This window comes from Arvicanthis niloticus, chromosome 4 (genome assembly GCF_011762505.2).
Source record: "Arvicanthis niloticus isolate mArvNil1 chromosome 4, mArvNil1.pat.X, whole genome shotgun sequence".
In the NCBI taxonomy this organism is placed as follows: Eukaryota; Metazoa; Chordata; class Mammalia; order Rodentia; family Muridae; genus Arvicanthis; species Arvicanthis niloticus.
The window spans coordinates 42,400,700-42,472,788 of record NC_047661.1 but is presented as its reverse complement, the minus strand read 5'-3'; the positions used below and the strand labels follow the sequence as shown (position 1 = coordinate 42,472,788).

Here is a 72,089-nt window from a genome sequence, read left to right as displayed (position 1 = left end):
AGCCCAGTTCCAATGGATACACATACAAAATACTCCTAATCTAAGCTCAAGGAACATTTCAGAAGAGCTGGTAAAGACTATAAAAGCCAGAAGATCAGGGAACTTTGCTGTGAGAGTGTGTCTCCTACTGATATGAAGCTGAACCCATAAAATCTCACCATCATGATATACCAAACTGGAGCTGAACAAGGATGACAGCAAGGAATATACTAAAATGAACAGGTAAAAACCTTGAGGCCTCAACTCTACCCAAAGAACTATAGAAATCTGAAGAATGTTGGGATTCGGAGAGGTGATCTTCCCCAAAGAAGAGCATATCAGTTGGCTGCCTAGTGACAAACAGCCCTAACATATGATGGAAAACATTATATAGAATGAACAGTTTAAATATAGGAATACGTTTATATATATACATATATATGCATACAAAACAATTAATAAAAAGAAACTATGAACTTAAAGGAGACTATTGAGGGGTATAATGGAGGATTTAAGGGGAGAAAAGGGAAAGAAAAAATAATCATTGATTAAAATATGGAAAAATTTTTATTGGTAAAGATAACCACAAAGATTTTTTAATCAGTAAAATATGTCATTTTTTATTAATTTGTATAAATATAAGTTTTGATTTACATCCTTCTTAGGTCCAATCATGGAATACATACTCTTTCAACATTAAGTAATAATTGCTATGATTCAATATCTTATTAAATAATGTTTAGCAATATATACACTCCTCACACAAAGCTATAATTATATATTAAATAATTTTGATGATTAGAAAAAAATGATCCAAAAAGAAATTAAATGAACTCTTAGGATCTAGCTGGACTCATTATGTGGTTTTGCCTATTGTATATTTTATACAATTTGAATGTATTAATGCTGAGACTTAATTTTCCATACCACTGTAAAGAATCTGTGAGTTATGCTTTTATAACATATTTAAATTTTACTTCTCATGGGGCTGGATGAGATGGCTTAGTATTTAAGAGTACTGGTCTTCCAGATGACATAGTTTCAATTCCCAGCACCCTCATAATGATTCATAGCTATCTGTAACAGCAGTTCCATGGGATTGTACACTCCCTCTTTTGACCTCTTTGAAAACTGTTATACATTATTTCACATATTCATACATGCAAAAAAATCATGTACATAAATTTTAATATATAAATCTAAAATATACTTCTCTAAGAAATTGTGATTTATTATAATGCAGTAACAATATTCAAAGACATATCACCTGAACTCCATATAGAAACATGTCAATCACTAGGATCATTTAATTTATTAATCTTTTATTCATACATATACAGGTAAAAGCAAAAGCATAAATATGCTACTTGTGACATAATTTTTCATTTAAAAAGGCAGAAATTCAAACTCTAAGGTTATGCTTTTTAGAATACATTCATAGTCAAGAAAATGAGTGCTAGCTATTTTGAAGATTTACAGTACATGAGCTACTCAATGGAAATAATGTATTAATTCTTTATAGAATAGTATTTGTCCATTCCCTTTCTCCTATATTGTGGAGTAAACGAAGGTAGACATTAGATATTGCAGGAGAAATAAATGAGGTCAAGGGTGACTCAGTAGACTTTGAAATTGTGAAACTGTGTTAGGTGTTGTGATGCTTAGTTTTAACTGACAGTTGGACACAACCTAGAGCTTAAAAGAGATTATCAATAAGGGATATCTAAATCAGCTTGTTCTGTGCTTGTGCGTGTGTGTGTGTGTGGCAGTATTTTGATTACATTAGTATATGTAGGAAGTTGTAGCATTAAAGTGGGCAGCACCATTTCCTGGTTTGTGGCCTGGACTCTGTAAGACTAGAGAAAGCTGAATAACAAGCACACATTTTTCTTTGTTCTTGATTGTAGATGTAATGTGTCTAGCAGTTTCAAGGGTCCTGCTAAGATTTTTACTGTGATGAATTGCTTTTTTCAGGATATAGTCTTACAGAAACAGAAATGAAAATAAGACAGCTGTTCATCATGGGAACTTGTCTATCTCTTCTGTAACATAATAAGAAACATCGTCCTCACCTACCAAACCTTGCTATGACTTCTTTGATCATGCATTAACTGCTTCTATCTTCTCCATAAATTTTCCTATTGTCACTATATCCATAAGGCTCCCAGATAGATATATATTTTGGTAAAATGAAACATGGTGTATTGTCTGCAATAAGCCTGACTTTAGGCACTGCCATAAATAAAACCTGAACCCTGGCAGCATGGATATAAAGATAGATAGCAGCAATCACAGGGTCACAATGCTATGTGGGTCTCTGATATGTCAGGGAATATGCATCATCTAACACACTTTCTGTTTCAAAACAAATTCTCCTCTACTTATAAGAACATAATAAAGGTTTCTGGGGTGATATCATAGATGGAATATTACAAAAAATAATTAATGCAAAAGCAGACAGGAAAGCCAGCTGTTTCCTTTAAACAAATGTGTTTCAGAGATCTAAGAAAATGGAAAAGAACATTTTCCTGTTACTAAAGTATATTTTATGTGAATACAAATGCACTACTGATTTAAATTGCAATTATTTTCTTCATCATCATCATTATCATCATCATCATCATCATCAATGAGTTAGTTACTATCACAGTTAAGAATGACAGTTGAACAATACCAACCAACCAGAGCTTCAGGGTCTAAACCACCACCCTGGGAGCACACAGGGAGGGATCCATGGCCCCAGCTGTATTCGTAGTGGAGGATGACAGTGTCAGGCATAGGTGGGTGAGGAAGTCCTTGGTCCAGTGAAAGCTGGATGCCCCAGTGTGGGGGAAATCGTGGGTGGGGAAGTGGGAATGGGAGGGTGGGTGGAGGCATATCCTCATAAAAGCAGGAGGAGGGAGAATGAGATAGGGGGTTCCTGGGTTGGGGGGAAATGTGGAAAGGGAATTACATCTGAAATATAAATAAAATATCCAATTTTTTAAAAAAAATAATATGTTGGGTGTGTGAATGGAATAGATGGAATATGTTGAGGGATGGGGATGAGAGTGGTCAGTATGCATTGTACACATGTATAAAATAAGAGGAAATTTAATTAATAAAAAAGTACTAGTTTAACTAAGGTACATTTTTATCTGTAAGCCCCTCCACTACCTGACCATCATCAGTCTCAGAATGTGCATTGTTCTTTTGGCTCTTGCTTAGACCATTGGCCTTATCCATTCTGTGGCCCAATTGGCTTTTGTTGTAAATTTATCCTTCTGTGGAGCTAATAAAATGGACAGCTTTTATTGTGAAAATAAAAAAAGAATGACAGTTGAAAACCTCTTTGGAGTTCCCCAAAACACAAGGAATGTACATAATTCCTAAGAATAGGAAATTGAATTATCCAAAGAAAGAAAATAGTAAATTATTAAGTATACATAGAAATGCTATAATATAATGGATGTTATATAATATAACATTAGTTTATAAGGATATAAGATCTTAGGTTTTCAGCAAAGCATTTAATACATTTAAACTTCTTAAAAATCACTCGAGTGTTGCTTTGACAACACTAGTTCTTTTATTATGATATCAATATATGATAGTCATTTAGTTTAGAAATAGCATCTTAGAAAACATGTGCCCCTCTCTTTGTGCACATTCAATTAAACATGTTTAAAAAAAATAAAGCATTAAGATTTTTTGACTATTCAGAGTACCACAAAAGAATTAAAGTCTATTTGAAATTACTACTAAAGTATTAAGAGTTAGGAAATATTTTTATAAATAATTGTAACAAGGCCTTCCTGATCCCCAGAAAAAAAATGGTTTTAAAACATTGTGTTAAATTCACAAAAAATTATAAAAATTATATTAAAATATATTACCATAAAAGACAATATTTTCATTCCAGCATCCAGAAACTGAACTTTCCAGCATTCTTCAATGTGTTCAGTCATTGGTATATAAATATAATAAGAAAAAAGAATACAGAACAACCCACAGCACAGAGTTTTGTATCCCACTGTACATCTTTCTTTAACTTCTGTGCAACAATGAGTGTCATCTTACACACAGACTACTAAATATTATGTCAAAGAGCTTAAGTGAAGTCTTTGACATACAACAACTATTTAGCAACAGTCACCTGTAGAGGCAATATTATAATGATTTTGTAATTGCGAGGCTAGTGAACAAAATTTATTACCACATATCTAAATATTAATCAATATTAGACAGCATTATGATAGCAGCTGACTGTTCCTTCTTACCATACAGTATCAACAAAGCACAATTAAGTAGAACTCTTGCCAGAGCACACAAATGAAATACTATTTTGCAAATATTTTAAAATATGCTGTACATATACAGGGTCTCCAGAGGTTCAAGGATGAGGCAGGGAGAAGTGTTCCAACAGTAAGGAGAAGTGAACTTAAATTCTACTCCAATCAAGAAGCTCTCTGCAATTGGCATCAATGTTGCAAAATAAGATATAGTTTCTTCCAATGGAATCTCATTGGTTATATTAATCACACTTAAAAGTAGGCCTCATGTTTATCAGTAGATGGTAAACACAAAATGCTACTGATGGCATTTTTGCAAACTTTTTGTCTGAATATTGTTTTATTTTAGCATACCAGTCTATTGCTGGGTTATTATGATTTGTGAATTTGTGGTATTCTGATTTCTCTCTCTCTCTCTCTCTCTCTCTCTCTCTCTCTCTCTCTCTCTCTCTCTCTTTCTGTGTGTGTGTGTTTTTTCTTTTTTTTATTTGTTGTTGTTGTCATTGTTTTATTCTGGTTTGATTGCCTGTTAGATATCTAAAAAGAGAAAAGGGGATAGAAGGGAAAAAGGAAAGAAGGGGGGAGAAGGGAGGGAGGAAGGAAGGAAGGAAGGAAGGAAGGAAGGAAGGAAGGAAGGAAGGAAGGACATAGAGTTGGGTGAGTGAAGACATGGGAATGTTGGATTTATGGGTAAACAATTTGTAAAAAGTTGAAGAAGAAGAACTCCATTGTATGAAAATTTTTCAATAAAAAAGGAAAAAAGATGCAATGTTTGGTGTTATTTAATTAATTTGAAGGGTAGAACACAGATGGCTTAGAAAATTGAAACCTACCGAATCCAATGAGGTTAGTAGGAAAAGAGAAAGTGAAACTATTGCCAAAATTTCAGAATTAATTCATTAGATTCTGAAACATTAATGCAATGTTCACCAAACCATCAACTTAAAAATTGCTAATTCATGTAAGTACTTGGAAAATTTTTGGAAAATTTTGAATATTGATTAAGCAAATATTTGCTGTATACTTGATTATAGCAAAAAACTTTGAGCAAACTTTCATTTGTTCTTTCTTTGGGGGAAACTTCCTCTGTCCTTTAGTATTCATTGTTTTAAGACTTTCTATACATGCAATCACAGAGCAAGGTCCTTATTTAAGGCAACTTCTAGGATTTCAAGGAAAAAAGCTGTCAGCACACTCTGAATTGTTCCATTTAATTCTATGCTATAACCTTTACCAAACATGCTTTCATGTCTGTCTGAACATCAGAATAGCTGAAAAAAAAAGATTATTCTCAAGTACATTTTGGGAAATGAAAGTACACAGATTAGGGATGGAAGACATTAAGTGATAAAAAAAGCTACAAATTCTGAAGGGAATATCCCACATGTACATACTGGAAAGTCAACCAAGTTTTAAAATATTAGATTGTATTTAAAAAGTTCTTCCTTCCTTTTCTCCTTTCATCGACATTGAACTTGCCTCAGCAGGTCTCAACCTGTGGTCCACGACCCCTTTGGGGTTCAAATGACTCTTTCATAGGGGGTCACAAAACAGATATCCTATATATCAAATGTTTACCTTATGATTCATAAGAGTATCAAAGTTATAGTTATGAAGTAGCAATGAATATAATTTATATTTGGGGTCATCACAATATAAGTAACTGTATTATGGGGTCACAGTATTAGGAAGATTGACCGACTTACATGTAGCTAATGAATCCTGTCCTCTCTATTCAGTCAGGTAAGCCATTTTTCTCTCAAATTTTCAAGAATAGAAAATATAGCCAATAACTATAAAAAATTAAAATTAACTGTCTTGCATAGTCCATCTGAAGAGCAAAAAGAACATTAAAGACTCTGTTAGGTAAAGTTATGAAGAGGATTAAATTCCACTCATATTACCTGTTGCTGTGAAAAAATAAGTTGACAAAAGCAATATAAAAGACGAAGGGTTTATTTGGCTCATAATTTGTGTTTGTGTTCTATCTGTGCATAGCATTCAAGGTAACAGGAACTTGGATCGGTTGTTCATATCAATACTTAAAAGCAGAGTGCAGTGAAGAAATAGTATATGTATGATAGTGTTCAACAAGCCTCCTTTTCCTTCATGCCATGCAGAATCTTCTCCCTGGATTGGCAAGTCTTCACAACTCATTAATGGGCCTTAACTATCTTCAGAGGCTCCACTACACTATACTACCTGTGTGTCCATTACATTAATAACTCTAATGTTAATAATCTTCCTAATCCCCACATCATATATCTATCATTATCTACCATTAAAGATCTCCAACATCTTTACAAGTTACAACAATAAAAGTTGAACTTAAAGTTGAGGAGTTCTGGAAGACAGTAGTAAGTAGTAAGTAGCTGCTGTATGTTGTATTAATAAATTTATAAAAGAATAAAAAATATATTTATGACTTTTTTGGTGCAGACAATCTGAGATTAGTAGAACTGTGTGAAGCTGACTCTTCAGGCTATTGAGATTCCTGCAAGTCCTTTAATGGGTCGAAAGATATAATCACTTGGATTCATCTCCCATGTCAGGGTGGATGTTTTGATGATGTTAATGCCTCTGAGTTATCCATGGTCCCGTACATTACACCTTACCAATACTCCTATAATTAAACCAATAAATATTGGTTCACCAAGTTATATATTTGTGGAATTACTATTTGTTCTAGTTTTGGTTTCTTCTGAGTGTTGAGTAGATATTTGCTCAGTTCTCCTAGAAAAAGTCACAGATGTTTATATCTCAAGTAGTTGTGATTACCAAGATGAGGCAAGCTTTAAAATAATAGGTTGTAATGATGTCTTTGTAAGAAATGAAAAAAAAAATGAGCCTTCCTATTGGAGCAGTTTAGAGGAAGAAAGATATCAAATTTGAATTTTTTTATTTTTCTCACTGTGTCCTATGTCACATTGTAGTTTATGATCTGTGGCCTGTTGGTTGTCTGTCTGTTGTGTGTGTATGCTATTTGTCCCTATTGCCTGTCTTAGCAAACAGCATTGTTCTATATTTATTGACCAGCACAGAAAATGTATGGAAAAGGAATGAAGATATTTACATATTTACATTATTTATTTATTTACTGACTTACTTACTTATTTTTGCTTTTTCAAGTAAGGTTAACTTTTTGTAGCTGTCCTGGAACTTGCTTTGTAGTCAGGGCTAGCACTGAACTCACAGAGACCCTACTTTCTCTGCTTCCCAAGTGCTGGGATTAAAGGTATGAGCTATACCTGGCTCAAAGGACATCTTTTATATAGAACTGTTACAAAGGAAGGAGTTACTTTATGGACCCAAAAAAAACCAGGAAAGTCCTCAAAATACTGAAAAATGTTAACCTATATTCACAGGTTGATTTCACTGTTTATGACGAATATTTGTCTTTTTTAAGCTCTCTTTTAATATGTTGATTGCTTCCAGTAAATGATTCCCCCACAAAACACACACACACACACACACACACACACACACACACACACACACACAAAGAAAGTAAAAGAGAAAAAAGAGACAGAGGAGTATTATTGATCAAGTTCATAGAAAAGTATATGGTTTAAGATCAAAGCTATGCATTTAGTTTAAATTAAAAACTAATTATATTGAAATATAAGACATAAATATTAGTTAGGTGATTTTATTTTTAATTAGGTATTTTATTTATTTACATTTCAGATGTTATCTCCTTTCCCCATCTCCCCATAAACCTGTATCCCATCCCTCCTCTTCCTATTTGCTTTTATACCATTTTAATTTCATGCAAGTATTAAAAGTCAGTTCTAGGTTGAGGAACTAGCAATACAATAAATGCAAATAGTCAAGGAACAAGCAAGACAATAAACACAAATAGCCACAGAACAAGCAAGGAAGTAAACAGAGTCTTGTGGTCACTATTTCTAAGGGCTTATCCAGATGACCAAAAATCTGAGCCTACTTCCCTGTCCTAGCTCAAAGTCATTTTCATGCTTGAAGTTTACTTCTTTGTTCTAGCCTAAGATTTAGATTCCTGCCTGAAATGACTTCTTTGTTCTAGCCTAGGGTGTAGATTTCTGCCTGAAATTACTTCTTCTAGCCTAATGTCAGATTCCTGCCAAGCAGCCCATTTCCTTGTCCTTGGCCAATGTCAGATTCCTGCCAGGCAGCCCCAAAATCTCTCCGCATCTCCCCCCTTTTTATTGCAAAAACAAGACTGAGCCCTTTTTAGGTCATTCTGACAAGAGTGCCTTCCTTTCCTGTCATGGAATATGCATTATCAAAAGCAATGCACTTGTGTCTTAGGTTGATAAGGCTCTGTACAGAATCTTACCCATCCTTGGCTTGCCAGCCTGTTAAACTAATAACTCTGTCTGGGGGGTCCATTTTCAGTTTCAAGTCATGTACTTTGGCTGCCAACATGTTGATGTTCTTAAAGATAAGCTTTAACACAATGGACAGGAATAAAAGTATTCCCAGGGCAAAAAGGGCTAGCATGATCAAGCTATATATACCATTCTTGAAGATTGTCCAAAATGGAAATACTGACCTCAAGCCCTGGATAATTTTATCAGCATTATCTGCATCATCAAAGCTCAGCAGAACAGCATTCTTTAAACTCATAATCTCATTATGCAAAGGTAAAACATCCGGAGAGGTTAAGAATTATGCCAAATACCCTACAAGTGTCTTAAAACTTTTTTTTTCTAATTATAATGAGTATCATTGTAAATTTTAGAAGTAACACAACTCCACTGGTATTTGGCATGACACTTGAGATGGCTCATTTTACTTTCATACAACACATTTTTTTATGTCTTCCCTGTCTTTGAATTCCAGATCCTCCTTTCTCTATCCATTCAACTTCATATTTTTTCTCTCTTAAACTTGGGCAAAGCAAAATAGAAAAAGCCACTAAAAACATTGAATCTGATTTATGTTGTACAGCTGCTCTTGAGCATGGAAACTGACTTAGAGTGTGCTTGATACATGTGGTGTCACTGCTTTGAAGAAATCTAATTCTCTGTCTCCCAACAGATATTATTTTCAAATAGCTTCTCACAAGCGATGAGACTGTATTTTCTTAAAGGTAAGTTAAACAGTCTTTGTCTACATTTTTGTAGCAAAATGAATACATAGTTTTAAAGACTTCATTACATATCACTTACTGGGTTCAATCAAGGTCTAGCAAAAGTTCAGTTTATGTAGGCAAAGCGTGTTTCCAGAAAAAGCTGTTCCATGATGGGTAAGTAATTCACTTATGTTCTAAGAACTAGTTTATGGAAACATGATGTACACATGAATTTGGTTTCTGAAGCATTTATGAAATGCAATTTTAGAGAAAGTGTCTCATTGTCTCTGATAGCAGAAAGAATTAAGGTTTAATTTAATGAGATATGATCAAGTATTTCATGAAAACATTACATTTTGTTGTTCATTTACAGTGGTATTATTCATTTCCCCACTTCCTTTATTATTATATTACTTAATAATTGTATATACTTTTGGTTAACATGTGTCTTGACATATGCACCTATTATAAGCTGATTAAAATTTAAATTTTACTCTTGATTGTAGCCAGTTTTTGCTACATTGTGTGCTCTTCTTTCTTCCATCCCTCTCCACCCTTTTCTTTAACCCTTTAAATCCCCTAACAGTAGATAGAAGAGAAAAATAGAGAGAAAAGGAAAGAGATCACTGAATTAAGTCAGGGGTCAGATAGTGGGCAATGCTATTGTTAGACTACTCCCTGCCTTGAATACCTTGAGGCAAGATTGCTCTTCTCCATCAAACTATCTAATTTCACCTTCTTATTTCTTCTTTTGCATGACCACAAGCTACAACCAACAACCAACAGCCAACCAACAACACACTTGAAGGACCACCAGCCACCAACCCCACCAATTAGGGCTCAGCATTTACATACCCTCTGAAAAGCTTTCAGAATTCCAAGTGTTACACAATCACAGAAACTGTTCACAGCTGGCAAAATCATGCCCCTGCTAAAGCACAAGGCAAATCATAATCAGCTGCTATGGGCAATGTGGAGCAGCTCCCCACCGTACACCTGGAATTAAAACAAAAACACATCTTTATAATATCTCTGTGATTTTTTTTAAAGAAACCAAAATTCCAAAACTTTGACTACACTTGACAATATTCATTTGTCTACAACATTTTCTACAATGATTCATGTCTACAACATATGATTATTAAGTAGAATCACTATTGTTTTCAAAAGAGCTTTTGAAATTATTCCCCTACTGTTACTGTTAAATCCATTGTTCAGCATTGCTCTAAAATTCCTGCCACTATTGTCCCAGGAAACAAATAGTCTACTTTCTACTATAAGACTAATTTTTCCCCTTTGTTTACATTTTGCAGTTTGTTTTATAGACAACCAGGTACTTGGTCATTAATTCAAGAATAGATACTTAATTTGATTCGACACCATAACTATTTTGATTAATGTCATGATAAGAATGCAGATATTTTGATGAAGTATCTAAACTTTTTATCTATTCTATAGTCATTTCACTTTTGCGAATGCTATATTTTGATCATATTAACCCTTATTACTTTCTCTGTGACCACCCATTACCTTTGAATCTCTTCTTCCCAGACACTACCCTGGTGTTTCAACCTTTTTAAATATTTTATTATATTTATTTGTGTCTTAGCACAGAAAGAGAGAAGAGACAGAGACAGACTGAGTCAGAGAGACTAAGACAGACAGAGAGAAAGACAGAGAACATTTATGACAAGGTATATCTAGATGTCAGAGAGCAACTTTTATGAATCCATTCAACATGTGGTTCCAGGGACAGAACTCAGATCTTCCAACTTGGTAGCAAGTGTATTTATCTACTGAGCCATATTATTGGCTTTCTCTTGTCTTTTTTTCCCCAATCTGCTATGTTAAGTTAGGGGCGTGGGTTTGAGATTATTTGCCAGAACATGGACAAGCTAAAATATGCTACATAACTGAAGAAAAATGACCACCTCTCCACTAGTAGCCATTAATAGTTATAGTTCTTATGCAAAGGATTTTGCTTTATAATTCTATCCCCAGTCTATTAAGAAACAACAATGATGGGCTCAATTTTGTAGATATCTTGTGAGGGTAACTACATCTGCTGGGATTTCAAGAGTATAATGGAATGCTCTTATATTTTTTCTACCTCCTCCTCTGCAATGGGGGGATGATCTAAGTGTTTTGTGATAGAGCATTCCACAACCACATATTCTCTCTGTGTTGGCCAGTTATGAATCAGTGCATTAATAAATACCCAAATAAAAAGCATCTTCCCTTTCTTAGTCTGACACAGCACTAACCTAAGATTGTATGCATAAATATTTAGAAGGCAATTTTTCATTTACCAAAATAACTGTATCTAGAGTTGCCTCTGAGTCTTTCAGTGACCAACCTTTATAGTACAAGGAATAAATTCCCACTTGTAGAAAAGACCTGAAATTGAACAAAAAGTGTTTTATTGACATGTATTGCTGCATGTAACTACTGTACAGTGGACAGATCTTGCTTATGAAGTCATTAAGTGATATGTACATTCTAACACATTAATTACTTGTTTCTCTAATGGCCTACATAGCACCTTTCAGTACTGTGAATCCTATTCAACATGGAGAATGATTCTAGCAGTTCAGTGACAACTTCACTCTTCTGTTTGCTCAGAGCAATATATGTGATATTTCCAGCCATCTTTATTCAGTGAGCAATCAAGTATAGCAGAAAAAGACCATATTTGGTGGGGGAAACCTCCAGGACAATGACGAGTATAGGGAGTTATATATTGCCTGAAACTGTTGAGAGAGGCAAGTTGAATTACAAATTTCTCAGAGGCTCTGTTGAAAGGACAAGGGACTCTAATTCAGTGTCTTTGCCCAGCTGCAGATTTGGCAAGGTCCAGTCTGGGGCTGGGGCCAAGGCCTCAATGTGTTATGGTTTTAGTCCTGGGAACGTGGCTATTTAACTTGAAGAGATTGATCAATTCAATGTGTTGTGTTTCCAATCTGTGATGTACTTGCAATATCCTGTGTTTTCTTTGTGTGACAATGCTTGATTATCTTCCTATCACATCAACCCATTGCATAGTAATTCTCTCCTAACTCTGTCCTGTGCCTCACCCCTATGACCTGCCAATAAGATGCCACACTTCTTAATAAACTTGCTTGCCATAAGTCATCCAGTTTTGCAAGATCTGCTCCCAACTTACCCATCTTGTTTATTTTCTCATACCTGTTGTTATCCCATAAAACCCTGTCCCTGAAGAATAAGCTGTTGGTCTCTTCAAAAACTTATAACTTTTGTTTGAGAATCTATGACATCTGGGAGAAATATTTTCCACTTATAAAAGGAATCTCTCTCTACTCAAACTCATTTTTAACCTATATATTTAATTAGTTTGAGAATGAATGCTATCCATTTGTCCCTTCACACATTCTTAGTTTTAGTTAGCCTTTTACCTAAGTATTCTTCTTTCCCCATCCCTTTTCCCCATACCTGTTTAAAACTTTTCCCTCCAAGTATACTCTCCCTATACTGCCATATCACATGCATCCTACTATTCCCCGTGTCTTTGTCATCCACCCACATATGGGCTCTTCCTAGCTTCATACTCTGCAGACAATCCAAAGTAAATACAATCTTAAAATCTGAATCATGATTGCATATTAGAGAAAACAGGGAATGCTGTCTATCAGGTCCTGGTGACATTCAATCAATATGATTATTTCCAGTCTTATCCATTCTCCTATGCTTTAATTATTTTTTTAGAAATTAATAAAATTTCATCGTATAATGCCATACTTTCACAATGGATTCATCAAGTGATAACAATAGAAGCTGGTTCCATTTCTTGCTATTTTGAGTAAAATGACATTGAACAGAGATAAGCAAATGATTACATTATAGTTCTGTGAGTATGACCTTAGGGTCTAGATCCAAAAACAGTCCTATTTTTTGCATTGTACAAAAACTTCCACACTGATTTCCACACTAGCTACAAGCAACAAGAAAGATGGGTGATGGGTGGAAGGGCAAAAGTAGGCTCATGCAATTGAGCAAGAAGAATCAGAAAGTCAACAAAACAAATTTTCCTGAAAAACACCAAAGTCCAACATAGTATTGTATAGGGAAATTCAATTTTTAAAATATAATATCTTATATTTTTATAAATATATGTAATTGTATATATTATATATAACATATAATATATAGTAAACATATAGTATGAATATATAATTATTACATGATAATATAATTTAATAATTATAAAAATTAAAATGAGAGATTCAATTTCAATTTTTGTCAAAAATGACTAATAATATTAAACTGTATAATAGGTGTTGCTTCTTATGCATAAAAATGAATGCTCTGGAAGTTTCTATAAACTTTGTATTGTTCACTGTAGTAACTGTTCTAAGGATCTCATGAGTTTTGAAAATTATTCCTCCAGGATTGTCAAGAATGCTTCTCAGCTGGAATTAATTTAGGCTTGTTTTGGAGGAAGCAATTAATAATGCCATCCTAGGGGGAACTGGAGAAAGTGATGCCCCATGATGCAATTCTCTAGACCCAGACCTAGTATATGTAAAGATAATTAATTGTGGTAATAACATATGTACTTCCAAAATGCCTGGGTTAAAAATGAGAGTGAAACGACCGTTTGCATGTTCTAGAATGTACAAAATCACTTCCATCTGCTGCTTATCAAAGGCAGGTAGGCATTTTCCAGCCTCCTAAAGGAGTCACTAGCATCATTGATCTTTAGCTGGTTAAATCTTTGTTTTGTTGAAGAAAAGAGAAAAGAAAGGGACTTTCTTCAACAAGAAGTTTCTTTTGTACTTTTATTTTCATACTTTTGTTTTGTAACTTCATGAAGCAGCATAAAAATTGCTTGGAACAGAGGTAATTGTTGCAATCTTCCCTGGAGTTTTCGTCACACAGAATCCATGCCAAGCAAAAGTCTTTGTAGGTTTTGGCATTGTTCCAGGCCAGGCCATAGGTTTCTGAGCAAAATCTACCACAGAAATGTTTATTTTAGTGAGGAATATTTTTGCTGTAATATGTAAAATTCCAAATCGAGGTTTTACCCAAGTCTCACTTTACAAGATATTTCAGACAAAACTTCTGACCTTTCCTCAAACAAGACCTCCCAAGAGCTTTGAAGTTCTTGACACATCTCTATTACAACAAGTTCCCTTGTTTTCTTGCTTCCCTCACCTCTTCTGTAACTTCACAATCGTGCCTCGTTATCTGTTTCACATGTTTAAGAAATACCAGGCTCCTCAGATTTCTGTCCAAATTCTTTTTTCATTTAAAATAAGTTGTGTCTGCTTTTTTGTATTTTGATTTTTGTTTTTACCGTAATTTCAAATTTTCTCCCTTTTAAACAATATCCAGCCAGTTGCCAATATATTTTTTATACATTTTAAATGCCACATACATATGTTTAAACTCACATCTTATTATATCCTATATGGATCCTGGTGGGTTTATTACTAACATTTCATTTAGGTTTTTAATTTTTATCTTAGTTCTTCATGTGTATACAGATAGATGCCATTTTTTCCAAATGTCTGACAAAGCTATGAAAAAAAGCAGAAATGATTTAAGAGCTACGGTGATATTTTCTTCATGTTTGCTTTCAGTTTGACATATTCCTCAATTACCTTAATCCAATTATATAGATTCTGTCGTCCAGTAAAACAGATGATGCTTCTAGAGAAGCAAGTTTGTTCAAAAAGGACTAACCATCCTCAAATGCATAGTGAAGTGAGAAGAGTTTATTTAGCCAAGCATGGATGCCCACAAAGAGAACAGATTAGAGAACAGGAGGGAAGTTAAGGGTATGTTTTCAACAGAAGTCAAACCTTGACTGACAGATAGTACAGAACACAGGCATCCCTGTGGTGGGGACAGTGACTTATCAATCTCCTTTATTCCAAAGATGCAATTCAAAAGGCTGAAAACATAACAGCTTCCTTAGACTCTCTCCAGCTGTGGCTACTACTGATAATAACCTAATATCTGCCATTCCATGCCTTGTTCTATGAAAGGTTGCAAAGACTCTCTGATCTAGCCAGTAGTGAACACAAGCTATCATTCGAGTTTTTTATCTTAGCCATTCTAATAGGTACAAGATGAAATTTCAGGCTTGTTTTTGATTTGCATTTCCCTGATGACTCAAGGAACTTGAACATTTCATTAAGAGCTTCTCAGTCATTTGAGATTCCCCTGCTGAGAGTTCTCTGTTTAGCTCTGTATCCCATTTCTCAAGTGGGTTATTTGAGTTGTTGGTGTCTCACTTCTTGAGTTCTTTATATATTTTTGATATTAGCTCTCTGTCAGACATAGGGATGGTGGATATCCTTTCCCAATGTGAAGGCTGTCATTTTGTTCTATTGACTGTGTTCTTTGCCTTACAGAAGCTTTTCAACTTCATGAGGTCCAAATTATCATTTTTTGATCTTAGAACCTGAGCCATTGGTGTTCTGTTTAGGAAGTTATTTATTGTAAAAATAGTTCACAGCTATTTAACACTTTCTGTTCTATTAGCTTTAGTAGATATTGTTTCACACTGAGGTCTTTGATCCACTTGGACTTGGGTTTCTTGCAGGATGACAGATATGGTTCTATTTATATCCTTCTATACAAACATCCAGTTACACCAGCACTATTTTTTGATGATGATTTCTTTTTTCCATTTTATGGTTTTGTTTGTCAAAAATCAACTGGCCATGAGTGTGTGGGTTTAACTCTGGGTCTCAAGTGTATGTAGGTGTCTGAGTTTATTTCAGGTTTTTTGATCTTACTCTCACAGCCCCATTCATGATCCTATTCCCACACATGGTATCGATATAGGAACAAACAGGTTAATCAATGGAACCAAATCAAAAAGATTATAAATTAATTACAATATTTTTCTTTTATTCAAACGTCCCCATAAGCTCATCATTATGCCAATCCCAAGCCCCTAAATCTTTGGCCAATTGTGTATTGTCACACTGTAAAAAGTTCTAATCATAGAACTAAATTTCAGAATCTTTATAATTTTGGTTATCTTGACCCTGTAAGGCATGGTACTGTTGGCATAACATCAAAATTTGAACAGTGCTTATTTTTTTTCTAACAAAGATAACTAATCTATTTAATATATACGGGCCTATAATTAAAAGTTATTTTCAGGTGGGAGGCATGAATCTAAGTAGAGATGTCTTTGATTTTTCACTGCTGTGGGGGTGGTCAGGAGCACCAGGTATGCTCTTTTTCAGTGAGGCTCAAGGTTCTTGACCAGGTGGTGGCAGATGAGAACAGTGTCTCTAACCTGGCAGGTCTCTAGTCTCATAAGCTTCTTTTAACTGTTCCCAGACATCACGTCGGACCACCTCAAATGTTTTCATGTGGGCAAACAGAGATTTAGAAAAAACAATATCAGAATCAAAAGGTGTTAGTTTAAATCATAACCCGGAACAAGGTAAAAGGAAGGAGGGCTGTCTAGTCATCTCCGCCGTTCCCCAAGGCTAATTTAGTTAAGGTCTCTTTAATAGTTCTATTCATCTCTATCTGTCTAGAACTCTGGGGTCTATATATATAATGTAATTTCTGGTTGATCTCTAGTTGGGTGGCCAGTCTCTGACTTACCTGGGCAACAAAGGCAGATCTATTGTCAGATCCAATTATTTTGGGTATTCTAAACCTGGGGAAGATCTCTTCTAAGATCTTCTTAGTCACCATGTTGGCAGTCTCAGTCTTTGTAGGAAAGGCTTTTACCCATATTGAAAAAGTATCTATAAAGACTAATGAGTATTTGTTATCATATTTAGCAGGTTTGACTTCTGTGAAGTCCACTTCTCAGTAGGCCCCAGGTCTGTCTCTTCGAAGTCTTCTTCTTGGGGGACATTTTGAATATCTAGCATTAGTTAGGGCACAGGCCTCACAGTTTTTTACTACTGTTTTAGTTATAACAGATAAGTTCAACACATAAAATTTGGAGGACTTTATCAAGTTCTTTAGGTATTTAGCTCCTAGGTGAGCTAAACAATGTAAATTTGTCACATATCTTCTTCACCAACAGAATGCAAGAGATGGAAGAGAAAATCTGAGGCATAAAATATACAATAGAAGAAATTGATACATCAGTCAAAGAAAATGTTAAATCTAAAAGCTTCCTTATACAAATATCTAAAATATCTAAAAATTCTGGGATACCAGACAAAGACCTAACCTAACAATAATACAAATACAATAAGGTGAAGATTCTCATGTTTAAGGACCAGAAAATATTTTCAACAAAATCGTAGAGAAAAACTTTCCCAACCTAAAGAAAAAGATGGCTATAAATGGACAAGAAACTTACAGAACACCAATTAGACTAAACCGCACACACAAAAAAATCCTCCTGACACATAATAATCAAAACCCAAATCTACAGAACAAAGAAAGAATATTAAAAGTGTCATGGGAAAAAAGCCAGGTAACATACAAAGGCAAAAATATCAAAATTACACTAACTTCTCAACAGAGACTCTAAAAGCTAAAAGGGACTGCACAAATATCTTCCAATCTCTTAAAAAATACATAGATGCCAATCTAAACTACTATACCCAGCAAAACTCTCAATTACCATAAATAGAGAAAACAAGATATTTCAAGACAAATCCAAATATAAATAATATCTATCCACAAATCCAGCCCTACAGAAAATACTAGAAGGAAAACTCTAACCCAAGGAGAATAACTACATCAAAGAAAACACAGAAAATAAGTAACTCCATATCAGCAAAACCAAGAGAAGTATACACACACACACACACACACGTACACAGCCAGCATCAAAATAACATGAATTAACAATCACTAGTCATTAATATCTCTCAGCACCAATGGATTCAACTCACCAATAAAGATACAGGCTAAAAAAAATAGATGTGAAAATAGGATCCAACATTCAGCTGCATATAAGAAACATACCTCAGCAATATGATAGATATTATCTCAGAATAAAGGGTTGGAATAAAAGTTTTCTAAGCAAACAGACCCAAGAAGTAAGCTGAAGTACCAATTCTAATATCTAATAAAATATAATTTCAACCAAAATTAATAAAAAAAGACAGGAAAAGATGCTTCATTCTCAAAGGAAAAATCTACCAAGAAAATATCTCAATTCTGAACATCTATGCTCCAAACACAAGAACACCCACATTCATAAAAGAAACATTGTTAAAGCTTAAATTCCACTCCAAAACCCATGCATTAATAGTGGGAGACTTCAACACCCCACTTTTACCAATTTACAGGTCATCCAGAGAGAAGATAGACAGAAGCTCATTGGCTAAACACTCAAGGCCCATCTAGATATCTCGTTAGCATGGAAAATTCCACATTTTTATGCTATGTGACTTTCCTCAGGTAAAGGCAAGTGTGGGGGCTTAGAATCCTCTGACAAGGTCAGAGAAGGAGAAAATCTGGTACAAAATTCTCCCATTTTATGCCCTTCTCAGAGATCATCAGGTCATGGTAGACTTCAACCTTAATTAGCAGAGTTGTCCCAAAAAAATAAAAGTAACAGACATTATGAATTAAATGAACCTACCAGACATCTATAGACTATTTCAACTAAACACAAAAGAATACAACTTCTTGCTGGGCAGTGGTGGCGCATGCCTTTAATTCCAGCACTTGGGAGACAGAGGCAGGTGGATTTCTAAGTTCGAGACCAGCCTGGTCTACAGAGTGAGTTCCAGGACAGCGAATGCTACACAGAAAAACCCTGTCTAAGAAAAAAAAAAAAAAAAGAATATGACTTCTTCTTGGCACCTCATGGATTCTTCTCCAAAATTGACCATATAGTTGGTCACAAAGCAAGCCTAAAAAAAAAAAAAAAAACTGAAAGAAAACTGAAACAGCATCTTGTATTTTATTAGACCACCATGGATTAAAAATTGACTTCAACAACAACAGAAACAGCAGAAAGCCTACACACTCATGAAAATTGAACAACTCTATACTCAATCATCTCTGGGTCAGGGAAAAAAGAAAAAAATAATGACTTTTTAGAACTCAATGAGAATGGAGGTACAATATACACAAATTTATGGGACATGATAAAAGCAGTGCTAAGAAGATAGATCATAAAACTCCCTGCCTCCCTAAAGAACTTAGAAAATTCTCATACCAGCAATTTAAAACTACACCTGAAAAATCCAGACAAAAAAGGAGCAAGCACCCCAAAGAGAAGTAGAAAGAAGGGAATAATTAAAATCAGGGCTTAAACCAATCAAGTAGAAACAAAGAGAACATTAAAACCAAGAGCTAGCTCTTTGAGAAAATCAACAAGATAAATAAGCAAACCCTTAAACTAACCAAAAAGACAGAGATCTGGTATCCAAATAAACACAATCAGAAGTGAAAAGAAAGACATGACAACAGACACCTAGGAAATTAGATCTTACTTTAAAAGCCTATACTCCACAAAATTGGAAAATCTTCACAAAGTGGATGATTTTCTAGACAGCTACCACTTACCAAAGTTAAATCAAAATCACATAAACTATTTAGGTAGCACTATAAACCTAAGAAAATAGTAGGAATCATTAAAAGTCTTACAAAAAAAAAAGAATAAAAAGCCTAGGGCCAGGCAGTTTTATCATAGAAATCTACCAGTTATTTGAAGACAAGCCATTAGCAATACTTCCTCAAACTATTCCACAAATAGAAACAAAAAGAACGCTGCTAAACTCATTCTATGAGGCCACTGTCACCCTGATGCCTAAACCATACAAAGACTCCACAGAAAGATCATTTCAGACCAATTTTACGTATCAACATGGATGTAAAAATACTCAATAAAATACTCACAAACTGAATCCAGGAACAGATTAAAAAAAAAAAATCATCCACCATGATCAAGTAGGCTTCATCCCAGGGATGCAGGAATGGTTTAACATACAAAAATTCCATCAACAGAATCCACCATATAAACAAACTGAAAGAAAAAAAATCACATGGTTATCTCATCAGTTCCTCAAAAATCCTTTAAGAAAATCCAGCACCTCTTCATGTTAAAATTTTTAGAGAGATCAGGGATACAAGGCACATACCTAAGCATAATATACAGCTATATCCAATAGCTAACATCAAATTAAATAGAGAGGTACTTAAAGCAATTCCACTAAAATCGGGGGCAAGACAAGGCTGTCCACTGTCTCTCTATTCTATGTACTCCTGAAGTTCTAGTTAGAGCAATAAGGCAAGTGAAGGAGTTCAAAGGGATACAGAATTGGAGATGAAGAAGTCAAAGCATCACTATTCACAGATGATATAATAATATTCATAAGCGACCCCAAAAATTCCACAGAGAACTCCTGTATCTGATGTACACATTCAGAAAAGTGGCTAGATACAAAGCTAACTCCAAAAAATGAGTAAACCCTCTTTCATAAAACAATAATTGGGCCGAGAAAGGAATTAGAGAGACAACACTCATTACAATATCCAAAAATAATATAAAACATTTCAATGTAACTCCAGCCAAGCAAGTGAAAGAACTATATGACAAAAAATCGAGGAAGATATCAGAAAATGGAAAGATCTCCTTGCTCATGGATCAGTAGAATTAACATAGTGAAAATGGCCATCTTACCAAAATATTTTTCAGCAGCAAGGGGGCATTTTTTTTTTTTTTGGAATGAGATATACCACTTGAATAATGTTAACTGCTAACTCTGATTACTGTATCAAGCAAAGCTATCCTTCACAACTGCAAGAGAGAGAGAAAGACTTTCCATGCTAAACACAACTAAAGAAACTCATGGCCGCTGAGCCAGCTCTGTTAGTATATGCCTGTGATTGAAAAAGAGACTCAAAATGTACTAATATCTGAGAGTCCAAGCACTTCCCCTATGAGATGTGATATGGGTTTGTTTTTAAGTGGATACTTTACAGAAAACTCCTTGGGTGTCACACCAGACTTTTTCCCTCTGCTAATTTGGGTAAATGAGAGAATATGGAAGTAAAATGGGGCTGCACAGAGATGATAGCTTACTTATCTGGAGTCTGTAGCCCATTTCTTTCTATTTGAAAGGCAGTATTGAACACAAAACTGTATTCATTTTTAAAAATTAGATTGTTTTTCAGTTCTTTATTTATCTTGAATACTAATATTCACACAATGTGTAGTTAATAAGGGTAGTTCCAGTTCTGTAGCCTGTCCCTTTGTCCAAGTGATGGTGTGTGTACTTTATCACAGAGAAGCTTTTCAGCCATCTTGCCAAAAGCAATCTACAGATTCAATGCAATCCACATCAAAATTCCAAATCAATTCTTCATAGAGCTAGAAAGAGCAATTCGAAAATTCATTTGGAATAACAAAAAACCAGGATAGCGAGAACTATTCTCAACAATAAAAGAACTTCTGGGGGAATCACCATCCCTGACCTCAAGCTGTACTACAGAGCAGTAGTGATAAAAACTGCATAGTGTTGGTACAGAGACAGGCAGGAAGATCAATGGAACAGAACTGAAGAGCCATAATACCAACCAACCAGAGCTCCCATGGTCTAAACCACCAGCCTGGGAGCATATAAGGAGGAACCCTTGGCTCCAGCTGTATATGTAGGGGAGGGGGCCTTGTTGGGCATAGGTAGGAGAGGAGGTCCTTCTTACTGTGAAGCCTGGATGCCCCAGTCTGGGTGGAATTCATGGGTGGGGAGGTGGGAGTAGGAAGCTGGGTGGGGCACATCCTCATAGAAGCAGGAGGATGGGGGATGACATAGGGGGTTCCTGGGTTGGGGGTAAATGGGGAAAGGGGATCACATCTGAAATGTAAATAAAATATCCAATAAAAATTTTTAAAAACCTAATTTTCTATGACTGTAGAATTAAGGAATCTTGCTGTCTAAGAACATTCCCTCTCCTCCCACTCCCTCTACCTCTCCCCATACCTGTACCCCTATCCCTCCCTGTCCTCCCCTCCTCTCGCTCTCCCCTCCCCCTCCCACCTTTCCTTCTCCCTCTCCTTCTCCTACTTTGACTACTTCTATTTTTTCTGAAGCTCCCTTTTTGAACATTTTATTTCATCCACAAAATTTCTTCACAGATTTCTAAGCTTATTGTTTAACCAACTATGTCACATAAAGTGTATCGACCCTTTACTGAAAACCTTGAAGGTCACCTTAGAATTCTATTTACTACAAGGTTTTTACTTTGTTTTGTCAGCAGTGGTGAGTTTGTTGAGAATTCCTCTGTGTTTATACTGCATGCAGTTCACTGACATACTGCAGTGTGGTTTTGTGTCTTCTCTCAGTTTGCACCAATTCACACTCAATCTCTTCCAGCACAGCAACCCCCTCCCTCAAAGCAACCCACCCTTCCCCAACCAATTCTTTCTTAGGCTTATGAAAGCCATCTGGAAGCACATGAGATCAATGCATGAAAACATTTCTCAGCTAATCACAAAAGAACACACATGGTATTCACTCACTGGTAATTGGATATTAGCCCAGAAGCTGGAAATACACAAGAATCAACTCACAGTCCACATGAAGCTCATGAAGAAGGAAGACCAATGTGTGGGTGCTTCGGTCCTTCTGAGAGGGAGTAACAAATTACTCAAGGGAGCAAATATAGAGACAAAGTGTTGGATAGAAACTGAAGAAGGGGCCATCTGGAGACCATTCCACCTGGGTATCCATCCCATGTGAGGTCACCAAAGGTAGACACTGATGTGGATGTCACAAAGTGCATGCTGACAGGAGCCTGATATAGCTGTCTCCTTAGAGGTCTGTGAGACTCTGACATATTCAGAGGCAGATGCTCACAGCTAACCATTGAACTGATCATGGGGTTCCCAGTGGAAGAGTTAGAGAGAAGATTGAAGGAGCTGAAAGAGTTTGTGGCCCCATGAGGAAAGCAGCAATACCAACCAATCTGAGTTCCCAGGGTCTAAACCACCAGCCTGGAAGCACATAGGGAGGGACCCACGGCTCCAGCTGTATATGTATGGGAGGATGGCCTTGTCAGACATAGGTAGGAGAGGAGATCCTTGGTCCCATGAAGGCTGGATGCCGAGTGTGGGGGAATTCAAGGGTGGAGAGGTGAGAGTGTGTGTGGGGGGTAGGTGGGGCATATCCTCATAGAAGCAAGAGGAGGGGGATGGGATAAGGGGTTCCTGGGTGGGGTGAGGGAGGGGGAAATGGGGTAATGAGATAACATCTGAAATGTAAATAAAATATCCAATGAAAAAAGAAAAGAAAAGATCTCTCAGGCTTTGTTGCCTTTGATATTTGTATTTTTCTCTGATTCTGTTGAGATAAATATTATTGGCATGTCCTTATGTTTATATTTTTACTAAAACCTATTAGGAAATAAAATGTGATGTCAGAAGCCAAACAGATAAAAAGCTTTGTTAGATAAATATTGGCATGTCTTTATGTTTATGTTTTTACTAAAACCTATTAGGAAATAAAATGTGCTGTCAGAAGCCAAACAAATAAAAAGCTTTTTAGTGTTTTTTTTTTTTCTTACTGATTATAAATTCTGTTTTTGAAAATTTGAGGGTAAATAGAGCTAACCTGACTGGATGGTAGGGAGGATAAAGTTGATTGAATTCCATGTGAATTCTATGCACCTCAGAGGAGAGAGGGTAGGAAGAACATGCCAAATAAATAGTGGGTTGATGCTTCCAGGATGCACCTGCAGGGTTGCTCTGTTCAACTTGTTTGCAGCCTCCCTAACCTCTTCCATCCATGATTCATACCTCTTAGTTCTCCAAGTTGGAGAATGACTTTTGACCCTGATGTTCTGGTGTTCAGATGGACACCAAAGCAAGGTTGCATTAATATTACAACATAAGAGGAGTAAGAGTTCCAGGAAAGGCTTCTGCCCCACAAGTTAATGAGAAAGGTGGGAGAGCCCTCACCTGAGGTAGGTATTCTATGAAAGAGCTGGTAGAACGTGGTTAAGAAAAAGAAAGAAAAATTTTCACAGGGAAACAGATGATGCCAAGTCTTACTCAATTTTTAAAATTTTTCATTTAACCTGAATATATGGCGTAACAAGTATTTGTTTAATCAAAGTGTGGTGTTTCCATGATTGTACAAGTAATTATATGAATCTACAAGCTTTAAGTTTAACATGTGGTGAGCTACGTACAAATCTAAGTATTAGATTAATTGGTTTGTAAGCTGGAAAAGAATAGCAATTTCATTTCATTGAAATTTTGTGAATGACCTGTGCTGTGGGCGTTAGCTTCTTCATGTTGATCAAATGTTACCTAACATTTTATGTTGCTTTCACACTGTCTCCACTACTCTTTGCAAATGTCAATAGAACAAAGAAATTTCTTGGTCCTTTTTTTTAGTGTACCCTAATTAGGTTCCTAAATTCTTCTGCTCATCTGGTATTATGTGGTAAAATAGGAACTCACTGCTCTCATAAGGTATTTTATTTTTTGCCACTGCTGCATACTTTACCAGACATTCTGTAGTAAAATGTGTTCCACAAAGTTTCACACTTGCATAACCAGTTTCAACAGATCTTAGAACTCAATTGTACGTCACTATTGCTAATACCATCTTTGTACCTCACACAGTGAGTTAACCTACTTTTGTCTTACATCTCCATATATTGGACGCCGTTCACTATTACAGCACACAGGTTCACAGGAGATTTATCATGGGGTACAAGACTCTGTGCTTTGGATTTTCTTGTATTTTATTTGCTTATTGCTTTTATTCACCCATTCCAGAGAACATTGAAGAACCCTGGAAAGTGAGATATGTGGATACTCTTATAAAACTGGCTTCACATATGGTAATATATTTTAAATGGCGAATTGGGGTGCCATTTTATAAGTATATTTGAAACTTCTTTTAATTCAAAATGTTTGAAAGTGAATTCGAGTTTTTTTGTTGCTGTTTTGTTGTTGGTCGGTTGGTCAATTTTTTGTTATGTTTTTTGTTTGTTTTGTTGATTTTGGGGGGGTCTTTGTATTCTTGTTTTGATTTTTGTTTTTCTTTCTTTTTTTCTGGTTTTATATGGAAGTTCTTGATCAACTTGGACTCAAGCTTTATACAAGGAGGTAAGAATGGATTGATTTGCATTCTTCTACATGCTGACCTCCAGTTGAACTAGCACCATTTGTTGAAAATGCTGTCTTTTTTCCACTGAATGGTTTTTAACTCCTTTCTGGAGTCTTCAATTCTGTTCTATTGATCTACTTGCTTGTCTCTGTGCCAACACCATGCAGTTTTTTTTATCACTATTGCTCTGTAATACAGCTTGAGATCCGAGATGGTGGTTCCCCCAGAAGTTCTTTTATTGTTGAGAATAGTTTTCAAGTCTCTGTTGTCATATCTCCATTTTCATTTCTGATTTTGTCAATTTAGATAATGTCTATGTGCCCTCTGGTTAGCCTGGCTAAGGGTTTATCTATCTTGTTGATATTCTTAAAGAATCAGCTCCTGGTTCTGTTGATTCCTTGTATAGTTCTTTTTCTTTCTACTTGGTTGATTTCAGCTCTGAGTTTGATTATTTCCTGCCATATAATCCTTTTAGCTGTATTTGCTTCTTTTTGTTTTAGAGCTTTCAGGGGTAGTGTTAAACTGGTAGTGTTCTTTTTGGAGGCACTCAGAGCGGAGTTTTCCGCTTAGCATTGGTTTCATTGTATCTGATAAGTCTGAGTATATTGTGCTTTCATTTTCATTAAATTCTAAAAAGTCTTTCATTTCTTTCTTTATTTCTTCCATGACCAAGTTATCATTGAGTAAGATATTGTTCAACTTCCATGTATATGTGGGCTTTCTGTTGCTTTTGATGCTATTGAAGACTGGCCTTAGTCTGTGGTGACCTGATAGTATGCATGGGATTATTTCAATCTTCTTGTATCTGTTGAGGCCTGTTTTGTGAATGATTATATGGTCAATTTTGGAGAAGGTACTATGAGGTGCTGAGAAGAAAATATATTCTTTTGTTTTAGGATGAAATACTCTATAGATATCTGTTAAATCCAATTGGTTCATAACTTCTGTTAGTTTCAATGTTTCTTTGTTTAGGTTGTGTTTCCATAATCTATTCATTGATGAGAGTGGGGTGTTGAAGTCTCCGACTATTATTATGTGAAGTGCAATTTGTGCTTTGAGCCTCAGTAAAGTTTTTTTTTTTTTTTTTTGAATGTCAGTGCTCTTGCATTTGGTACATAGATGTTCAGAATTAAGAATTTTTCTTGGTAGATTTTTTCCTTTGATGAGTATGAAGTGTCCTTCCTTTTACTTTTTGATAATTTTTCTTTGAAAGTTGATTTTATTTGATATTAGAATGGATACTCCAACCGGGCAGTGGTGACACACGCCTTTAATCCGGATTTCTGAGTTTGAAGCCAGCCTGGACTACAGAGTGAGTTCCAGGACAACCAGGACTACACAGAGAAATCCTGTCTCGAAACAAAACAAAACAATACAAAATAAAACAAACAAACAAAAAAACAATGGATACTCGAACTTATTTCTTGGGACCATTTCCTTGGAAAATTGTTTTCTATCTCTTTACTTGTGAGATAGTGTCTGTCTTTGACACTGTATTGTGTTTCCTGAATACAGACAAATGCTGGGTCCTGCTTATGTATCCAGTCTGTTAGTCTATATCTTTTTATTGTGGAATTGAGTCCATTAATGTTAATAGATGTTAAGGAAAAGTGATTTTTGCTTCCTGTTATTTTTGTTGTTAGAGGTAGAATTATGTTTGTGTCGCTATCTTCTTTAGGGTTTGTTGAAAAAAGATTACTTTCTTGCTTTTTCTAGGGTGTAATTTCCCTCCTTGTGTTGGAGTTTTTTTATCAATTATTCTTTGAAATGCTGGGTTTGTGGAAAGATATTGTGTAAATTTGGTTTTGTCATGGAATATCTTGGTTTCTCCATCAATATTTATTGAGAGTTTTGCTGGGTATAGTAGCCTGGGCTACTCTACCCAGAGAACTCTTTCTGTTCTCTTTTGGTCTGTATGACATCTGCCTAGGATCTTATGGCTTTTATAGTCTCTGATGAGAAGTGTGGTGTAATTCTTATAGGTCTTCCTTTATATGTTTCTTGATCTTTTTCCCTTACTGCTTTTTAATATTCTTTCTTTGTTTTGTGCATATGGTATTTTGATTATTATGTGACGGGAAAAATTTCTTTTCTGGTCTAGTCTATGTGGAGTTCTGTAGGCTTCTTGTATATTCCTGGGCATCTCATTCTTTAAGTTAGTGAATTTTTCTCCTATAATTTTGTTGAAGATATTTACTGGCCTTTTAAGTTGGGAATTTTCACTTTCTTCTATAACTATTATCCTTAGGTTTGGTCTTCTCATTGTGTCCTGGATTTTCTGGGTTAGAAGCTTTATGCATTTTGCATTTTCTTTGACTGTTATGTCAATGTTTTCTGTGGTATCTTCTGCAGCTGAGATTCTCTTTTCTATCTCTTGTATTCTGTCATTGATGCTTGCATCTATGACTCCTGATCTCTTTCCTCAATTTTCTATCTCCAGGGTTGCCTCTCATTGTGATTTCTTTATTGTTTCTATTTCCATTTTTAGATCCTGGATGGTTCTGTTCAATTCCTTCACCTGTTTGGTTGTGTTTCCCTGTAATTCTTTAAGGGGTTTTGTTCCCTCTTTAAGGGCTTCTAGCTGTTTACCTGTGTTCTCCTGTATTTATTTAAGGGAGTTATTTATTTCCTTTTTAAAGTCCTCCATCATCATCATGAGATGTGATTTTTAAATCAGAGTCTTGCTTTTCTGGTGTGATGGGGTATCCAGGGCTTGCTGTGGTAAGAGAGTTAGATTCTGATGGTGCCAAGTAGCCTTATTTTTTGTTGCTTATGTTCTTGTCCTTGCCTCTCACCATCTAGTTATCTGTGGTGTTAGCTAGTCTTGCTGTTTCTCACTGTGGTCTGGCCCTCCTGCAAGCCTGTGTTTCAATACTCCTGGGAGACCAGTTTTCTCTGGGAGGAATTTGGGTATGGAGGGCTATGGCACAGGGTCAGCTCAAGGGTGTAGATGGAGACTGGAAGGATCCTGTCCCTGGCTGTTCCTAGGTTCCTGTGTCATGATGGCTCTGGGCATGTCCCTCTTGGGCCAGGAATTTGAGCAGAAGTGGTGGTCTTACCTGTGATCACAGGCTTATCAGCCTTCCCAGGAGTCCTGCTCTCTCCTGGGGGTATTTGGTTATGGAGTACTGTGGCACAGGATCAACTCTGGGCACAGACCCTACTTAATCATGAAGAATGATTGTTTTGATGTGTTCTTGAATTCAGTTTGTGAGAATTTTGTTGAGTATTTTTACATCAATATTCATAAGTGAAATTGGTCTGAAGTTCTCTTTCTTTATTGCATCTTTGTGTGGTTTAGTATGAGCATATTTATGGCTTCATAGAATGAATTGGATAGTGTTCCTTCTGTTTCTATTTTGCGGAATAGATTAAAGAGTATTGAAGGTCTGATAGAATTCTTCACTAAACCCATCTGGTCCTGGGCTGTTTTTCGTTGGGAGAGTTTTAATGACTACTTCTATTTCTTTAGGGGTTATTGGACTGTTTAAACAGTTAATCTGGATCCTAATTAAATTTTGGTACCTGGTATCTGTCTATAAAATTTTCCATTTCATCCAGATTGTCCAGTTTTGTTGAGTACAGGCTTTTGTAGTATGATCTGATGATTTTGGGATTTCCTTGGTTTCTGTTGTGTCTTCCTTTTTTTCTTTCTTTCTCTTATAGTTAAGTCCATTTATTTATGACAAGTCATAAATAATTATTTAAACAAAAATACATATACTTATCATGGAAATGATGAGTAACCAATGCTATATCTTGAGACATTATTTGAAATCAAGTATAAAATAGTACAACAAAACTTTTAGATATTTACATTTAAATTTAGAATTGACAAGGAATGAAATATTCCCCAAAGGATTATTAAGGCTTTTTGATAAACTCCCCTGTGCCAACAGTCTAAAATGAGTTTCATCCAATTTTGCCATTCTGTTTTTCAATTGTGTCCAGTTGAATTCAGCTGCTTATTGAAATTTCAACAATGAAGTGAACAGTGTGACATTGGGTTTAGACCCACTCAGACTATTGTTTAAACTGCACTGTATTTTTTTAATTTGATATTTTATTTATTTACATTTCAAATGTTATCCCATTTCCCAGTTTTCCCTCTGCAAACCTTCTATCCCATCCCCCTTACACTGCTTCTATGAGGGTGCTCCCCTATCCATCTACCCACTCCCCACTCACCACCCTAGTATTCCTCTACACTGGGGCATCAAATCTTCACAGGACCAAGAACCTCCCCTCCCACTGATGTGAGATAAGGCCTTTCAGCTCCTTCAGTCCTTCCCCTAACTCCTCCATTAAGGTCCATGTGCTCAGTCTGATGGTTGTCTGACAGCATCCACATCTATACTGGTCAGGATCTGGCAGAGCCTCTCAGAAAACGGCTGACACAATAGTCACAAATAATATAAAATAGCTTGGTGTGAATCTAACCAAGCAAGTGAACATCTGTATGACAAAGACTTCAAGTCTCTGAAGTAAGAAATCGAAGAAGATCTCAGAAGATGGAAAGATCTCCCATGCTCGTGGATTGGCAGGATTAATGTAGTAAAAATGGCCATCTTGCCAAAAGCAATCTACAGATTCAATGCAATCCCCGTCAAAATTCCAAATCAATTCTTCATAGAGATAAAAAGAGCAATTTGCAAATTCATTTGGAATAACAAAAAACCCAAAATAGTGAAAACTATTCTCAACAATAAAAAAACTTCTGAGGGAAATCACTATCCTGGATCTCAAGCTGTACTACGGAACAATAGTGATTAAAAACTGCATGGTATTGGTACAGAGACAGGCAGAAAGATCAGTGAAATAGAATTGAAGACTCAGAAATGAACCTGCAAACCTATGTTCACTTGATCTTTGACAAAGGAGCTAAAACTGTCCAGTGGAAAAAAGACAGCATTTTTAACAAATGGTGCTGGTTCAACTGAAGGTCAGCATGTAAAAGAATACAAATTGATCCATTCTTATCTCCTTCTACAAAGCTCAAGTCCAAGTGGATCAAGGACCTCCACATAAAACAAATGTTCCTCATTTTTAAATAGGGTTATTTGGTTCTCTGGAGTCTAACTTCTTGAGTTCTTTGTATATATTTAATATTAGCCCTCTATCAGATGTGAGATTGGTAAAGATCTTTTCCCAATATGTTGGTTGCCATTTTGTCCTATTGACAGTGTTTTTTGCCTTACAGAAGATTTGCAACTTCCTGAGTGACATTTGTCCATTCTTGATCTTAGAATGTAAGCCATTGGTGTTCTGTTCAGAAAAGTTTCCCTATGCCCATTGTTTGAGGTTTTTCCCCTCTTGAAGGGATTTTAAGGAAAAGAGAAGAAGCCGTTTTGTAGCTGAAAATGAGGGTCATAAACTATTATTAATATAGTAACTGCATAACGTATTAAAATATTCAACTAAATTAGAGATAACAAAGATTGCATAATGGGCAAAACCCCTTGCTGTGCCATAATGAGGATCTGCATTCAGGTCTCCAGAACTCACAACCAGCTGAATGTGGTAGCATGGATTTCCTCCAGTGGGAGGGGAGGGAAAGACAGGAGACTCACTGGAAGCTCCTGGGAAGTTTGGCAGATAGATAGATAGATAGATAGATAGATAGATAGATAGATAGATAGGGATTTAGATTTAGATATAGATCTCTACAGTAACTGGACTTAAACAAGGCTAAAAGATAAGGACGAACACCACAGTCTGACTTCCATAAGCACACATGGTTGACATGTTTCACATACACACAGAGACAAAGGGAGAGAGAATTTTATAATACTAAATCGAGTGACAAACTAAATAAAAATAAAATATTGGAATATATATAAAATACCACATTACAGATAGCTTTTGTTTTAGACGAAATTTTAGTTAAATTATACCTATGCAAAAATACTTGAAAATTTGGTGGCATTATATGAAATTACTGTTATTTCCAAACATGTCATACCTAAGTTATTTTTTATTTATACTTTATGCATTTTCTGTTTTACTAATTCTTTGAGAATTGTGTACAATTATGTTCTTAGCAGTCTTGAAACTCTTTACTTAGTCATCGAAAATTTCCTAACTTGTTTTCTTTTTTCTCCTACTAATCATGTCCAATCTGTACTGCCTGAGTACTCTTGGATGTATGTCTGTCAACTGGAGAGAGGGTGATATACCAGAAGCCAAAACCTTTTAAAAAACTGACTCTCAGCGTCCCTATTCCCTGGGCTTGGGGACTAATGTAGTTAATAATGGTCTGTCTTTCTAGGGAAAAGTAGTGGTTTTGTTGGAACAGAGAGGATTAGCTAAGACTTATTGCATAGCCATAACCTATTGGTAGAAATCTGTATAATTATTATCAAGATGAAGTTATAATTTCTTAAATGGTACAAAATTTACTTTGATTTCTAATTTAATGTTTTCATTGGTACGAGCTTCTTATTCATATAAAAGTGAGGTGAATATTGATACTCTCATGGGCATTGTGCCTGTATAACACATTTAGGAATACAAGGCCTAGACCCAGTCCTTCTTTAACTTTTTTAACTGATTTGGGACAGTTAACCTATGAGTTAAGGGACTATAGCAAATTCATGGCTTTGAGTTTATTGTTAGGAGGTTTCCCATATTTTATTTAGAAATAGCTGAGAGGAGTGAACAGACAACAGTCCAGGTTACCTTACATGGATAGTTGGTTTTCAAAACATCAGCAGTCCATAGAATTGACGCTACAAATATTTATATATTCATGTCCATTCTGATTAGAGACATGTCTGCTCCTGACAGCTTCCTGTCGTGAATTCTAAGAAGAAATTGAGCATCCTTGGAGTTACTCAAATTGTGTGGTGACAGCCACTAGGCAAGAATTGCCTCTTTCCATCTACAGACAAATTGCTGTCCAGAAAAGGACACACATGCAGAATAGTCAACTAATTATATCTGCCAAGACAGAGTAATCAGCCCTTAATAATCCTGCATCACTAAGGTCTGTCAGATGACTCTGGGCCAGAAGGCTGAAGATTTGATGCTCCAAAGTTCGGTAGTATAGGGGCTTTTCAGGTGTTCAGCGGTCTCTATTAATTGGCTAAGTTTTAGAAGCTATGTTTAGTGCGTCCCAAAATTTCAGTTAACTCAGTCATTCTGGATTTATGACGGGGTTGAAGACCTATAGTCTCATAGCCAATCCTGGCTATTTACTTTGAGAGAAAAGATCTGAGTAGATGGTTTTCAGCTGACATTCATTCTAAAGCCAAAAAAAAAAAAAGCAAGCCAGGATCAAAAGTAAATGTTTTAGTTAGAAGAGATTCTGGTTAGTCAACAAAATGATGGACCGGGTATTAGGACTATCTTGTACCTCACTGGTACAATTAGGAATAAGTATTCTCTAATTGTATTTTGAGAGAAAAGTTTTACTTTAACAGGAAGAGTGATATGTAGGAGGAGCTAAGTGGGAAGGAGTATTGAGAGGAAGAGATGGAGTAAGGAGAGAAGATGAAGGAGAGAAGCTAGGTGATGAGAAAGAGAAAGAGAGAGGGGGCATGGAGCAGATGTTCACAGGTCTCCACCAGTCAAAGATGGTTTTTATATCTAGGTTGGGTATTGGGTTACGCCTCTGATTGAGCATTACCAAACTTATAAATCCTCTGCTTAACACTAAAAAAAAATGTATAAAAGCAAAAAGGAAAGGGGGGCATGGGACAGGGGTTTTCTAGGGAGGGGAAATGGGTAAAGGGGATGGCATCTTAAATGTAAATAAAATATTAAATAAAATTTTAAAAAATTTAAAAAAATACTGACTCTTCTCTCTGAGCAGCTAAAATTTCCAATAGCTCCTTACCTAGGGGTAAGACATCATGTCCATTTCTGTCTACCAAGATGGGATTTGGTGTGACTTGAATTTCCTGGGCCTGTGCATGCTGTCACCATCATTGGTTTCACATTCAGCTACCGTCTGTAGAACACTGGGTGGTGGTGGTGGTGGTTTTTAACTTTATTTTTTTCTTATTATTTTATTATTATTTCTTTTTGTTTTCTCTTTCTTTCTTTCTTTCTTTCTTTCTTTCTTTCTTTCTTTCTTTTTTACAATCCACATTTTATCTCCCTCCAGGTCCATCCCTCAGGCTGTTCCACATTCCACACCTCCTCCCTGCCCTCTTGTCTCCAGGAGGATGTCCCCTCACACACACACCATACCTCTAAACTCCATAGAGCCTCCAGTCTCCTGGGGGTTAGGTGCATATTCTCTGCCTCTATTCAGACCCAGCAATCCTCTGTTGTATATGTGTTGGGGGCCTCATATCAGCTGGTGTATGCAGCCTGGTTGATGATCCAGTGTCTGAGAGATATTGGGGGTCCAGTTTAATTGAGACTGCTGGTCCTCCTACAGGGTTACCCTCCTCCTCAGATTCTTCCAGCTTTTCTCTAATTCAACCACAGAGGTCCACTGGTTGGCTGCAAATATCTAAATCTGACTCAGCTGCTTGTTGGGTCTTTCAGAGGGCAGTCATGATAGGTCCCTTTTTGTGAGTGCTCCGTAGCCTCAGTAATAGTGTTAGGCCTTGGGGCCTTCCCTTGAGCTGGATCCCACTTTGGGCCTGTTACTGATCCCTGTTTTCCTCAGGCTCTTCTCCATGTCCATCCCTGCAGTTCTATCAGACAGGAACAATTATGGGTCAGAATTTTGACTGTGAGATAGCAACCCCATCCCTCACTCGATGTCCTGCCTTTCTTCTGGAGGTGGACTCTACAAGTTCCCTCTTTTCACTGTAGGTCATTTCTTATAGGGTCATTCTTTTTGAGTCCTGAGAGTCTCTCACATCCCAGGTCTCTGGTACATTCTGCAGGGTCCCTCCAACCTCTTACCTCTGGAGGTTGACTGTTTCTATTCTTTCTGCTGGCCCTCGAGGCTTTAGTCCTTTTCCCCCACCCAATACCAAAACATGTCCCCTCCTTCCCACCCCCTTTTCCTCACAGGTCCCTCCATCCTTGCCCCCCCCCCTTGTGGTTGCTTTTTTTCTCTCTCCCAAGTGGGACTGAGGCATCCTCACTTGGGCCCTTCAACTTATTCTTGTTTTTTTTAATTCATTCAGTCTCTCTGGATTATATAGTCTTTAAGTCTCTTCTTCTGCAATGATCTCTGAGCCTTGGCAAAAGAGAAGGCAGTATAGATGATCCATTTAGAGTTGAGTCCATATTGCATCTCTCTGTCAATCACAACCTACTACAAACAGAAGCTTCTGTAATAAAGATTGAGAGATGTATTCATCTATGGCTATAAGAGTAAGTTATTAGGAATTAGTTTAATATTATGTACACGTAACAGAGTGGCAGTAGTAGGTTCCCCCCCCCCATAGCCTATGATCTGTATATCCACAGATTCTTGCCCCAACAATGGAATTAGGTATACGTTTCCTCTGGTGTAATGGGGCTTAAATCCAATAAGAATGTGATTGTTTAACCCATAATGTTCAAACCTCCATTACAATAGTAGGCAAGTCTTGCCAGCCCAGTGGCTATTGTAGTTCACAAGCTTCACAGTTTGTCAAGATTGGTGATTACATTCCTCCTCTGGTAGTATGCATAGCAACTGCCAGTCTTGTAACAACTAGAAAGGATACAGTTCCCAGGTCAGTATCAAAATATAATATCTGCAAGTATTTATTTATTTACTTATTTATTTATTTGACAGTTTTATTCATTAACCTGGTGAATTTCCTTCTTTTGCCCCTTCATGAGCCTACTGGAATCCATCTTCTTAACACATTGCCCTCCTACTTTTATGTCTTCGATCCTTTGTGCAATCCAATGAGTTTAATTAGAGTTTCTTGATGAGAATTGCAGGGAGATGAATTACTAGAGCAAGGGTAAATATACTAACAGGTATTAAAGAAAATTATGTCTCCTTTCTCAATAGCCAATAACTGCCAGTATGTCCTCGGGGAGAGATGGGTTTTCGTTTGTTCTTCCTCCATTGTATGACTTGTTCATGAACTCAATCTTGTGCTGGTCTGGTACAGATGAACACTCTGAGATATCCATGCTACCAAAATATTACTAGAAAATAAAATCAGTCTTCTAGAATATTATCACATTATATTTTATCATTACATATTTGTTGTTATTAAAATGAAAATGTATAATGGTTAAAAATTTTGTCATGCTTTTATAGGCCACTTTACTTGAAAACATAGGTCTCATGAAATATGAAAGAATATTTTCAACTGTGACATCACTTTTCATTACACAAGCAGTTTCAGATGAAAACATTACAGTGATTGATACAGACTTCAGTAACATCCCTGTTCGTCTGTACTTGCCAAAGAGGAAGTCTGAAAGAAAGAGACCAGCTGTTATTGTCATTCATGGTGGGATCTTTGTCTTCGGAAGTTGCAGTAAGTATATTTCTGATGTGTGTGTGGTTCATATATTTATATTCAAATAAGTGTATGTATTGAAAGAGTTTTCTCAACATAATGTTGACTTAGGTAATATGTACTTCTTAGCAGAGATACATTAGAATGTATTGGTCATGACTCACATATAGTTCTTCATTTACAGCTTGGTTATAAAACAATTATGTAGAAATAAGAAATAATAGGGAAATAAAGGGAAATATTATTTTTAAATAAACATATTGATAGCCTAGACTTGGAAGTGTAAATGATGTGCTTGGAATTCAGAATAAAATAACCTAACCAAATAAATTGTATGAAACACTAACCTGAACCAAACGCTTTAGTTGTTAGATCTGAAATATAATTGTCATACTGCAGTCCACATTTGTTCAAGTTGTAGACTGTGATATAACAATAACATTTGAGGCTTAGAAATTAAAGCATAACTTGGTATTAAAATGCTAAAAATGAAATAAACCTGAGTTTTGAGAAAAATCAGTTTCTTGCTTAAACCTCTGTATTTATGTCCAGAGGTGAGTGTAGTTGCTACAACAGAGAGAGAGAGAGAGAGAGAGAGAGAGAGAGACAGAGACAGAGAGACAGAGAGACAGAGACAGAGACAGACAGAAAGACAGAGAGACAGAAACAAACAGAAAGACAGAATAAGCGAGGAGGGATAGAGCAAATTTTAGACTTGATGACTTATGGAGTTACTACATAGAAAAGCTTTAGAATGTTGTGCTGTGTAGTTAACACATGTAACAAACAAGTAAGAGCACTCCTGTCCTCAATGAACCTGTAACTTAATTATAATATCCAGTATTTTTTCTTCATAATCTGTAAATATTTCAAATTAAGCAATTATTCCACTATGCAAAGCTGGGCAGCCAACTGAGTGAGCATGTTTCAGAAAGGTATTTCAAATACTTCTGCTGAGAAGGTACCTTCACAGATAGGTATTATCATCATGTTTTAGTGAGGAAAAAAATAGATTAAGAAATGTTTTCAAGTCTGACAAAAAGGAGAGAAAGCAACAGGCCTATGAGCAGAAACCAGAGCATTAAGGATCCCGTTGAGCAGCCTATGCATGTTCTCCATGCTGCTGGAAAATGCTACCTCTCAAAAGTGGTTAGGCCCCCTGTTTTGCTCCAGTGTTATTTCTAAATTTCATCCTGTTTCCAACCTTACCTGCTCCTTCTGGGACATAAGTGCATATGTTTGGTGTCTCCCAGTCCACCTCTCTCCTTACTTCTCTACACTGTCCAAAACTTACTGGCATCTTACTGATTCCTTCTGCATTACTCTCTACTTACATCCTGGGATAAGACTCATTTGGTCAAGATGAGTCTCTACTTTCCTAGGAATTATATTTTCTTCCAATTTGTCACCTGATTCATGATTCTTCTACCTGCAGTTGTACCCCCTTTTTGATTCCTAAGTGTGCAGTATCTTTCCTGCCTTGACCTCTCTCAGCCCCCAGTTGTTCTAATTATTTCCTTATCATTCTTTATTTTCTGAGACTTTGTTTCCAATTCTTTGTTTCCAGACTAGCCCCAGACCCATTCTGTTGATAGGGGCTGTTTCTCATCTCTAACATTGTTGTTAGACTTAAGTCCAATCAACTCACCTGCAAACTAGTCTGCATACCTGGTTGTTAGTGTATTGTATGAATTCCTTAACAGATACCATCATATCACTATCTCAAACGGTAAGCAGAGAAATAAAGAAATCTTCCAAGAACACAAGAAAGGTAAATATCCCTCAGTAGTAACCACTGTGCTCTGTGTTACAGTTTCATCTACACTTTATGACATGTTCTGGGCACAGAATTCTGAGCGTCTTCTTGTTCCTTTCCACACGTGGTAGCTTATCATTTAGATTGCATTCTGATCTTCATTCCTTCATTCAAATGGCTCATCACCATTACTTAATTTCTGGTATCTTCTTTCTCATGTTCCGTGATTTGAAAATATAGCTACATGAATTATTGATAAACATTTGAGACATATTGACCACCTAGTGATAAACCTTTTGTTGAATACTGAAGTATAGATCTTTCATTCCTATTTTTATAATTTTGCCCACCTTCTGCCTCTACTCTAAGTTTATACTTCAATTATACTTGGTTACATATATTTCTCTGAACTTTGAAATTTTCTCATAAAATTATTATTTCTTAAGTAAAAAAATTAATTTTCTCTAATTTGTTTCCTCATGGTCATTGTATTTTTATGTCTAACATGATGGATGGCAATTTATACATTTTAGGTGAATCAATATATTTTGCTATCTAAAAAAATTATTGACATTGCTACCTATGAAGTTTAGTAACGCATTTTCATTTGCTCTCCTTTCTAATTATTTTAAGTTGATTATAACTTTATTTCAGCCACAGTTAATGTTTTTAAGGAACTACAAATGTAAGACCATGTTATTACTTGATTTTATAAAAATTAAATTACCTTTCTATATAGAAAGATAATATAAAGTTTACTTCTAAGTTTATTAAATATACATAACCTTATATAAAAATGTAAGCCTTGGCAAAGGAAAATTCATTTGTTTTAATTACAGTAAAAGTGTATCTTGCTTTAAGTAAGCTGATGTCCCTTCGTTGAAAAATTCCTTTAAAAAGTAACTATGGTAAATATATCTTTCTTTGTGAAAATTATAACACTAGCTACAATGTTATTTTCAACTTAATTCCATATTTCTCAATTCTTCTAGCAAGAGTTTAATGGAATATGGTGGTCATGAGTTGCAGACAATTTTTTCTATTTCCTAAATTCTAACTGAGTATTTCTCTATGTAACAACAAAATTGGAGATTACAGCATTCCATCAATTAACCACAATCCACATTTTTATCACATTCATGGGTAAATTGATTTTCTATTTAGAGTGCATCAATTTATGTTTATTTCATTCGTTTCAGAGGTAACAGATCATGACATCCTGAACAGACTCACGTCGAACAAGCTTGGTGCTGTTGTTGTAGGAATAGAGTAAGAGAATATTAATAATGCTTTTTACCACATCCTGGACCCACATAACATAGGCCTGACTTTTTCAGAGCTTGTTACCTAGCCATCAAGTAGCTATATCCTGTGGAGTTTTGTTATATATTTTTTCTTAGAATTTTTATATCAATGTCTCCTCAAAGGCATTAGTATTTGCTATGATGTTAAAAATTGTAGATACAAGTATAAGGCCGGAAGAATAAGCATCTTTGTTTTCTCAGCTATGACATCTCCAGAAGTATGAATTTCCAGGTTTCACAAGTAGCTAACTTTATCTGCAGATAACATACCTAAAGAGTATACTCATTATATTCTTGGGATGTTGGGTTTTATTTGACCTGGTTATAAAACAATGTAAGGTTATTGTTGGTTTTGGTTCCATTTTTTTTTAGGTGAAAATGTCAGGAAAGTTTGAATATTTTAACATATTATCAAAACAATATCTTATTATCTCATAACTTTTACCAATATTTCCAATAACATACAAAAATATGAAAAAGTTCTTTTTACTTTATGAACAAGTTTCCTCTATATTACTGAAACTCTCATAAGAAGGATGAAGACTTTACTATACATTTTGCCAATCCCATAGCCATGGTGTAGAAATAGACTTTACAGACTTACAGACCTCAGACAAAATCACTGTAAGGAATTTCATAGTTGAGAATATGTTAGAGGCCGGTAGAACCCACTAGAGACTTCAGTTCTGTCCTGTTCATAATTACTTGTTAATGAAACCAGAAAAAAAAGCTTAAGGTTTTAACAAATATATAAATTATAACAATGAGAATAATATGTTTTTCATGTAATATTTTAGATAAATTTAATGCATTATCATTTTAAGTAAGCTTTTTTAATGGTATAATATATTGTACATTGTTTATGAATTCTGCATGATTTTAAGTACTTGGCTGTTCTTTACTTTAAAGAATATTAATATTTTAAGTCATTTTGCTGGTTTTCAAATATTTAAGACAGAGTAAAATATAAATATCTATAAAGATCATATGTTGGACACTGTTTAATATAAGCATATGAATTATCCATTAATTCTAGCAAATATTAAGGTGATAAAATTAAAAATGTGAACTCCATTGAGGTGTAGTCCAAAGACCGAACACACACAACAGAGAATGAAATGATGTACTAGTACTTAGTCTAATGAAAAAATTCAAAAAGTTGAATAAAATCTTTGGTATACTTAAAATATGCATATTTTATGACTATGTTGATTTAAATTTTGATCTTCAATTTAAGATATGAAATTCTACATTTTTGTTGAGTATGTACATACATACATTTATAATTAAAGCCATGTGTCGATAATTTACTCTCATATTTTCTGAATTTAAAGTTTCTGGGTATTCCTGTCAGTGATTGTAAATTGCACGCACTGAGGACCACTGACACATGCAGACATCATAGGGTGAACACACCTTCTGTCTCACTCATTTCCCTACAACCAATATCTGAAATCTTTACCCACAAACTACTTGTCACTTTAAAACAGACATTACCAGTGACCTACACTTAATTGGTGAGACTTTGTATTCAAAGTAGGGCCAACATCTCAGTGCTTGTTGAGAGTCAGATGTTTCCTTGCATAACTTTAACAAGGGTTTTGTTGTGGTTTTGCTTGATTTACTTCTAAAGGTACAGGCTTGCTCCCGAATATCCATTCCCAGCAGCCCTTGAAGACTGTGTTCAGGTGACCAAGTTCTTTCTCCAGGAAAATATTCTTGCAAAATACAGAGTGGATCCCTCTCGCGTCTGCATTATGGGAGACAGTTCTGGGGGTACCTTGGCAGCAGCAGTGACTCAACTGGTATGTTGTATGTGTTATCTATGTTTTAATCCTAACACAAAAGAAGATATGTTTTAGGTGTGTTTGCATTACTTTTATACTGTTATATATGAAATTTAAATTAAACAAGTATGATTCTCCATTTTGTGTATTACTTTAGATGTGGTTTTATTGTCTAATGATAGGGAAGGCTTTTATAATCTTACATTTTTAGAGGTTGGGGCCAGGTTCTGGGCATTGAATCCAGGGCAGTATGCTTGCCAGTCATGTATGCTACCATAGGACTATGCAAACTTTACTTTTAAGCTTAAATGATTTCAAAATGAGCTTTTGATAAGATTCCCTGAATTGCTATTTAGTTTCTGCTGGCCTTGAACTTGTGAGCCTCCTGCCCAAACATCCCAAGAACCAGGTATTAGGAAACTGTAATGACTCTGGCTCACTCTGTCAATATTAGGGGGGAAAAGGCAACATTATTTTTGAACCACTCTATTCGTTACAATAATGGATTTTGTATCCATAATTTAGTGAGTTTCTATAGATAAAATATAAAAATTATCAATATTTTTGTATCACTATCATTGATGAGTGCATTAGTTGCTCTTTCCCTGAGACTATTTATCTGACAAGAAGCAATTAAAGGGAAGACGGGACTTTAACAACTCCTAGCCTGTGCAGGAATAGTAGGAAAGTCATGGCAGTGGGATCCATTGTACAGAGTATAAAGCCATCTTCTGATTCTGTTGAAGGGTGACACCCTTCCCACAAAGTCCAGGTTGGTGTCACAAGAGGCCGTCATATGTGAAAAGATTGTGTGAGAAGCAGATATGTGGCCACCAAGTCTCCTTCCTGTGCTTCAAAGGTCAGATGCTTTGGGCCAAGTTAAACCGTGTAACCCATCTGACTTGCCAAGGTTCAGCCATCTATTGCTGTTCTTCATCAGGTATTCAACGTCCTAGATAAATGTCAACACTGCCAACTATTCAGCAACTGTCCTCTTTGGTGAAAGGAAACTTGGTCACCAGAGTCTCTACAGGGGATTTGGCATAGGATATTCTGAAATTGTTTTAGTGTAATAGGATCCAAATTTAGGAGTGTATAATAAATGATACTGATATTAATGAATATTTGTAATGGCTATTATTCGAAAAGTTTTTTATAATAAAGTTTAAAACTGAGAACTCAGAGGTGAAGACAGTATTTGTGCCATGAAATTTTACTACCTTTAGTGCAGTGGGCATTAGAAGAAGAAGGAGTCTAGTAGTTCAGAACAGCACAGATCTAGTTAAATTTGAAGCCCAGACCCTCTCCCTGATGGGTAGTGTCATGGCATTTATTCCAGACTATTTTGATTTAGAGCATGTGAAATTTTCAACTACTACCTAGAGAACTATTGTGCTGACCCTTTTTCTATGTTAAGTGCAATAGTTTTATTTAATATGTGTGTGTACATGGGTTTACACTAGTACACACATTTAAACATGTATGTACTTGCATATGCATGTTCATGTGAATAATTATGCATGTAGAATACAGAGGTTGACATTGGGTGTCTTCTTCTATATTTCTCTACCTTATTTTTTAAAACTGGGTCTTCTACAGGGCCTAAGATCTGAGCCATTTCCGTGTACTCCACATCTGATTGGACTAATTTTTTATTCATTTTCTTTTGTATTTCAATATGAAATTAAAAGGTCAACTACCTTATAACTTTGGTATTCTTCAGGAACAAGCATGTTTACTAAATGATTTGGGGGCAGCAACCCTGCTTATATACATGAAGAAGCTGTAACAATTCTGCCTCCGTTTTGAAACTGTGCTCACTAAAGAATTTTTCTCTACTCCTCTGAGAGGCTTCATTTTATTTAGAAAATTCCTATTCCAAAACCACTGGGAAGTAACAAGAACCTAGACAGATTCTCTTGAGGAAATTTTTATTTCTTCATTTTCTTCCTGACTTCTACAAACTGTCTTCTATTGTTCTGCAATTTAAAATTGTTCAGATGTTAGCCTTGTGATGAGCTAAGGGGTTTTCACAGAATTCTTTCATTTTGTGTAAGTCCTTTGCTTTTATGAGGTCATGGCCTTGAGTAAATCCTCATGCTTTGCCACCCATGCACAAGTTCCAGAAATAATGACTCTGAGACTTAACCATATATGAATAAATGCCTAGGCCACAGCTCAACTACCCCACTTACTCTATTCTAACTACCTCCACATGGTTAATTACCTCTCCTCTGTTTCACGTGACCATCTTCCTCGGAGTTCGGGGCAAATCTCATGGCACCTGATTCTATTCCAGAAATCCTTTCTCTATACCAGAACTTCCACCTACTTATTTCCTGCCTAAGCTCATAGGCCAACAGCATTTTATTGACAAGTGATGCTTTCATACATTGCACAAGAGTTTCTCTCTACACTTGAGAGCACTTCTCATGGCGTGGAATTTCCCAAGGATTGGCAGCAGATACAGTCACTGTTTCAGAACAGCTGTAGAAGCCGGTGCTGTTGAGGTTCTCATGCTCACAGGTGACATTCAAGTTTACCAATTGGAGTGCACAGGAACAAAGGAATGTAGTTGCAGACTCACGACTCCTCTTATTTCTGATAAGAAACAGACTTTATATGCAACATTCCACATCCTTTTCTCATCTTCTGATTTTCATATATTATTTTCTGTCTCATCTATCACTGTTATCATAGCCACACTACTTAGATAAATGATAAGTGCTTTCTTTAGCATGCCATGTGCCATTAGACTTTACTTTATATGTAAGTATTGGAAAGTGTATTTCATTATATTTGTAGATTTTCCTCATTATATTACTCAGGTCAAATATTCTTCTAGGGAAACTAGACATGGTAACATGCTTATTATTATAGCAATTGGGAGACTGAGACAAGAGGACATTACGTACTAGAGGAGCCTAAGATTCATGACAAAGCTTCATTACAAACAACAAAAGCTAAATCTCTTAAAAGAATCAAACAACAAATACATTGTAGTTTTTCTGTCATCTTTACCAGGATGCTTGGGATCATCCTGTTTATATTCCTGTTTACGTGTTATATGTGAATAAATGTGTGAGAAACAGAATGTGCATTGTTCCTGAACAGATGAAATTAGAATGACATACTTTCATGTCTAAATGAATAAATTTTATGAGAAAATCACTGATAATGTTTCAGATTAATAAACTAATTTTACCTCAGACTATTAAAGTAAAGCTGCCAATACTTTTGTTTGAAAGATATTGACTCATTAGTATTCATTATATTTCTAGCTACGCGATGATCCAGAATTCAAAAATAGAATCAAGGCACAAGCCTTGATATACCCTGGCCTACAGTTGATTGACACCTCTCTGCCATCCCATCGAGAGTATGAACATGGTCCAATCCTGCACAGGGAGATGATGATCAAGGTGGCATCTCTATATGTTTCTAGAGACTCATCACTGATCCAGGCCTTACTGAGAAATGAGCACATGCCCGAAGAATCAAGACATCTATTCAAGTTTGTTAACTGGAGTCACTTTCTTCCTGAGAAATATAAAAAGAGCCATGTTTACACTGAACCAGTTCTTGGAAAATTGAATGTTTCCTACCCAGCACTTATGGATACCAGGCTGTTTCCTTTGCTAGTCAATGACTCCCGGTTACAGAATTTGCCACTTACTTATATCCTCACTTGCGAACATGATCTATTAAGAGATGATAGTTTCATTTACATAGCTCGACTTAAAAATGTTGGAGTTCAAGTTATTCATGACCACCTGGAGGAAGGATTTCACGGAGCCCTATCATTCACTACTGGTTCAGTGGCTTTACAGCTAGGATGTAAAATAAGAAATAAGTATATTCATTGGTTAGAGGAAAATCTATAAATTAGAGGTATATGAAGCTATAAAGTGCTTCAGTTAGAAAATTAATCTGATAGCTATATTTTGAAATACTGTATGATGAATGGACACAAAATAATTTGAGTTTTGGGTAAAACTGTATTTCAGTTTGAATAAAGATTACTGAATACATTTGAGAAAGTTACTTCATCTTCTAAATCTTAGAAATATTGCTAAAATGGGGATATTCACTTCATCATTGCCATTAATTATTGTTTGTCAGGAAAGGTGTACTCTGAGTATTCAAAAATGGTAGGATAGGGCAAAATGTGATGAAATACAGGTTTGTGATATGAATGGAATCTTGAGGACTAGCTAGGTTGGCACATTATTCTCCAGTACTCCAGAGGCAACCAGGTACACAAATCTGATAGTCCAAGGTCCAAATGGTCTATATAGCTAATTCTAGTACAACCATGGCTGTATAGTGGCATGCTGTCTCAAAAAAAAGAGAAAAATTTTAATAAATAGTAAAGAAAAGAAACCACAAATGAGAAGAAAGTGTGTTAAAGTACAGTTATAGTGACATTTGTGTGGACTGAGCATTATAGTACACTTGTGCTATGGCTTTTGCTGTCATGTGCTGGCCAATTGTTTCACTCAGTTCTAGGAAAATTAAGGTAGTTATTCTCATTATTTATTTCTCATGGAGTTTTTACAATTCTTTTCAAAAGAACAGTTTGTGTATTGCAGGAAAAGGTTAACATCTTACTGCAAATTATTCCTAAAGCTTAAATATTTACTTTAACTTTTGTAAGGTAAAACTTAAAAGTGGGTTGCATTCATTGATAGACAATACCTCTTAATGGAGGGATGGTACCCAGCAAACAATAGGCTGCAGGTATGATTATTTATAGTATTCTTTTGAATTCATGTGGTGATGCATTGTGCACACAGAGACTACATATCCAGGGAGTTATCTGAGTTGATGACCTCCAGACATGTTTGCTTCCCTGTGGTGATAGAACTCATGTTCCTGTCAACACAAATAAATTCATAAATAGCTGGATTTCCACTATGAAACATTAAAATCAATGTTAGTTTTCTGACATCCTGGTAACTTTGCTGCGTGTATATGATTGTTTGCCATGTTTGGTGCTTATTCTTAATGCTGACCATACTTTGTGAAATGGAAGCTAAGCGAGTCTTGTGAATTTAATTGGCAATCTAACTCATCTAATCCTCATCTCCAATATTTTCATTAGTGTTTTTCTGCAGCTTGAGCTTTTTTGTTCATCTCAACTATGATTAGCTCATTGACTGATTAGATTTCATCATATGAGCATCTTCCCTTACACTTAGATACTAAGCTATTGCAAGAACATCAGGAAAGGTTGACTAATAGGTTTCTTTGCTGTAGTAACATCACTCTGCTTGTTTCATTTGTGAAAGAGGAAAATATTGGTCTTTCTATCCAGTCAGACTTGATGAAAATTGCTTATCTTCATTAAGTATTAATTATAGGTTGAGAGAGAATGTAGGACATAAATAGCCATGGAAAGTGAATGTGGTTTCCCTCAGATGATAGTTTATTTTTTTTTTGAGAAGACATAAACAAAATAGGAAAGGGGAGGACCTAGGGACCAGAAAAGGTACCCAATCCAGAGTTTGTTTAGCTGAATACAGCTTAGGATCCCTCCCATCCTGATAAAAAGCTCCTTAAAATAAAGCTATTACTTTGCTTTTCTGTGACTTGGTCTTCTGTCTTACCTGGATGTTCAATTATTTGTGTAGGAGAAAGAGTGAGGAGGGGAACAGAGAGTGTGTGTGTGGAGGGGGATGAGGGTGGGAAAGGGCTGGAAGTGAGAATAGAAATCAATGAGGGGCATCTATGGCAACAAGCTGGAGTCCTGGAATGGGAAGGATATGGGGAGTGTATGGGAGTGACCCTTGCTGAGATTTCTATCAGAGGGGAATATATAGAGACTAAAGTGGCCACCTCCTGTAGCTAGAAAGGACTTCCAGAGAAGGGAGGGAGACATCAATCCACCTACAAAACTTTTAACCCAAAATCTGTTCTGCCTACAAAATGTGCAGTGATAAAGATGGAGCAGAGACTGCAGGACCAGCCAACCAATGGCTGCACCAACTTGAGACCCCATCCCATGTGAGAGAGCCAACTCCTGACACTATTAATGATACTCTGCTATACTTACAAACAGGAACCTAGCATACCTGTCTCCTGAGAGGCTCATTGAGCAGTAGATGGAAGCAAATGCAGAGACCCACGGCCAAACATGAGGAGGAGCTCGGGGAGTTTTATGAAAAACTGGGGGGTAGATGTAGCGGTAAATCTCTTGCCCATAGGAAGTCCATAGAAGAAAAGACACGAGTCAATAAATATCAAATGAATGCTGCATGCCTAGATTGAGCAGATTTACCATTAAACTACACTATTCCCCGGCTAATAGAGCTCTTAACAACTTGTGGTCTTCTTCAAGGTCTTCAAGGTCTTCTTCGTTCTCTCCTTCCACCAACTGCCAACTCCCCTGCTTCCACCAACTGCCAACTCTCTGCTTCCACCAGCTGCTCACTCTCTGCTTCCACCAGCTGCTCCCCTTTTTTGTCCAATAAAAATTTTTTTTCACATATTAATTTAACACTAACTATATTACCATGTTGTGATTGTTAAAGTACAAGATAAACCTAACACCCAGTCCATCATTTTTGTTAACTAAATAGAACCTTTGCCATCTCTCTCTGAAGTCTTTAGACTAGTTGACCAAGCTGGAAGGGAGGGGTCAAGGACACCACAAGAAAACCTACAAAGTCAACTAGCCATGAAGTTTCAGAGAGATTGGGCCACCAATCAGGGAGCATGCAGGGGCTGAACCTAGACCACCCTATAGCAAATGTGCAGCTTGGTCTCCATGTGGGTCTCCTAACATGTGGAGTAAGGGTTGTATTGGTTTCTTTTCATTGACATTGGATTTCCCCTACCTCAGTGGTAGAGGTTGTGCCTAGTCCTCCTGAGACTACATGTCCTAAATTGGGGTGGTACCAAAGGGGGGTCTTCCATCTCTGAAGAGAAGGGGAGGGGCAATGGAGAAAGGAAGTAGGAAAGGTTGGGACTGGGAGGAGAGAGGGGTGCTGTGATCAGGATGTAAAGTCAATAAAAACTAATTCTTGAATAAAAATATTGAAGGAATATCATTTATAGTAAACTACATATTGAAGGAGAGAATAAACATAAAACAAATCAAAGCTAACATTTAACATGTTAAAATGCACTAAACGTTTTAGTTGTTTGCTGCTCTAAGAGAAATTCTAGTACAAATAATTCACAAATGATAGCACATAGTAATATTAATAGCCTGCCAAGATGACCATCTCCACTTCTTGGCTTCTCTAGACAGATACTAGTGCCTCACTGAAACTCTAACTATCCCTGCTGCTTGTCTGAGGACCATGTATCCCATGTTTTCCTTCTGACCCCCACTTCCTACACCTCCCTTAAGATACAGATAATAGACTCAAATTGACAACTTCACCAGCAGCAGTTGCATGAAGAAAAGATCTGAGAACCTCCTGAAGATTGGCTTAATAAAATAGGGCAAATCTATGTTCATTTCCTATTTATATTTCTCTAGGCAACAGAAAGAACTTGGAAAATAATTCTTCTCAGGGTGTTCCTTTATTCATTTAGAAAAATCCTTCGTAACTCCATTTTAAAAAATAAATCATATTAAATAATTTCTTGTAAGGACAAATTATTGACTGTGGAAATACAAATGTACTGTTAATAGAATTAAGAGGATTTATATATATACATCAGCTGGTGAGATGGCTTTGCAAGAAAAGATGCTGGCTCCAAGCCTAACCATTTGAGGTGAATCTTTGGAACTCACTTAACAGAGGATGATCTCTGACTCCTGCAAGTTTTTCTGACGTTCACCTGCCTCTGTGGTGTGTCCATGCCATACACAGACACACACACACAGAGAGAAAGAGAGAGAGATGCATGCATGCATACATAAACAAATAAATGATTTAAATTTTAAAATAATGTCTATGTATGTATACACATGAGTTATAAATGTAACTCATAAATTCACTCCCAAAATGTTAAGAAGGTATGTGGAGTTAAATAGTACCCAAAGTCCCAGGTTAAAAGTCCAAATTAAACCTAGAGCTAAAAGGATTTAGAAAGAAAAGACACCATAGGAAATATGGGGATGAGAGGACCCATACCAAGAAGGTTCTTACAACTGGAAAGGAAGGAAGAAAGGAAGAAAGGGAGGAAGGGAGAGGGAGAGGGAGAGGGAGAGGGAGAGGGAGAGGGAGAGGGAGAGGGAGAGGGAGAGGGAGAGGGAGAGGGAGAGGGAGAGGGAGAGGGAGAGGGAGAGGGAGAGGGAGAGGGAGAGGGAGAGGGAGAGGGAGAGGGAGAGGGAGAGACCAGCAATTAAAAAAAAAAAACAAAAACAAAAACAAAAAACAAAAAACAGTAAGGCAGCTAAGGAAATTAAAAAGCTTTCCAAAATGAGATATGAGGAAACAAGATACTTGTTATCATTTCCTAGTGCTGAGCCTTGCTTCAACCCTGCTTGTTCTGCCATACCATAGAGAAAACGCAAATAACTAGCTTCTACTGAAGACATAAAGCCCAGAGAGCTCCTGAGCTGCCATGTCACTCTGAATCCTCATTTTTTAGTCACCCTTTAAGAGCACACAAAGCCTATAGAGAGAGGGTAATGCATTCTCCCACTCTGATGGTTTCTGTCTTTGATCCTTTGTGGAGAAAATAAGGATTGAAAAATGCAGTTGAATGTCCATGCTGTAATTGCAGCTTTTCTATAAATAATATCCTTGGAACAAAATGATAGGCCACAAAAAAATCTAAGTAAAATTCAATAGATATTTGACATTAAAATCAAAAGTAATGTTAATAGTTTTCCAGAGCATAGAAACCACACTTTAGGAAGAGTCAAGAATGGTTTTTCCAAAATCACCAGTTGTCAAGAGCAGAACACAGTGTTCCATAGTGGACAAATAATTCTTCCATAGCTCCTAATCAGCACACGGAGGGAAGCCCTTTCTTCTAGTTTCTGAATTGTTGGAGAATTGCTGGCTAAAGGCTAGATGCAAAATGCTACAAATTAAATGAAGCTCTTCCTTATCTATGTAAAGCACTTCTTGACATTAATAGTGCACTTGGGCAAAGCATTTTAAGGGGACTTTATCTGTCCTTATTCAAATCACTGTTTCTGCCACAATCCTAGTTTAAAGGCCAGCTGTCTTGCAGTGAAGAGGTTTCTATGGACTATAACAAATGATGACCTTCTAGCTAGCTGCTAGATGCATTTAGGAGACCTGTCACATGGCAAGAGACAGGCAGAGTATGCTTATTTGTATACATCTGTTTGTTTATCCAGTCTCCCTCAGTCTTAGAAAGAAACCAGGATTCAGTCTCATTAACAACAGGATTCATTCAATCTTAAACCCTCCCAAAGGGCTCACGTAAGAACTCAGTCATATAGTTTCCAGTTTTAATGCTTCCAATGAGTGATTGAACCTTAGTATGAATGTGAGGGAAACACCATACAAACAATAACCTTCCAAAAGCTGTTCATAGAAATGATCCCAAACAGAAGATCAGTTTAAACAACTTAAAGGCAGAAAAAAAAAATAGTTTGACGTGGGTGAAGTTGCTGTGCTAAAAAGACCCTGAAGACCACAGAGAAGGAAAGGACTGAAGGAGAATGTGTACTTCGTTTTTTAGACAATTTAATTCCATCCCAAGCTACTTTCAAATGTATCTCACCACCCCACTTTCTTCAAAACAGCCCTTTCCCCCAAGTGTACCCAAAATTTTTCTGGATGAAGACTTTATTGTGTACCTCTGGATGCAGCTTTTAAGCACAGGAAGAGGAAAAATGAGACTTAGGAAAACTGAAGGATTGAGAAAGTAGTTGGAATTTGTTCAGTTTGTATTAATTGCTAATTAGATTTTTACCTTGGATTCAACAGGGCCAATCTTATTTAATAAGAAGAAAGATTTAGCCAGGCGGTGGTGGCGCACGCCTTTAATCCCAGCACTTGGGAGGCAGAGGCAGGCGGATTTCTGAGTTCGAGGCCAGCCTGGTCTACAGAGTGAGTTCCAGGACAGCCAGGGCTATACAGAGAAACCCTGTCTCAAAAAACAAAAAAACAAAAACAAAAAAAAAACAAAAAAACAAAAAAAAAAAGAAGAAAGATTTATTAAAACACAAAAATAATTAAACATATTTCTGCCTCCTCAAAATCTACATGCTTAAGCCCAACTCTGCAGTATAACCATACTTACAGACAGATAATTAAGGAGACAGTGTTTGTCTTCTGGGAACATGGGGCACATTTTGCAGGTATTTAGTATCATAAATGAGAAGGATTAGAAAACAAACTGAGAACGAATCTTGAAGAGAACCCTATGGAATTTGAAAGGAAAACAACAGTGTGTCAGTAAGCGAGAGCCTCTAGAGATGGAGAAGAGGAAAAAACCATCAAAGTTATGGCTTCTGAGTTAGAGGTTAAGAAAGTAGGCAGGTTTAGCAGCAGAAGTCAGTGAACACAGGAAGAATGGGCTTCATGCAGAAAACTGGAAAGCCCAATGTGTCAGGAAAAATGAGTTTAGAAATGTTCCCAGCAACCAAAAGACAAGTGGGGGCGGTGGACCACGGGCAGTCTTAGCAGTAAGTCTGTTAGTAATCGCATGCCCTGGAAGCTCGAACAGTAATTCTTACCACCTTTCTAACACATTGTCATTTATCACTGTGTAATTTTGAATACATTAGTAATACCATCGAAGAACCCAAAAATGTGTCACAGTAAGGGGAAAAAAATTAAAGTATTTCCCTTTGGAGTGTTTTTAGCAAGGGATAGCCCAGAATTTATTTCTCTACTGTGTCTGCTTTCATTTCTGTTGTCCTTTGGCTGTAACCTGACATTTGTACAAGTCTAGATCTGTGTTTTACTGAAGGCTGTCATGTTTGTCTGTCTGTCCTTCTGAACTTATGTGTATATATGTGTGTGTTTTCCTTAAAAAGTTTGTTCTGCATTCATCGTGCAGCATGCAAGCATCACACGAATAAGGAATAGGGGGTAATTTAGAGAAATCTTTTTTTAATTTTTTTTTTTTTTTTTTGTAAAACAGGATTTTACAAGGGATTAAGCTTTGTTGAGTCCAACTAACAAAATAACAAACAGTATTCCAAACATCACAACAGACTGAAAACTTGTGTATTTAAGGGTTTTTTCTATGTTTTGGTGGATATTTGTTTTGCACAACTACTGTCACCCATTTTCCCTTCCCTTTTCCTTTTCTAAGAGTAACAGTTAACCATAATTCACCATAAACATAAAAACAATTGACCTTATTTCGAGCTTAAAAGTATTCTTTGAAGATTATGACAAAATCGAGAATGAGTTAGTTTTAGAGAGAAATTTTGTCTCTGTTAAAGTATTTAACAAAACATAAAAATGCCATATTAGTTAATTTCATATGCCTTGATGTATAAACCCCACCAATTTCTGCTTATGATGGTAACAAAGAGATTTAGGAACCTGCAGAATTTTTGTCACTCGAACTCAACACGCACATGAGACTGTTGTTAATCAAAGCTTTTGGATTAGAGGTTGAAACATAAATAAAAATAATACATTCACTCTACTCTAGAAGGGCTTGCCAAGGTTCAGTTGGTTTTGAGCAACTTTGTAAATACAGGATATCTTTTACGAACCGGAAAAGTAACATAATCTCTTCTCTGTCTAACCTTCCTCTGCTCTTCATTTTTCATAAAATAATCTTTAATGTAAGGAAATGAAAATTCTCATAAAAACTGCATGCACATTTTTTATTACATGCTTTTTTGAAATTATAATTTAATTACATTTCTCCCTTTCCTTTCTTTTTTCCAAATTCTTCCATATGTCCCTACTCTCTTTCAAATTTATTGCCTCCTTTTCATCAATTGTTATTGTGTGTGTGCGCACACACATGTGTGTGTGTGTATTTAGACATATAAATATAATGTACTGAGTCCATATAATGCTATTTGTATGTATGTTTTCAGAGCTGACCATTTGGCACTGGACAGCCAATTGGTCTGTTCTTCCCTGGAGAAGACTACCTCTTCCACTTGTGGCTTTGCTCAGTTGACTCTAGTTCTCTGAGTAGAGTTCAAGCTTCATGTGCTTTCCCTAGTTGAGTTCACAGGTGTCACCATTGTTCAACATATGTTTAGAACATTGTGGAAGCAAGGTAGGAGTGCTCATAAGACCCAAAGGTTCAAGAATTTTGCTCTGAGATTGTGTCTCCTAGGAACATCAAGAGCTGTACCTACAAAGTCTAACATGATTTTTTTTTCACAAAACAAACCAAAGAAAAGACAATTGAGAATGCACATTGGATAGACTTTATACATATATTAACTCCAGGTTGCATGATTGGTATGTCCCTTTTGAGAAAGAAAAATGAAGGGTAGAAAAAAGAAAACAGTGAAGGACTAAAGGAGACTTATACCAATAAAAGTATTTATAAACACTTACTATTCAGAAAAATCCCAACTTTCCTATTTTATAGATATCTCTAACTCCAACCAGTCATGACTCAGTACATTTAACTCATGTTTTCTTATTTTAAAATGATGTTCTTGTGCATATAGTCCTAGAATTACATATAAAATAATATGTACGGTGTATAAAATAAAAATATTCAGAATATATCTAAACCTACTGAAGTTTTATGAACAGGTATTAAACATTTGTATTATCTCATCCTGAGTGAGGTAACCCAGACCCAAATGGACAAACATGGTATGTACTCACTGATAAGTAGATATTAGCTATTAAGTAAATGATAATAATTATGCTATAACCCACAGTTCCAGAAAGGCTAAGTAACAAGGAGGACTCTAAAGCAGGTGCATGAATCTCCACTGGAAGTGAAAATAAAATATATTTTGTGGGTGGACTAGGGTGAGTGGGAATGGGAACAGGAGGAATCAGGTCATCTGGAGGGAAAGAGAGAGAGAGAGAAAATGAAGTGAGACAACTGGAATTGAAGGGCATTGGAGGGTTGGAGGGGTAATTTAGAAACCTAATGAAGTAGAAACTCTCAGGATTTTTTAGGTGAATGACCCTAGCAAGGACTTCTAGTAATGTAGGATTCAGAGCCTGAACTGGTCATCTTCCATAAATGGGCAACTTCCAGAGGTAGGACAGAGACACCAACACAGCCACAAAACTTTCTACCTATGATCTATCCTGGTTGCAAGATGTACAAGGGCATTGGTGGTTCAGATCTTGTGGGCATGGCCAACCAATGACTGGTTCAATTTGGGGCACATGCCAGGAAAGGTAGCCCATGCCCCACATTTGCCAGAATGACCAGGAACCAGAAACTGGATAGCCCAGAGACCTAGGAAAGAAAAAAAAACAAGGCAATAAACTGGTTCCTAATGATATTCTGCTACACACATAGATGAGTGCTTATTTCAGTCATCATCAGAGAGACTTTCTCTGGCAGCTAGCTGATGGAAGCAGATGTAGAGGCCAAGGCTAAACATTATCCCAGGAGAGAGCTCAAATTGGAGATTTCTATTGGGGTTCTCCCCTTTGGAGCTTTGGGAACCCCAAGAAAAAGGGGAAGGAAGAATTGTGAGAGCTAGAGGAGTCAAAAATTCTTCTCACATTGTCAAGTAGGCAGGGTTCATAGGGGCTCATAGAGACTCGAGTACCAATCACAGGCCTGCATGTGTCCATACTAGCTCCCCTGCAAATATGTTATGGATGTTATCTTGGAGATTTTGTAGAACTACTAACAGTGGGAATGGGGATGTCTCTGATTCTTTTGTCTACTTGGGACCCTTTTACTCCTACTGAGTTGCTTCCATGTTATGCTAATATGAAGGTTTGTGCTAATATGAAGTCTTATTGTAATATGTTATGCTGTGTTCAGGTGATATCTTGGGAGACCTGCTCTTTTTCTGAATGGAAACATAGGAGGAGTGTATGTGGGGGAGAAAGGAGAGTGGGCATCTGGGAGGACTGGAGGGAGGTGAAACTGTGGTTGGAATTATTGTATGACAGAGAATAAAAATTTTGTATAATCACATATAGAAAGTGATTTACATATATCATGCTTTATAAAACACAATGAGCTTATTAAATATTAAGATAATCAAAGATAAAAATAGCAGGAAAACATGGCAAAGTAAATTAATATAAAATTAATATAAACCAAGTTAGAAGGTTAAAATATGTTCTAGAAAGATGTGGGAACTAAACTTAAAGTGAACATTGATATAAATTGGTTATATTTAAAGGTAATAAAATCTTTAAGGTCAACACTTATATCATGACATTAAAATCTATCTGATTCTCTATTTACAACAAGGTATTTTAAGAGATTTTCATTCTTTAATTGTATATACTTGTGTGTCTCTGTGTATGAGTGTGTGCATGTGAGTGCAGGTACCCACAGAGACCAGCAGAGGTGTCTGGGCCTCTGGAACTTAAGTTCCAGGTAGGTGTGAGCTGCTTGATGTGGTTGCTAAAACCAGAATTCAGATCCTCTGCAAGAGCAGCAAGCTCTCTTAAGTACTGAGCCATCTCTCCAACTCCAATATTGTTTTAAGTTGCTCTCAGTAAAGTCGTCTACCACTACTACTACAATAATAATAATAATAATAATAATAATAATAATAATAATAATAATAATAATAATATGGTGATGATGATGATGATGACTGAATTAGAAAGACAAACAAGGAGTTTGTTTCCTCTTCTTCCTAAGTGAGATACTTAAAACCTATGATTAGATTTCATTTTTATGTTTTCTACATTTTCCCATTGGCAACTCCTTCACTTGCTGGCTGTCAACTGCCTTTATGGTAGGAAAATACTTTCTACACGCTTTTTTCTCCCCTAGTTGGCACATTTCTACTAAGTTATGCAATGATCAGGGAAGTCGTTTTATTGTATAAATATTTAAACTTAACAGAGGAAGAATATTCCAACAACCACAAAGCCTGTGTATAAAAAAATCTATGCAAGAAGCAAAAGAGTATCTGACTAAAGAGCACGCATTCACTTGAAATTGTACTGCTTAAGTGTGAGACAACACTTGACGCTAACAGGGGATCACATCCTAATGTAGGTAAATGTAACCCATCTCATGTTACATCTAAAGGGCCTAAGCTGAGCTCTCTCAACACTCAGCACTCCTCAATTAAAACCATATCAAAGAAAGATTTCCACACTGAGAAGAAATTTCAGAAAATCAAGTAGAATTGGGCCAATGCATGGTGAATGAGATGAAGCATGGGAAGAAAGGGCAAAGTTTTGAAGAGCAGTAAATTAAAGAACTCTAGAGCCACAGGTTAGAAAAGAACCAAAATCATCACCTCATTCTAAAAGTTAAGAAGATAATAGTGGTGAACTACCTAATTTGAAATAAGTAGAAAACAAAGCAATAACATCTCTATGGACAAGAAAAGCACACAAAGCAGAAAGAAAACACATTCTGTTTTAAAATAAACCAGTCCCCCAGACCTTTGCAGAAAATAACATTACCTGTGGTGTGAAATATAACCTAGACTCATAAAACTCCAGAAATTAGTAAACAGCACACTACAAATTAGTCTACAAAATACAGTCACATCATCCGGAGCATGCCATTTGTCTTAGCCACTTGGGAGGCTGAGGCAGGAAAATTACTTGACCTCAGGAATTTAATACTAGTTCGGACAGCAAAGAGAGGGACCCTTTGTCAAAATTAAAAAGGAAACACCCACAAACAATTGATCAAACAAACTATACCATTTCAAAAACTACAAATGAGATACAAATGGACACATGGGAGAATAAAACTGACATAAGATGAAAATGAGGTAAGGAAGCAGAAAAATGTAACATTAAAATTAAAAAAGTATCAAATAAAAGGTGGTGATGGGTACATGCTACATGAATCTACATATGGTATCTTTTATTAACATATGGAGAAAAATGGCCTGCAGCTATAAAAGATGGGGTGAAGGGAGAGTTTCACTAGGCAAAGAGAAGTAATGATGGAACTACCCAGTGGCCCCCAAGTGGTGAAATTTGCCTGACTGTATATACATCAAACATAATGAGCATTATAAGATAAAACTTATAAGAAAGTGAATGCAAAAAAGAAACTAGAAACAAAATGTTAATGATTTTTAAAAGACAACAATGATTACTTTAAGGAAGGAGTAGCCAACGTAGATAGAGTGAAATCCCCCATAGAAGAAAATCCAAAGGAAGAGAATAGAATAATTACTCTGCTCTTTAATTCAGTATTAAGTTAAAAATTTTTTAAGAGATGGCAAACTAAATATTGAAAGATAAAGTATCTAGAGGAAAATATTAAACAGACAGCATGAAATATTCTAGTAGAAGACTCAAAAGACTTCTGCAATTAAACCCAATTACATGCATGGACAAGAAAATTCAACTTTCTTCAGATATTATACGGCAATTTTTAGAGCAAAGGGAAAGTTCATATTTATCAATAATTTTTTATTTACCCAACATTACTCTCAATAAGGGCAAGACAAACTACTACCAATGTCTAAGAAGTCAATACAAAAGTGTCAGACCACAAAAGTCTTAGGACAAACAATAGTATATAAAACCTAATGCTTAAACTGGGTGTGGTAGATTCATGCCTCTAATCTCATTACTTGGAAGTCTCAGACAGGATGATAATGAGTTTAAGGCAGCATTGGGCTATATAGCTATAAATTCTGCCTCAAAAGTAAAAATAAATAAATAATAAACAAATTATAACTGCCTGGTGTAAGGACTTACACACAGTGATAGTGATCATTTCTTTTTAAAAACATTCAACAGCATTAACCCCTTTAGGAACCACTAGAACAATAATAAATTAAAAGAATAATTGGACTTATACTCCACATGTATAGAGTGTACTAAACAGAAAACTTAATTTTTAGTTCAAGGACACATAGTAACTTACAATTGATTCAACTCTAGATTTAGATAATAGAAACTATATTGTTATTTATACATCTATGAATTATCACAAATTAAACTCTTCTGAGTGATAAATAAGTATTATTTATATATTTATATCTGGCAGATAGATAGATAGATAGATAGATAGATAGATAGATAGATAAACAGACAATCATATATAGATACCATATGTGTGTGTGTTTGTGTGTGTGTATGATCTAATGCATGCAGATACATCTAATACATTAAATCCATATGTAAATTAAGTTGTTTATGGATTCCACCTCAACGTGGTCATGAACAACTTGAACACTGGTGTTTTGAAATCCTGAAACATAAAGAAGCCCAGCAACTCTTAGATCATTCTGAGAGATAAGAATATATGTTGGTTCCAATTTCTGTAACTGGGCATCACCACCTGCCTAGTAAGGGTGATGGCAGTGAGCAACCTGATCTTCCACGCACAGACTCAGTGTACACATGTTCATTTCTATACCTGTCAGAAGGAAGAGCACTCTACTTAACACACATGAACAGATGTCTGGGTGAAAATAGGGTAAGCACTCAACCATCTGATATTTTTGCAAACTATTTAAAAAGTCTAAAAGTCAATCATAACAGGAAAATAGCAGCAATAGAAATTGCTACTAATAAACAAAACTGTACCTCTGAGGTTTTCTTTTGTCTAACCATAAATCATTTCACAGGTTCAAACCCCATGGTTAAGATGCCTATTGTGTTGTTGTTGTGATGGTTGTGGTGGAGGTTGTTGTTGTTGTTTTAATTTGGCTAATATTCTACTTTGTTCATCTCAGAGGAAAGCTTTTTTTCTACCAATTTATGGTATGAACACTAAAATACTCTCTAATTTCAAGACCAAATATACCAAGGTAAGTTTTTTTTAAAAAAGCAAAAAGTTGGGATAAAAGTAACTATGTTTACCACAAATTGACATCTAATGAGAATAGTTTTTCATCTGTGTTACATATCTTGGTCTGGAAGGTCCATACTTTGATTTTAGGCAAGAAATACTCCTTTAATCTTACTAAATAACATATTCTTACAACAAAAAATAAGCAAGTATATTTGTGGAATGGAGAATATAGAGATAATATTATCTGGCACAAAGACATGGCTTAAAATTGGAACTCATATTTTCTCCTAAAATATTAAGGAATAGAAGACATCTGAGATAGTGCACAGTCTGTTTTTTTTTTTTTTTAAAAATAGATCTAGAGTTAAAATAACAATTTGGAAGGAACAAATACCATAAGCAATTACATACCAAAGAGCTTCTTCCAGCTGGAGCAAATCAATAAAACAGCTCAAACCAAGAACCTCGAGATTTTCCAAATTAAAAAAAAAAACAAAAACAAAACAAAAAAAAAACCAAAAAAACCAAGACTTTCATGATCATATTCCAACACTAAACTCAACTTCAACCAAGCTTGCCCTGCCACAATATAGAGTAAACTCATGACCTCCTTCTACGTCACAATTTTCTGAAGGTACAAAGCCCAGACAGCTCCTGAGCTTCACTGTCATACTGAATCCTTGTTTCTCAGTCACTCTGTAAGAGCAGGAAGCCTATTGAGAGCAATCCATTCTCTCAGTATGACGTTTTTGTCTTTGAACTATTTGTAGAGAGCATGGGGATTCAAAAAAATTTATAATAATAGATTTGGAAAAAAAAATATCTGCCAGGAGAAAACAGACTAAACTAAGAAAATTTCAAAACCTTTGACATTCAAATTAAAAGGGCTATTAACAGTTTTCCAGAACTCAAGAGCCAAGTTCCAAGAACAGTCAAGAATGGCTTTTCCAAGCTTGTAGGTTGTCAGCAGAGGAATTCCATTAAAGTAATTCCCCTACAGTTCCCGTCAGCACACAGCAGGGAGCCTTGTTGCTCCTGTTTTGTGAGTACATAATTAAGTGAAGCTCTTCCATATCTATGGAAAGAATTTCTTGACATTCATAGTGAGACTTTTCAGTGAACTTAGCCAAAAAATCATTTTAAGAGATTTATTTTGTCTTTACTATCCAAATCCCTATCTCTGCCATGACCCTAGTTTAACAGCAATTTACATATCTGATGCAGGCTTCCTTCTGTGGTAAACAGGTTTATTGGTGACTTGTTGGATATACAAAGCTAAGGGCCTGAATCTGGTAATGACCTCCTGATTATCAGAGTCCAGGCAGTCATCACATGGCAAGAGAGGAGAAAGGTGTAGTTATTTATGTGTGTCTGTCTAGCTAGTCTTTCCCTTTCAAGTAAGGACACCAGGATTCAGTCATGGGGCTCTACTTTAATGAGCCATTCTTTCTGAATCCTTCCCTAAGGTCACATGTCTGAAGTTCATAGTCAAAAAAACATTTCCAAATCTAAAGGACCCTGATGTGAGATTAAATTTTGGCATGAGTGTGATGGAACCACACTCCAATAACAGCCCTCCAAAATGTTCATAAGCACGGAGAATAGTTTAAAATATTAAAGGCAGAAGACAAGGAAAGCTTGATCTCATGTCCATTTTGTTTACTGACATTTCTATGTTACGAATACTGTAGGGACTACAGGATATGGAAAAATGAATGAATGAGGCTTTACACTTCATTTTTAATTCATTTTAATTTCATTTCAAACCACGTTAAAACATATCTCAACCTCTTTTTCTTCCAAAAAGCTTTTCTTCCAAATCTATTCATTTTCCATTCTTTTTTCTTCACTATCCATCTCTATAGCTTTGAAGTACAGGGAAGAGGGAAAGAACCAAAATTTAGTTTAAATTAGGTCATTGCATACTTTCCTAGGCCAGTAAGAAGCTGGGTTTGTGTTCACAAAGCCAGTATTATTTTATGATAAGAAAACCTTACTAAAACTTAGAGTTAATTATATTTCACTCCCTTGGATTTATATACTGAAACCTGACTGTCATCTGTGATTGTATATAAATACAGATAATTTAAAAGATGGGTATTACCTCTTGGTGACCCAGAACCCATTTCATAGGTTCTTTAATAGATGAACAGAATAAAGAATTTAGAGACAGACTCAGAAGAAATACTGAAGAGAAACATTTTGGAGTTTGAGAGGAAGCATAACACTGTGTAAGATGGTGGTCTCTGGAACTACCAGAAGAAAGGAAATGGGAAAGTGGAAGAATGGAAAGTTAAACTTTAAGTAAAGAAAGCAAGCAGGTTCAGCAGTAGAAGTGAGCAGCTGCATGGTAGAGGATGAACAGAGGAGGGAGCTTGAAAGAAGGGTTGGGCAAGGGAGGAAGAAACAGAGAGTCCAAAAATCCACAGTGTTGTGGTAACCAGATTTAGAATTTTGAATAGTATATAAGGAAAAAGATATAGAAAAAGAAAAAAATAGAAAGTAGGCAGGTTTTGCAGTAAGGGTCTGTAAGCAATTGTATGGTATGAGGGTTCTAGACTATAAGTATATCTAAGAGATATACATGCACATGTATATCATTAAGGGATATACAGTTGTCATCTTCTCAATTCATCTTTAAGTGCATCACATTTTTACCACCTTCTGGCTGTTCTCTTGGTTTATAAAATGGCATTCCCCCCCCCCCTTATAATAGGACACTGGCTTTCTCTAGGGAAGAAAGGCTTCTGTCATCTTCATCAAAGAAATCAATATCCAAGCAAGTTACTGATAATGGGGGTTAGTGACGATTATTCTAAGAAAAGACATTTTTTTATTCTTTCACTTTTCTCAAAATTAGTGCATTATTAGAGATACAAGAGGTAAAGTTCAATGGCTGATTGATGGAAAAGTCCTTCCTCAATGACCTTCAAACTTTCTAATATCTGGCTGCTAATGATATAAAAATTACACAACTCATCACAAAATTACTAAGAGATACTTTATTCGGGGTCATATTTCAGTGACCACAGATGTGAAACAGAGAAAATTTTCAAATAGTTCCTAAGCACTTCCAGCCAGAGAGATTTCATACTTGTCATAATTGGCAATAATCACAAAATTCTATTAAAACCAAAATCTGCTGGTGAAGCTATTTAACCATGGGAACTTTCACATGTTCCCATGGAGACCATAACTTGAGACTGTCTCTGAGAAAGGTAAAGCAATAACTCCTCAAACTATAAATATGTATATCATTTAACCTGAAAACTTTAAAATATGACCCTGTTTGTGTATTTATATTGATAATTGACATATTTTAAAGACACTCATCTTAGAATTATTTATAAGAGGAAAAGATTTAAAAAAAAAAAAAAGCCAAACTGTCTATTTATGGTCTAGCTAAATAATTAACCAGTGCATCTATATAATAGATTGATTCTTTACAGTTTCTATTTTCCTAATTCCTTTGTTCAGACACTGTTGATTTGCTGAGTCTCTAGTAGGTAGGTAACCACAATGATGCACAATACTAGAAGATCCCTACCCATCTGCCTTTATTATCCTAGGGCAAGAGAGCAAGGAATGATCAAAACATAGGAAGTACCTAGGGAAGAATTTTCAGTCAATGGAAAGGCATTTGATTTCTTTTAAGTATGAAGTATGAAGGTAGCATGAGAACAAACTGAGCAAGAAGTTAAAAGCCTCTGGCAAGTCAGGAGGTAGGTAGAGACCAACCTTACACAACCTGCTCAGACAGTAAAGGGGGGGCAGGGCTGCAATGTGACTGAAACTGGAGTTTGTTGAGGATAATAATGGAGCGGCCAATCAAATAACTTGGCTGTATAATCAATGAATTGAGAGGGATGACAGGTGAAAGAGCAGGAAAAGAAGGTGGCCAATGAGCTCAGAAGAAGCCTTTTACAATATTCCAGAAAGGATTAAGTGGGAGGTTGGTTCAAGAGATTATTGTAAAAATGAGGAATGAGTGACACTTTTTTAAATGTGGAGAGTAAGGCTAATCTATACCAAAGTTGAGGGTGGCAGAAGAAAGCATGATTCTCAGCTTCTGCTAAAATGCTTCATAGACAGAAGTCAATGCTCTGCTGGTATGAAAAAGGGTAATATGCAAAAGAGGGACAGTCAAGACTTTAAAAGTCTTTGATACAGCCAGGCAGACATGAAGTAATCACTGATCTCTGTGAGCTCCTAGTTACAGATTTGGAAAACATAAAGAGAAAATGTAATTATCCCAATCTTTGTTAAATAGAAACATTGAAGTGGAATTTCTGAAGTTTCTTCAATCAAAAACATTCACGTGAATTTTCATTAAGAGTAAGAGTTTTTCACAACAGTTTTTCACAAGTATCATTTCTTCTATGGGAAAATGAAAGCCATAGAATGGGTAAAAGTAATGAAAATAGACTGTGCTCAGCTGGTCTCCAGTTTGGATGAAAGCTGAGTCCCAACAGGGTCTTTTAGAAGCCAGTTTTTATTTGTGTTTATAATATGTCATATGTGCCAAGAAGAGAAAAAAAGGAAGGAACAATAGTGGTAAAGAAAATTTTAAAAAGTATTTAACACCTTTCCCAAAGTAAAGCTTCTAGAAAAAAACAACAATAATAGTGTTTTCCTCTTTTCCTCTCTTTAGAGTACACTGGAAACAACAAAATAATAAGTCATGAGATAGGACACATTTTCAATGATTGAAAAGTCTAGTCATGTTTTTTAAAGTATATCTCAGGACACACACATGTTGAAGAATGGAAGAAAATACATGTTACATAAAGGCTTGGAGCAGTGTACACTTTACACTACAAATATCTACCATGATACTATATGGTTATAAAATTATAGGGAGATTTTAATTAGGAAAGTGAATTAACAGGATATGACCAAGTTATGAGGAATAACAGCCTTGGGATAACACTATCAAACCATGGGGCAGAATTGAAGGAAAAATAATAATGAAAAATTCTGTCCTTTGTGTATGTGACTCTCACCTGGGAAGGTGAATGGAAGAAAAGGAGGGCAGAGTACAGTAGGAGAGAAAAGATGATATAAAGGAGTGTCCTTCAAAGATCCTAGCCATATGTATGTATCAATGTCTTGAAAGAACTAAGATCTGAAGGTTACAAATCACAGAAACATTGTACTTTGTCAGACTAACATCATTTTTCCAATAGATGCTCTGCTAACATACTCCTCGGAAGGAAGATTTGTTTCTGGTCATTCTATAAAATGAAGGCCTGCTGCTACTTTTCTATAGCATCTGAAGTGCTGTAGGTCACACATGTGACTGCATCCACATCTACATCTATGAACTGTCAAACCTCAGCTATAACCGTAAATATCTAATGTATTAACACTATCATCAGCCTTCTTCATGCTTGGGAGTTCAAGGATAAAAGATCATTTGCTTGATTCTGAGTTCAATATTGGCAGTGGTTATAAGAAAGGTGTAAGGGGTTATTGAAAAGCATAAAATAATTCTAGTGTTCAGGCTGGGTAAGTGACATGAGAAAATGGGAAATTGGGTAAACTCTAATGTCAAATTAAGATAGAAAAACAGGGAAAGCAGATTAAGAAATATGATCAGAGGGTAAAAAGATTAATATTTCAAACATAATTATGATCAACTAAAAAAAATCAGGACTTATTGGCATAAAAGTTTGTTGTTTAAACAGTGAAGGTTGGGACTGTCCTGAAGGTGAGGCAATCTGCCAGTTGGACCTGCCCTTGAGTGACTGGGGGTTGGGGATGTGGGGAATGAGACACGTGACAATGAGGAAGCATAAAAGCAAGACTAGAGCACAACAGGGAAGAGAGAGAAAATGGAAGCTGGACAGTAAGGACAACCACTGAAGTAGAAGAAACCTGGTGTCATCAAAGGCACTCCTGCTGAGCTGATTCTCTGTGAGATGCACTCTCTCATGAATTTCAGAACAGGTAATGCTGTCCATTAGAGAATTCTGCCACTATAGATCTTGTCATCTTGTCTATAAACCCCATAGGGGACATACGTCACAACTGCAATAAGTTCTCTAAATACTTAACACTTTATCCACCCACCATAGTTGTCATTTTCCTCATCTCTCACCCTACACAGAACTCAACTCCAAATGGATTTGAACTATAAAAATACCATCCTGAATGAGGTAACCAGTCCCAGAAGGACAAGCATGGTATGTACTCATGAATATTAGCTGTTAAGTAAAGGATAATCATGCTACAATCCACAGACCCCAAGAGGATAAGTAACAAGGAGGGCTCAGGGGACACACGAATCTTGCTAGGAAGAAGAAATAGAACAGATTTTGCAGATGGACTAAGGGAGGATAGAGATGAGAACAAGAGGGATCAGGCAGGGTGTGGAGAGAGAGAGAACTGGGAGAGATGGCTGGAAAAGCAATGCATTGTGGCAGTGATGTAGAAACCCACTGCAATGGAAACTCCATGTAATCTGTGAGGGTGACTGACCTAGGAAAGAATCCTAGCAATAGGGAATGTGGAGCCTGAGCAAATCATCTGTTACTAGACAAGACTTCCAGTGGTGACTGGGACACCAACCTAGTACCAAAACCTCCAACCTACAATTTGTCCTGCCTGCAAGATGTGCTAGGGTACAGTGTTTAGAAACTTGTGAGAGTGGCCAACGAATGACTAGTTCAAATTGAGGCCAATATCAGGAGAGGAAGGCATGGTTGACACTGCCTGGATGGCCAGAACAAGAAGCTGGATAGCCCAGAAATCTAGGATAGAACCAAATATAACTGTTGGGGGAGACGTCAATGAAAAGATTCCTAATATTCTACTATACTCATAGATTAGAGCCTAGCCCACTTGTCATAAGAGAGAGACTTAAGCAACTGATGGGAACAGATGCAGAGACCCACAGCCAAACATTAGATGGAGCTTGAAGAACCCCATGGAGGAGGGGGGAGGATTATAGGAGCCAGAGAGGTCAAGGACACTACACTTTCCACAGAATCAGCTAAGCACAGAAACTGAAACAGTAATTACAGAACCTGCATGGATCTGTAATAGGTCCTCCGTGCTGCTGTAGTTTAGCATTGGGATTTGGGGGACACTCCTAAGAGTAGGAGACAGAGTCTCTCTGACTCTTTGCCTGCTCTTGGGACTCATTTCCTCCTACTAGGTTGCCTGATTTTTGCCTAGTCTTACTATAATTGGTTATGCTGGGTTCAATTGATATTTTGCTCTTTTTTTTTTTTTTTTAAGGGAAATGGAGGAGGAGTGGATCTTGGAAAGAGGGAAGGTTGGGAGAGGGTGCTGGGAGGAGTGGAGGGAGGAGAAACTGCAGTCAAGATGTAATATATAAAAGAAGAATAAATTAAAAACAAAATAAAACAAGAAACAGGGAAATTGCTAAAGGAAAACATTTCAGGATCTTGGTATAGGTGGAATCAATCAATCAATCAATCAATCAATTAAATTGCTGAATAGAAAACCAACAACACAGGAAAGAGTTCTAAGAATTGGCAGCTCAGAATGGGTGGAATTACAAAGCCTTTGCATAGCAAAGGAAACTACCACCAGAATGAAGACAGCCTGCAGAATGAAAGTGTTTGCCATCTGTACTTCATAATATAAAAAGACTGTAAAAATTAAAAACTTTTTAAAAAAAAAAAACCTTACCAACCAATCAATGAAAACACAATGGCAGCAGCAACAATAAAACCCAAGACATTAGAAAAATGCACATCAAAATCAATTTGAAATTCCAGTTCTCCTCTGCAGGAATAGCAACTAAAAAGAAAACAAACAACATGCTGGAGAAGGTGTGCGGAAATGAGATCCTGGAAATGTAAGTAAGTCCAACACCCTGACACTCAAAATGATGGTCGTTAAGAGAACTAAACATACAACAACAACGTCATGATGGATGTGGTATCTTAGGAGCTACGTCTAACCTTTGCAAAGGTTAGGTCTGCCAACCACCACCATGTCTAGAAGCATCCTGTACAACTTCTTTCTTGGGAACACTAGGACGCCAGCTGGGCCCCTTTTCCTTGGCACTGGTACAAAGGTGCCACACAAGAAATCGTCAGTAGAGCATCAGTGGCTCCTGACAGCCTGGAAGCCAGACCCAGCAGGACAAACATGGTATGTAGTCATGGATATTAGCTGTGAAGGAAAGGACAATCATGCTACAGTCCATACGCCGCCCCCAGAGGATAAGTAAGAGGAGAGTACACCAGAGGCCAATAGCAGTTACTATCACATGAGCTTGTAGTCTGGAGAGAGATACTTGGAGGTGTACATACTTCTTCCACTTAAGCTGAGGAACCTCAAGAGAGGACCAAGCTCCTACCTGCTGTCTCTTCCAGCCCATTGACATTTCACTGGGTAATTTCATTTGTCTAAGATAGAGTATTATTCCTAGTGGCTGTATTTATCCCTGGTTTAAAGTCATATGCAGTTTCTAAATCAAAGGAAGTTCAAAAGTCTGAAATATTTGGAAGAACATAGCATGCATGTGAGACTACAAATAAAGATAAGAGTGAGAAGCTTGAATTGGAAGTGGGATGAGCCTTCAGAGACAGAAGAAAGGGAACAGACAAAGGTACGTGCAGCTCATGGATCTGTTAAGAGAAAGGAAACTGACAAGTTGAAAGGAAAGCCTAAGATGCAGGGTCTAGGTGCAGTATCCTTCAAATGAAAATGCCAAAGGATATACCAGACTCTCACCTAGGCATTTTTGCTATGATGTGGAGTTTAAGCCAGACACTGAGGAAGGAGGAAGCAGTGATTACATAAGCAGTACAGCAGGAAATGGTGAGAATGGTGACTGGGCAGCCTTGTCAAATTAGCACTGAAGCAGAAGAGAACAGTGAACAGAAAAATTCAAGAAAGGAAACGTCTACAGGCATGAACAAGCATCTCTCTCTCTTTCTCTCTCTCTCTCTCTCTCTCTCTCTCTCTCTCTCTCTCTCTCTCTCTCTCTGTCTCTCTCTCTTGCTTTCCCTCTTCCCTATCCCACAGCTCTGCCCCAAGTGCAGTTTTCTTGCTGTTCAATAAACTTCATTTGTATGTGCACTCACCGACTATCAGAATGTTTTATTCTGAGGTCTCATGAGACAAACTGGTATTGCCCTCTGGTGACTCTTGCTTGTCGGGTACCTTTGTACCAATGCCAAGCACTCCCAAGTCTGTTACCTAGACTCCATAGGACTCAAAGAGAACACTTAAGTCTCATTTTCTCTCTTCCTAAAAATTCTGAATTCCAAGTGCACAGTAGTGAAAGAGTCATCCAAACATTTGATGTCATGAACCCTTAGAATGGCTTAGAGTGGAAAACAAAAGAAACGAGTACAGGGTATAGTCTGACCATCCCAACTGTGATGTACACTCTATGTACTCAAAGATTTCCTTAATTTTTGTACTCTTAAGAAGAGGAGACAGTGAATGATTAAGTCTCAAAACTTTTATTTTGTTCATACAAGGGGATTTTTGTAAATTGTATCACATGGAAGCTGTTATTGGACTGAGGGAACTGGGCCTGGTATTCATGAAAAGCAACTGGGCATACTCTCATTTTCCTGTAATTGAATTTGGCAAATATTCAGATGCTTTGGTGCAAAAAAAAAAAAAAAAAAAAAAGGAATGCAAATTTGAATCAAGGGAACTAACCAATTCAGAAATGAGGGAACATGATGCAGAAGCATATGTATGATAGAGTGGTGAAAAGAGAGACTTGTAATATCACAGAGGATACACCAAACTACCATGTGCTGCAAGAGCCCCTCATAAAAAATATTTTAAAAATCCATCATATAGTCTCAATGATGAGCTTAATAACTAAAGAAACGTTTCCATTGTTCCTGGTTAAATGTTAAATCTCAAAATCAGCTTACAACTTTGTTGGTCATATGCTTTTGAAGTAACATACTTAACCTCCATTTTTTATATAATTCTTAGGTACCATAAAGAGCACAAACTTTTGTGGGTCATCTTAGCTATAACTGTCTAGAATTAGCCAGTCCCCAAGGTTAATTTCTGATCTGCAACAAGCAAAAACAAAGGACTGAAAACTACGGAGAAACATTTGCTATTAATTATTATTTCTTAAAAGTCAAGATGTGGCCAACTCCTCTCTCTGGAAATACTAAACGTGGAAATAATATCCATCATTCTTATGTCTGCATGACAGGAAGCCAGGAATGCCAAAACCATATAAGCTCTTCCTCTGCTGGGCAATTCTTTTGGAGAAAAGAAAACTAACTTCATATGGTTTGGTAATCTTAAAGGCACAGCTGTCAACATGAATCAGGTTTAAGACATAGGGAAATGGTTATGTGGCTGCTCCCTTGTTCAAAATAAGCAGAACCCTCTACCCTCAGGAATCTGAGAAGACAGCCAACTCATCTCTTTTAAGGCTGATCCTAAAGACAGTTTCCTAATCAGTGTTTATGTGTGCGTGTGTGCGTGTGTGCGTGTGTGTGTGTGTGTGTGTGTGTGTGTGTGTGTGTGTGCACGCACTAAGGTAAATCTGTACATAACTGTTTGGATGCACATGGGTTAGAGGTCAACTGTTCAGCATCTATCCACTCTGTATTTTGGGACAAGGTTTCTTATTAGCCTTGGGGTCACCAAGTATGCTGAGTAAGCAAGGCTGACCAGCCAATGAGCCTTGGGGATCTGCCTGTCTCTGTCTCCTTAGCACTAGAACTAAAAGTTTGCTCCAGTGTGGTTGGATTTTATACATGAGCTGTTGGGATTAAACTTGGGTCATGCTTGGCAGAATCTCCTTGTGTTTTATATCTCAGTATCTTCTTCTGCTTTTAATTTCATTCAATGCCATTACCCAAAGGATAACCATTTATTTTATCCATGTTACCTTTATTAATGGGTAATTTAAACATAATTTTATAACAGTATATGGAAGTGGATAATAAAATATAGTATATGAAATTGTGAAAGAATTGATAAAAATATGGACTAAAATTTCAATATTCTTAGTTACCAAAGAAACGCAAATTCAAACTTATTTGAGATTTCTTTCTTATCACAGTCTGAACTACTACTGTGAAATAAAAGAAATGACAACAAATGCTGGCCTGGATGTAGGTAAAAGGGAACATTAATTCACTGCTGATAAGAACACAAACTGGTATAGCCTCTGTGAAAATCAGTGCATAGACTTCTCAAAAAAAAAAAAAAAAAAAAAAAGGCAAGAAATAGATCTCTATGTGATCCAAGTGTGAGACTCCTAGGCATATTTTCAAATGACTTTATATCATACTATAAAGATACATGTTTATTCATGCTCATTTATAATCTATTCACAGTAGCCAGGGAACAGAAACACTATAAATATCCGATGACTGATGAATGGGTAATGGAAATGTGGTATAAATGCACAGTGGAATATTGTTAAGCTGTACACAGATGATATTTTAAAATTCACATGTAAATGATTGTAGCTGGAAATAGGCATCAAACCTGGGACGACAAATGTCATATGTCCTCTGTTGTGTATGGATAGTAGCTCTGAATCTGTAGGTGACTGCTTTTAAATTAGTGTACTCACAGAGGTCACGAACCTAGTAAAGAACCACCAGGTTGGAAGTGCTTTCATGGGAAGCAAGACATAAAGAAGGTGATATGGGGAAGGGGAAATGATGGTGCAAGAAAGTTAGGCAAGGTGGGGGATGGGCAGGCAGGAAAAAGAAAGGCATATGGGAAGGGAAAACACCTTTGAAAAAGCTATATAAAAATATGCTACTGTAGAACCTTCCTAAATACACACACACACACACACACACACACACACACACACACACACACACACACAAACTGAGTTTAAATGGCCTTACCTTATAATGCCTATCATAAACACCATACGTAGTCAAATTAAAAGGCATATAGGTTACCTCCGTTTCAGTTGCTAGTCAGTAGGGGACAAAAGTTATCAACTCTCTTATCCATCTAAGAACCCTGCCAGTTTAAAAAAAAAAATGGCCCACTGCTACAATGGTAATATGACTACTATGAGAATAATCAATCATTTTCTCATTTAATAGAGAGGATGATCCACAAGAGAGAACTTATGCTTGGAATCATTATCTGGGCAAAATTCCCATGGCTGTTTAGGTCATGTATCCTAGGAGAGAACTTAATACTATTCTTCTTCTAAATAGATATAATCTTAATCTGCCCGTAAATCACCATCTTTATACCATAGAATACCATATACTAGTAAATCTCTTGTTCCTCATCAGAGAAGCTTTTTGTTGTGTAGTAGATGGCAATCAATATAGAGTCCTATGACTATTCCACATGCAAAGAATAAGAGATATGGAGAGGAGAGGTTGATTCTAAATGAGGCAATATAACACAGCCTGTAGTAGATTTCTGGGGTGAAACAGTATTTGCCTGCCATGGCAGGGTTGTTGTACATACAAGCTCACAGAGGGTGAAACAGCACATATGCACAAGACCTGCACTAGATCAAGCCAGCCACAACCTCAGCATAAATAGAGAGGGACTCATTAAATCCTACCTCTTAGCTAGGGAAGGGAGAGTCAGATTTTTTTCAGGGATGCAGACCCTGAGACTCCTCATACTCCGCTAAGACCTACCCATTCTCAGGTAGAACATGAACATATAGGCAGCTATGAGTGAACTCAATGGGCTTAAAACAGGACCATATAATGTTGAACTGTAAAGATGTTAAGGGGAGAGGAAAGAAATTAGATGGGAGAAACTGGGGAGTTGGTTTGATCAAAACCCATTATATTCATATATGAAATTCTCCAACAATACAATGAACAATACTGGAGAAAAAATTATACAGCTTAGAATATTTCATATGATATCTCAACTCATGTTGAAATGAGTATAAAATTTTAAAGAAAAATTTAAAATTTAAAAATTTAAAATAAAAAATGCCTGTTTTTTCCTGTTAGTTTGCAGAATTTCAATGATATGGATTTTACTTCTAAGAAGTGAAGCTAAGAAGGATATACTCAATACATACTTCAAGGGCAGAAAGAAAGCATCTCAACTGAGAATGAGTCTTCTTGGTTGTAAATACCCACACGAAAGAACCCATGATACATGGCATTCAAGTAAAAGAGCAAATTCGTCTCTCTTCGGTAGCTTCAGGATCCTTGTCTTGGAAAGTCTTCCGGTGTGTTTAGTTGTGTAGCAAACATGAGATACCTCATTGCTATGTTTTGGTGGGAAAGTTTGAATTTAATATCTCTACTTGGGTCAAAGTTCTGAAGATTTCATGTGTCTTGGTTTTCAAAGCATATCTAGACAGATCCTCTGCTTGTTGTTCATCAATGTAGACGAAATTTAGAGAAAAGACTAGAGATCTTCCAGAGGCTACTGCCTTGTGCACACAGAGCTGCCCTAGTGTCAGCCTCCATTAGCAGTGGTCGAAGGAATGAAGCTACATTGCTGCAACACCATCACCCAGAGCCCATGGTTTGCATGAAGGCTCATTTTAGCTTGGACAGAGTCACCATCCTGAAAATCCTCTGTGCCTGCTGATTCATTCTTCCCTCTCCCCAACTGCTAGTACTCACGGATCATTTACTCGGCATCTATATTTTTTTTTCTTGGAGTATCTTTTAGCAAATGGTATGTAACTGTCTTGCTCTATAGGCTTCCTTCTCTGGGTAATATGAATTAACATTTCCTCTAGGTCATCTAGGGTTTTATAATATGTTTCTTTTTTGGTGTTGGATGGTAGTCTATTGTCTGCATTACCATGGTGTATATTTGCTTACCATTTCTACACTAAAAGT

At 36.4% G+C, this 72,089-nt stretch overlaps 1 protein-coding gene across 4 annotated transcripts; it reads left to right on the top strand.

Moving 5' to 3' along the window:
* Window positions 1–24,114: 24,114 nt before the first annotated feature.
* On the top strand, window positions 24,115–46,103 carry LOC117707903 (arylacetamide deacetylase-like 2). Of its 4 annotated transcripts, XM_076932085.1 has the most exons (7): window positions 24,115–24,180; window positions 25,004–25,068; window positions 25,300–25,336; window positions 35,588–35,728; window positions 38,666–38,735; window positions 40,404–40,575; window positions 43,839–46,103. In XM_076932085.1, the coding sequence occupies exons 2-7, from the start codon at window positions 25,066–25,068 to the stop codon at window positions 44,439–44,441; spliced, it is 1,026 nt and encodes a 341-aa protein (XP_076788200.1). In that variant the 5' UTR covers window positions 24,115–24,180; window positions 25,004–25,065; the 3' UTR covers window positions 44,442–46,103. The 4 variants fall into 4 exon arrangements, with proteins under 4 accessions (XP_076788200.1, XP_076788199.1, XP_076788198.1 ...); XM_076932084.1 differs by lacking the exon at window positions 25,300–25,336 and having other exon boundaries at window positions 35,506–35,728; XM_076932083.1 differs by lacking the exon at window positions 24,115–24,180 and having other exon boundaries at window positions 24,893–25,068.
* The last annotated feature ends 25,986 nt before the right edge of the window (window positions 46,104–72,089 follow it).

Bases quoted from the DNA above. Each gene is read 5' to 3' on its own strand.
- LOC117707903 (XM_034501490.2), top strand. From the start codon at position 24,931: ATGGGGTACAAGACTCTGTGCTTTGGATTTTCTTGTATTTTATTTGCT. The intron at 35,729-38,665 runs GTAAGTATATTT...CATTCGTTTCAG, and splicing joins CTTTGTCTTCGGAAGTTGCA to AGGTAACAGATCATGACATC. The intron at 40,576-43,838 runs GTATGTTGTATG...TTATATTTCTAG, and splicing joins CAGCAGCAGTGACTCAACTG to CTACGCGATGATCCAGAATT.